Consider the following 72,089-nt stretch of genomic DNA (forward strand, 5'->3'; position numbering starts at 1 on the left):
ACAAAGAAACCAGCAAGCAAAACTAACTAAAAACTTTCGGAAGTTCTTACTACAGCATCAATAAGAGCGAGGACCCTGTTTTGACTTTCTCTGGTTCTGATTTGGCCTAATATTCATATTTCCTCCCTAAAACTCCAAGTTGAACTTAACAAATGAAAATAACAATATTAAAAAAAAACACACTAGTTTACTTTCAGGAATCTACAGTCTCAAATTTAAGATGCCACTCTATCTAAATAATTCTGGGTCAAATGTAGGAATAGCTAGAGAAATCTGTTCCCATCACCTGGCAAAGACTAACACATTTAGTAACACTGGATAGGGGTCCTTGGAATCTTTGGGGCTTAATTAAAATCACAGTAGTATGTGAGACTTTTGATAATGCTCCTACTTCTGTTTCTTCACTTTAGGGGATGAGAATTTGGCCCTCAAGCTACAAACATCTGTGCAATGCAGTGCTCTATTGGAGCATTGTAAATAGCACATTTGGCCCTTCAGAAGTAACTAGATGAGTTTCATTTCTACAGATTTATAGAACTTGCTATTTTGCCCAAATTCTTTCATGTCCGGCTGACTCACTCCCAGTACTTTTGAATTGAGTTCTCCATTACTCCCCCTCTAACTAGTACATAAAGTAACTTGGGTGTGACTTCACACAAGGCTGGCAATGCTTATTTCCTTTCGGATGCCAAAATTTTATAATTCTTTTATCCTGCCAGAGATGCATAATGAAAAGTACACATTGCAGTTAGTCTAGCCTTACCACCTAGAAATGAAGCTATGGTCTAAAAAACAGGTATTGAAGCTTGGCTGTACATTGACCTGTAAGGGGCTTTTGCATAATCCATTTGGCAAGGTGTTTCCCACTCTGATTATATCAGAACAGACTAGGTGAGACCCAGCCATAGAAAGTCAGTAAACAATATCTCCTTCTTAAAACTCACCTGATGTTAAGTTGAGACCAAGAACCAGGGATTTAAAGTAGTTCTTACACCAGAGAGCAAGCATCCATTTCACAACAAACTTTTGGGCCATCTGAGGAGTCTCAGTGTTATTCAAACTGTAACCCTCACAAACTGAATGGCAATACTTGGGGGCTGCTGAGAAATACAAATTCATAGATAGTAACTCTAGACCAAATCTAGGGTAGAACTCCTGATGTCTCCAGATTGTCATCTCTCCAAGAAATACTAACATTTGAGCACCATTGGATTAAAGAAGTTGCCAAGAGCATAACAACAATGATACCAACTGGAAATAAAGATGACATTATTGTAATTGCTCACAGGTTGATCAGTAAAAGTAAAAGGCCCAATTAAATTGATTTGTGGGCTGATTCTTCATTCCACTTTATCCATACTGAATGAAACTTTAATTATCTCATACATTCTGCTCCTCCATGCTGAAGTCACTTCAGAAGGTCATACCCTAAATTTCCGGGTTAAGTCTTCAGGAAAGTTTATGGTATCATGGCCAAGCATCCACATGCTCATTTTTGATGAAGACTGTTTTGATGAAGACATCATCATTTGATGAAGGTTGTTTAATTTGAAGGCACAGACCATTAACATTTTCATGGGAAGGCCTGTCCAGTATAAAAATATATGAGCAGTCTGGCATGATGGTTCATGATTTTGTGAGGCATGTACTCATTCTAAAATCTCTGGCCTGCCTCATGGGGTCCTGGACACAAAACACATAGAACAGAGTTTTTCTTAGCACACAAAGGTAATCTCATTCTCCTTTAGCCTTCTCTTCCCTGATATATTTCCCTGGGTACTTCATTTACTTCACTTCTCTTGACACCTATATCCTATAAGTCTTCCTAAGGTCACCATGCATCTGCATGTTTGCTTCTGTTATTCTTGTTTAGCCATTGTCTCCTTTGAGCTAAGTTTTTCAAGAGCAGAAACAGGATGTGCAAGTCATTAATTCTTTATGATATTATCTTCATTGGTAGGTGGTGATCTTCTGTTCTTCCAAACAAGCTTCTTTTAACAAATGGAATTCTCAGAAAGGGATGAAGTGATCTGATCTTTGGACCAGAAGTAACAATACCCTCGTCCCTATTTCTGAGCTCAGTCACAGAAGCTTAGACTACCGTTTTTTTAACACAAGTCAATTTCTTTCCTTTTCCCTAATTAAAACACTACCTTGTTTCTTAGAAAGTGATATTAAAAATGTTTCAGATGCTTGACTGACATTAGGGAGATACACTTGAAAAACTAAACTAAAGATTTTCACTTTGAGAATTTGAGTGGCAAGACAAGGACTTTGCTTTAGCTTGCAGTAGAAGATAATTCTATAGCAAAGCTGGTCCAAGTTGAGACCCCCTGTGGAAAAGAAGTTCCTATGCCGAGTGAATGTTATGCATAGTATTTCATCTTTTCCTACCTTTCTTGGCTTAAAAGTGCAATAGAAAGAATGGCAGAATTTAAAAAGAATATATGCAGATTAAATATCTGCAAAGGAGCCTTAGACAATTGCTAGTCTCCAGCTTAGGTTGTCCTCTTCATTATGAGTTTTAATATAATAGCATTCTCCCCCTTAAAATGTTATTTATAAATTTGAGCTCACTTTGCATATTGATGCACCTTTCTGTAGGAAGGTGTTCTCTAACCAGGAAGCTGAATGCTAATGCAGGGGTTGCTATGGTAAGCAATCTTTTCTATAGAGCAGGAGAATAAATAGTTACATGAATTTCTAAATCAATAGCAGAAGAGACAAGGTGGGTAAGAACCAGGTATTTTACCACATAAATATAGGTTTGGAGCTAGAAGATAATGTCTTCTCTGTAAAATTCTAATATAATTATAGATGCTTTTGAAATTTTGTATTCACCTTTTGAAGCTGATTGTTGATATTTTTTCAAAAATTTTACACAACCCTGTAACATTAAGTTTAAAAAAAATCTTTCAGTTAGATAAAGACAGACAGCTGAGGAGGAAAAAAAATCACCTGGTAAAGGGGCTTATAAATTTAGATTCCAGTTAATGAATGCATAATGAGTAACAAGTGTTTAATGAACATCAAATAATAACAGTAAAGTAGAAAGAAGGTATTTTTTAAAAAAGTAATCTAAAATAAGAGTTTTTTTTTTCTCGAGAGAGATATAACTTTATACATGCAGGCTCTCTATATATTCTTCACACTGGAGTAGAAGGGTGCTCTCTTTTAAGTACTACACAAACAGGCCCCTTGATTCCTGTCTTCCAGGTAGGCTCACCTGACGGGAAATGTATATTGGAGATTGGAGGGACACAAGTGGGCTTGGGAAGCTCATACCAGGCTATAAGAGTTGGTTGAGACTATCTCTCCACAGTCATAATCCCTGGCTGTTCTGTGCTGTTTCCTTCCTGAACAACTGCTAGGACTGTGAAGAATCTCTCACCATTTGTTCTCCCAAGGGCTCTAAAATTCTGTTGGTTCCCTTTAATCCTGCCAAGTTTGTAAATAGTCTTAAAGCTTTTTCAATTTTCCCACTGGAGTATGTCCTTTCTTAATTATGAGACCCCGCTTATGACACTTAGAAGTCCCTTTTCCATTACAATGACTAATTACCTATATTAAAAAGCATCACTAAATATTTAAACACATCTTAAGTATATATTTTATTATATAGTTGTTTCATTGGCTATTTCAATACTAAATTAGCTTCTTTGTATTGATTTAATTTTTAAGGTAAAATATTCACTTTCTTGCATTCTCGTGGATCACTTAGCATCTTAATATTAATCTGTAATTTATTCATATTGCATGTCCTGCATATTTGCCACAGTGCTCTACCAACTAGAAACTTTATAAAGGAAGTTATTCACCATTCAGCAAATGACAGAGACAGACGGCAAAAAAGAGCAGAAAACCTCAAGCTGCTACTAAGTAGTGTACTCCGCTAAAGCTTCTCCAGTGTATGTTATCTTTTACTGTCATGGGTCTCTTTCACCTAGCACGCATGGCTTTGGGATGAAGGCCAAAGGCTGGACATTGCTGGCTCTTCTAGAAGGAGGCCACAAGCTTGACATTGTTCAGCTACTCTAGAGGAGGCCATAAGGCTTGATATTTTTCCGTTACTCTGGAGGAGGCCACGGGTTTGACGTTGTTCAGATCCTCTAGAGACTCTCAGACAAACCCGTTGGTGGGAACTGATAAGCAGCTATCACTCATCATGCGGAGCATTTTCAAACCCTCGCGATGGGTGGTACTTAATTGCTTCTAGCCATAGTATCCCCACCAACACCGTCATCATCACAGCTACCACCACCATCATCATCCTCACCCTCATCCTCATTACTTAAATTACACGGTAAGTGTGACTTCAGGATTGTTCTTGGTTTCTTTTCTGTTACTGTGATAAACACTGTGACCAGAGGCTAATTAGTGAAAGAAAGAATGTACTACAATTTATAGGTTTACTCTCCCTCCCTGCTCGCCACAAGGGATCTTTTCTCTCTCAAATCATATATAATGTTCTACTTCCAACATAGTGCCCCATATGCAAGGATGATTAGAAAATCAATGCCATCTCTTGTCCAGAAAGAACATACATCTCCTAGATTGGGTCTAGAACAATACATCTCTTTTTCGGCCCAACCACCAGGACAATAAAAGAATAGCAATTTCCCAGATTCATTATCTATTTATGTGGACATATTGACCAATGAGGTGCTAAGACACTTTTTACTGTGCATGTCAGTGTAGGAAGCAAGAATGTCTATTTCTTACCATAGTAAAAGGAAGACACTGAATATCACCCCAGGGTAATTAGGAGCCAGTGCAATTTTTAAAACTGCCTAATTTCGACAAAAATTGCTTAGGCTTCTGAAGAAATGGGCTTATTAGGTTTTAAGTAGACTATTACAAGGTTATAAGTAAAAAGTAGAAGCACATACCTATAAGCATCACCTTTGACTGAATTTAAAATTCACCTCTTCAAATTGAGTTGAATATATATGAATCCTATGGCTTAGCCAGTGCTCACAGCTATATACTCCTAAGAAACGTGTGCATAAATCTTTGATGAGAAGTGAGAGCTACACTTATCTGTGGGTACAAGGATATGCAGGGCTACAGGCAATTAACAACTCTTAAGAAAGGGAAAATTAATTTTCCCCAGGCAAGAGATCTCTAATTAGTTATTCAATACTAAGTGGTCAGCCCTAAAAATATACACATGTGAGCAACACTAAATGCATTCAGCAAGCTGTATTTATATATTTTTTTCTATTATATATAACTGTATATATATATATATATGTGTGTGTGTGTGTGTGTGTGTGTGTGTGAATACACAAAATCATTTTAAATAATATCACAAATTTGAGATGGGGCCAACAGGTATGGAAGGGGATGAAGCCAGGAGCTGTAGAGGGGAAGGTATGAAATGACAAAAATACAGTATGTATATATAAAATAAAAATATAAATTTATTTTTAAAAGTAATGCATACATTAATCTAACAAAAGGAATAGTGTAGAATGATCCTACGAGAATTGTTTCGCATATTTAAAAGACTGGAATTTCCGAAATTGTTCACATCCATGTGGGATATATAGCAAAGCAAGAGAACGAGTAAGAATCTTACATATGCACAAATGTGAACAGACTCCACAAATACAGTGTTAATGAATGAAGTAAAGTGTGAATCATACTAACCTAAGGAACAGAAGTAGGAATAACTGATTAAACAAAGATAGGCCAGTGGCCACCACTTGGAGCATAGTGATGAGTCTGGGGCAGGCTCCATCACACTGCTATAGTCTGTTTCTAGTTCATACTGAGGTGAGCAAAGAAAAGATTCTAATACAGTTTCACAAAGCTAACATACCACATAGAAAGAGAAGACAGCCAAGAGTCCAAGGGATTTAGTGCAAAATCATTCATGTGGTCATCAACAACCTATAATCTCCTCTGAGAATAATAGTTAGGTTAATATAAGGACTGACAGGCCGGAGTCCTAAGTACCTTTTCATTTAGGACACTAAAGAATCATTGGAAGATATGCAACTGTACTCTCCAGAATTCCACCAAGAGAGGGTGTTGCATCCTAGATGGCTCTGTAAAACTCAGTTACACGCTGAAGGAAACCCTTGCAAAGACCTTTAACACACATAGCTCCAGTCTTTGGTTCTTCGCAGTAATTGCCTAAATAAAATGGCCACAATTCTTTAATAATCTCTGTACTATTTGACAAACAGCTCAGCAGCTATGCACTCACTCTGTTTAGCTCTAAAGACAGTCTTCAGGCAATAATGACTGATTTTGTCACGTAGCCTGCTTTGGCTGATGGAATGTAACCAGACATACTGCACCTAAAACCATGTCTGGAAAGAGAAAAAAATTTTAAAATCTAGTGACACAATGAAAAGCGGAAAGGCAATAAATGTATTAAAACATTATAATGATCTTGATTTCGTGGTTGAGACTTCAGATTCTTCCCTTTTAACAAGCTCTCAGGTGGTACTGATGATGCCAGTTGATGTAACACTGGTTGAGTAAAATAATATCTGCTCAAAAGGTTGATTATTGTAGCTAGGTCATTTATTACTACATACAATGAATATCATTTCTCTTATTACACCCTACTCTATCCCAAGCCTCAAGGAGAGAATCAACATATATTTATATTGTCTTTTTTTACTTAAATGTGTTTTAATGTTTGAGAATCTCATACAAGCATATCATGTATTTTGATCAAATCAACTCTCATTCTACACCTCTAATTTTTCCCTATTATTCCTACCTTTGTTCCCACCCAATTTCCTATGTCACCTGTATGTTTGTGAATGTAGGATCATCTACTGAGCTAGGTTAGCCTCTCAGGGACTTCATCTTTGAAGATGCCTCTACCTCAAATCGGAGCTAGCAAGTAGCAATAGCTCCCCATTTAAGAAATGGGATTCATGAGCCTCTCCCAGTACATTCTGGGTCCCAACATGTTAGGGTTGTTTGATCCTCTGCTAGTCTTGTGCAGACATCACAGTGGTTATGATGTCATGTGTGCAACAGTTCCATCTTGTTCAGCAATTACTGTTTCATTAGAAATGTCTGCTATTTCTGGTTCTCATGGTCTTTCTGTTAATCTTCCTCAGTGAGAAGAAAGTATGATATAGCTGTACTATGTATGGCTGAATGCTACACAGTCCTTTTTTTATTCTAAAATATTTAATTTTTCTAAAAAAATTATTGATTGATTTACTTATTTTACATCCAGGTCATAGTTTCACCTCTCTCCTCTCCTTCCAGCCCTCCCCCTTACCCCTCATCCATTACTGATGTGGGATTCCCCTCTGTATGCTGCGATTACCATTAAATAATAAAGAAAACTGCCTTGGCCTGTTGATAGGGCAAAGCTTAGGGAAGCAATAAAAACTAAACTGAATGCTGAGAGGAAGGGGGAGGAGTTAGAAGAAGCCATGTAGCCCCACTGGAACCAGACAGAACTTTACTCAGTAAGCCATAGCAATGTGGTGATACACAGATTACTAGATATGGGATAAATTAAGATGTAAGAGTTAGCCAATGAGAAGCTAAAGCTAATGGGTCAAGCAGTGATTTGAATATTATGGTTTCTGTGTGATTATTTCATGGCCAAGAAGCTCAGAACAAAACAAGCAGCCCTCCCTCAACAAATTGGTACCATCATGGTTGACTAAAATCCATTTAAAATCTGAGAGCACTTGAAAAGGAATTCTAAACACAAAAATACAGAGTTTAACACAGTTTCTTGCTGTTCACTGGTGGCATACTGCAGCTCCTTTAAGAGAGTTTTTCCTGACTCAGCAGTATCAGAAAAAGTGTCATTTTGAAATGCCAGCTTTCTGGGTCATGGTCTTTCAGGAGGCCAAGCATTTAAATAGGGCTTGTAAGCAGGGTGTTACAAACTGCTTAATGGCTCAACATAGACCAACTGCATACTTGGAACTGGGGCAATGTGCATGGCTTGCAGAGGCGGTGAACAGACTTTCACCATGTTGGATTGTAAGGGGCAAGCAGGCAGTGCCGTATTAACCCTAGCAATGACACAGTTTAAGGTTTTAAGAAATGCTTTGCATTTTAAGAAGCACTCCTGGACAGTAAAGAATTACAGATACACAATAAGACAGATTCAGACACAAAAGACCTCTACATGGGTCACAATGTTGGATAAATATACATAGGCTTGGAAGAGAGAAATAAAAAATAAGCCACATAAAGATGGAAAATTCACAGAGAGTTTGGATTACATATATTATTGTATTTTCTTTGAATTTTTTGACTGTGAAGATGCTAAGTAATCAACATATATACTTTAAAGGTATCTTGTCTTCAAAATTTGAGTCTAAGGATATGTTATTTTGGAAAAGAGGTTCTGCTTTTGTTCCAACAGAAGATGAGAACCTGTGGATTAATTCCAGACTAATGTGGTTTGTTGGACTAAGACCACCTGAAAAGTTGTCTTGAATATCCCCAAAAATTACTTCACTCAACTGCTGACTGAGAGGAAACTAGCACACAGAAAATACCATGAAAGACCTGATTAACATCACCCCAATCAACAAGAAGTAATCTAGAAAACTATGCCCCAAATCCCAAATATTGTTTATAAATGCTTCTTTACATTTAAACAGGAATATGCTATAGAGACTTGCATTGATATGGATCTTGGTTTATTGACACAAATTTAAGGTCAATTTTGTTATATGTATATTTCTGCTCTTGATTAAGGTATTGCATTTGTGCAGCCTATTTAAAAATAATGTATAATTAAGAAATATAGGCTAATAGATAATCATCTATAATAGTCAAGCTTGTAGTCATGTTAGTTAGACTTTCTAGATATACAGAGATGCATTTCAGATGCATAGACATTCTTCGAACCTTTAAAAGACTATAGAATATGGCATTTAAAATGTTTTAAGAAGTAAGGACTTTTAATGACAGTGAGACACATCTGTTCCTGGCAGCACCAAGCTAATTCAAGAGTAAGATGGGCACTGAAGAGGCTCCTCATGGAGTCTATTAGGCATTTGAGCAAGAAACTTCTCTTGCCTGATCTCCTTGATGAACTGGACATGCAGGACCCACAAAGAAATGACCGTTGAACTTACCTAGAGGTGAGATGATCTTTCAGGATGGCTGCTTCACGAAACACTCTGCTAGACATTCTTCAGGACACAGAAAAAAAAAAAAAAGACTGACAAACTGCCATTATAGGCAGAGTTGTCTCTGAAATTTCCTGCTTCATGGAAAAGTCTACTGGATACTATGAGCCTGTAGGCTGAAGATGGATGCGCCAATGATACAAAGAACTTCGAGTGACTGTGTAGGGTCTGGGCCTTCCCTTGCTCCTTGGGATGCAAATCAAGGACTGTTTTGGCTAACCAGCTAAAGTTTCCTGCTAAGTTCTGTGCTCTGCTCTGCTAGCCTGGTGAATTAGCCGCAGGGTTTGTTCTATCTTTGGTGTGGTAATTTCCAACTTGCCCGGGAGAGCTCATGGTGCCAAGGTTCCTCTCTCACCTGTCTGTCACAGTTCCCAGCCCAGTACCCCCTGCCTGGGAAGAACCTGCTACTCTGGCACCAGGCTTTCAAAGCTGTGATCTCACTCCTGGCTGGGAGGGGGTCCTTCTCTTCTGGGAAAAGAGGTATATTAACCTGACGAAAGCTAAATAAAACTTGACATTCACCTCTTGGCGAATGACCTGGACTCTCTGTGTGTGTGTCTTGTGTTTAACCCCTAGGCCCTTATCCAGCTCATAAAAGGTAAGGAAAGCGCTATCTGTACCAGGAGGGTGGTGATGCAGACTCGGGTGTTTCCACAAAACTGTTCAGGCAGCAAGATGTCTCTATCAATTCTAGAGTTTTGGAAGTTTCTTACAAGGTACTTCATAATTACTTCTGGAGTCTTTGATAGAGTTGAAGAATAGATAGTTGCTATTATAATTTTCCTTCGTTGTGATAAAAGATAGAGTAGATATAAATATTGTGACTAATTCTTGCCTAATATCTGTTTTGTTATATGTAATTTTACTATGTTAAAGCCTTTCTTTTTATTTAAGCAGAAAAGGGGAGGTGATGTGGGATATCCCTTGTATGCTGTGATTACTATTAACTAATAAAGAAAACTGCCTTGACCTGTTGATAGGGTAGAATTTACCTTCTCTCCTGCAGGATTCCTCAAACTCTGCCTAATGTTTGACTGTAGGTCTGCATCTGTTTCCATCAATTGCTAGATTATGCCTCTCTGATGATAATTGAGATAGGCACCAATATGATCACAGGAGATGGTCAGTTTAGGCTATATATCATGTTATTTGTATGAGTGTTTTACGTACATGTATATCTGTGTACCATGTGAATGTACTGCCTGTGGAGACCAGAAGAGGACCACTAAAAAGGCACAGACTAACCAGTAAGGAACATTCATGTATGTATGGCTTTGACATTATTTCCTGCCTCTTGTTTCCTATTCTGCTTCAGTTCCTGCATGACTTCTCTCAATGATGAACTGTTAGCTGATGTGGGATTTCTCTCTGTAAGCTATGATTATGTTTTAAACCATTGGTTAATAAAGAAGCTGTGTCAGTCTGTGGCAGGGCAGAATATATCCAGATGGGAAATCTAATCAGATATATAGAAAAAAAAAAGAAGGTGGAGTCAGGGACATGCCATATAGCTGCCAAAGGAGAAAGATGCCAGAACTTTATCCAGTAAGTCATAGCCTCATGGCAATACACAGATTAATAGAAATTGGTTAATTTAAGATCTAAGAGATAGCTAGGCATATGCCTAAGCTATTGATGAAACTTTTTTATAGTAGTTAATATAGCTTCTGTGTGATTATTTGGGTCATTCAGGAAATGAATAAGCAGTCTCTGTTTACAGTTACCTGAAACTATAATATAAAATAAACCCTCGCCTTCCCAATTTTATTTGGTCATATTTTATCATAGAAAAAAAAACCCTAAGACCAAAATTTTTCAGTTTTCCCTCATCAATGTACCAAAGTGGAGTCTTTATACTTCTAGGCTTTGAGCATGGTCTGTTCTTTGAGAAAGTTCTATAAGACAGTGTGAAGCCCGCATCAATTTGTGAGTCTAAGAATGTTTCCTGAGTTGTCAGCCTCGGTCAGTACCTATAGTTAGAGAAGGAATACCTTAGCACTGAAGTTGGAGAGCCATAGGAGAGAGAGTATAGTCCACACTATCAGCTGTAGAGAGAAAAATAAAGAACTTAATCTTTTAAAGAGTTTAAATAGCATTGCACTAGAATAAAAAGACTACCAAGAATAAACAAAGCAACCTGTACGGTATCTTAGAAAGTAATAAATGACAAAGCATGAGGAAGAAGAATAAAATATCAGAGTGAAGTGATGGGAAGAATTACAAGGGGAAAGAGTAGCCGTCATTGTACACTTAAATTTGAACAAAGGCTTGAAGGAAGTGAAAAATTGGCCCCTGGGGGTAAATACTTTAGTCTGAGGGAACAGCTGTTGCAGTGACCATGAGGTGTGAGCAGGAATGCTTTGGCCATAAATTTCTACTCTTAAGACTTTTGGCTGATTTTACAAGTAAGATATACTCAAAAGGAAGGCATGGTGATCTATGGACTTTGGATGGATAAAGTAAGGGAATGGGCTGGATAAGGATAGGTCAATAGGCCTTAAATTCAGTCAAGACAAGCATAAGTTATCCACCATGACATTCTTGCCACTATGGCATTAATGGGCAGATTTGGTCAAGTGAGCCATCACTATCGCTCACAGCATCCACAGGGAGGTAAGGCATGGCACTTTTCATTTTTGACAGCCTGTTTAGAATCATTCAACTTTATTAAGTTTGGTCATGAGAGAAGAAGGCAAACCAAACTCTTTACTAGTGATCTAGAATTAAATATGGAAAAGTTCTTTTATGACTTTTAACAAGAAATTTTTATGAGCATGCTCAATTTATATGGATATTGTGGGTACCTGGGTATGTTTATTTTGGAGGAAAGACAGGAGAATAGTAGTTTAATCAGCACTGAACTACTTACAGAATCACCACTGCCTTGCAATTGGAAAGGATCATATATTTCGCATACCGCTGACTTGGACAACACATGTGCTATAATGCTGGTTTATATCTAGATTGTTTTCTAGACAAGTAGCAGTGAGTTTTAATTGAAACAACTATGGGAGGACCTTTAGCCTGCAGCAGAATAAAGCTTGGGTTAAACACTCAGATATTTTTCATTTTGACTTCATCGCCATCACTTATCAGAAACACCACAGAAGAAATAATGACCTCTAACCTCTGAGATTATATGAACTCATTTGTTATATCTAATTGTAGTATATGGAAATACAAAGGGTTCATGAATCTCTGTGTTGTAGGGTCTTGAATGAGCATTACAAACAGCAGAGGTTGAATGAAGATTTATGTTCTAAGAATTTATTGGGTGATGATTTCAAGAGGAAGCTGGAAGTGAGAAAAACAGGTAGGCAAGGCTTTTTAGTGCAAAGAGGTAAACATGACTTCTCTGTTTTAAGCTCTGCCTTTACTTTTGATTCATTGTCTACTATCATCCAAGCCCCTACATTTTGCGTCCACTATAAATGCACGCTTATTTTACTGGTTTGTTAGAAATGTAGAAAATCATCAGATTGATGATATATTTTCAGTCAGCAATATAGTTGGTTATCATAAAAATGAGAACAAGGTTTCTGTAAACCAATTTTGGTGTTTACTCAATTCATGTCACAGAGTCTACACATTTTATTTTTAAGTAAATAAAAAAATCTTACTTTTATTCCATTTATGACATTCCTAACTTGGAGAAACATAAAACTAGAGCATGCTGTTGATATTTTCAACAGGGAATTTATAATCCTGTTTGAAATCCAGATGTCTTAGTCTCCTACTCCAGCCCAGGCACTTAGATTCTGATGTTCATACAATCTATTTTATATAATTATATTTGCATTTCTTATTAAACAGGAAACATAATATTTGACCTCTTATGTCGGAATCAAAATTTGAATTTGGCATAATGTTTTTGAAGTTCATCTGAGTTGCTGCAATTATTAAGATTTCATTGATTTTTTTAAATAAATAAAAACCAGATCTATACACATCTATATCTTACACATGTAAATCACAAATTTTTCTCATCCATTGAAAGACATATGAACAATTTATGTTTTGGATATGAATGATATAGCACCACACATTTAAACTCATGTACATGTTTCTATGAGTATATGTGATATGAGATGCCCTTTTTTTGTAAAGGGAGACTGTTCATTCCTTTCCTACTTGCTCAGCCATGAATAATCACATGGAAAATATATTAAGCACAACACTGTTTGGTCAATAGTTCAGGCATTTTCCTAGCTAGCTGTAATATCTTAAATTAACCAATTTCTACTAATCTATGTATCACCATGAGGCTGTGGCCTACTGGTAAAGTTTTCTGGCATCTTTCTCCTTCAGCAGTTACATGCCCACTCTCTCTATTTCTCTGTTTGATTCCCCACCTAGATTTACTCTGCTAAGCCATTTGTAGAAACAGCTTTATTCATTACCCATTAAAAGCAACACATATACAGGAGGACATTCCACAACACTTCTGTGTGCTGTGAATATGTTTTATTACTTTTGGTTAATAAGGAAACTGGTTTAGTCAATTACCAGGCAGAATAGAGCCAGGTGAAATCCAATCAAAGATACAGGGAAAAAGGAGGCAGAGCCTGGGGGATGCCTACATTGGCTAAAGAAACAAGATGTGACATAACAAGCCATGACCCTCGTGGTAAGATATAGACTAATAGAAATCGGTTAATTTAAGTTGTAAGAGCTAGTTGATAATAAGTTTGAGCTATTAGGCCAAAAAGTTTGTAATTAATATTAAGCCCTTGAGTGTTTATGTTTTAAAAGTGCCTATAGACACTTTTACAATGGGATAAGGAACTTCAAGCAACATATGTGTCTTTTGTTTCTATTAGAAATACAAGCTAGAAGCTGATTGGTCACCTATCAGTTCTCATCTGTAAAACAATACATCAAACTTTTCACAGCAGCTGTATCATTATGCATTTCCTCCAATAATGTATCACCATCTCTACATTATCATAGTCCTGAATACAATTGCTACTTTTACTTATTATTGTTGTACCATCATAGTTTTCATTTTTGTATTCCTTATTTATTTATTTAATGGAGATGTGTGTGTGTGCCTTAGGGTATGTATATATACCAGATAAATGCAGGAGTCTGTGGAGGTCAGATGAGGCATAAAGTACCATGGAACTGGAGTTGTAAACAGCTTTGAAAGGTCACATGTGTTCTGAGAACTGAACTTGCATCCTCAGCAAGAATAACATGTGCTCTAAAGTGTCGAACCATCTCTCCAACCATGTACTTTTTATTTTTACTTCTTTAATGACAAGTTAACTGAAGCATATTTTGATGGACCATTTATAATGCATTTTTAGAGACATGTATACTGTATACCAATGCTTAATTTTTAAGTGGGAAAAAAAGATAGCCCATAGTTTTTATTTTTTAATTGCATTGTTCATCCTTTGGTTATTAAGTTGTGAGAATTTCTCGGTTTGAATACTAAAGTAAATCACTTTTAAAATATGATACTTTCTGTTTTTATTTTTTTCTTTCTTCACAATGTATTTAGTAAACACACATTTTAATTTTTATGAAGCCCACTTTGTCTTTTCTTGTTGTGAAGAGTTTATATGTTTCTGTGATTTTTTTCTGCTTTCACCAAGCATCTAACTGATCAAGAAGGTCTGAGTAAGAATATTTCTCACAGACCCATGGGTTTGACTGTTTGGCCCCCAGTTTGTGATGTTGGTTGCGTAGGTTTAGAAAGGTATGGTTTTGCTGGAGGAAGCATGTCACTGGGTTCTGACTTTGTTTGAAATTAGAAAGCTTCATGGCATTTCCAGTTCACTCTCTGCTTTCTGCTTGTGAGTCAAGGTATCATCTCTTGGCTGTCCCTGTCACTATGCCTGTACCTGCTGCCATGACTCTCTGCCGTGCTGGACTCTTATTCCTCTGGATTAAGTCCAGATAAACTCTTCTATAAATTGCCTAGGCCATGGTGTTTTATCATAGCAATAGAATAGTAATTAAATATCAGCTCACTGATTGTTTCAATGGAAAATTAAACACTGAAGTTTCCTATTTACTGTGTGATTTTCGGAACTCTTATTCAGTATGTTTAATATTTGGTAAACCAAAGCTTTTATGTTTCCTTTCTTGTCTTTTATCTTTCTAGTCATATTTGCATATTTATTTTCTCAGATAAATATTAAAATATGTGTTATTAATTCTTACAAAGAAAAAATTAGGCATTAGGATTTCTTTATGTTATCTGGATGTTTTTGTTAAATTTTTAAAAATTGACTTTTCCAGTATATTACTACCAAGCCACATGAAATATAATAATTCATTGACCTAAGTCCTTTTCTAAGTAGAGTTTGCAATTTTATACAAAGTTTGTTAAACTGTGGTTATAGTTGTTCTTTATTGCTTTATATTCATGAAATATTAATATGTATAATTAATGTGAATGCAATCATTTTTTCTATTATAGCCTCTAAAGTATTATTACATAAGAAAACTACATTTGATTATCTTTTGATTCGCTGCACTAATGAATTCTCTTGCTAACTCCAATTGCTGCTATGCTGAAGATTTCTAGACAGTATAATCACACAATTTGTAAATAATAATAATTTCCTTCAGATTTCCATTTTTATATTTTGGAACAATTATGAATAATTGTGATGACAGCAATTGTACTTCTTTTGTTTCCAGTCCCAATGAAAAGCTGATTTGTGTTTTAAGAGGATTCATGATTTGGGCAATAATTTTTTGTGATAAATATATATACAAATATGTATGTATCTACATACATCATATGCCCTACATTCAAAACGTGTAAAAACTAAACTTAGCAAACATGGTAACCCAACTATAACTATTTCATTTAATTCTTTAAATATATTTTGAAATCTGGTATCTGGAAATTTAAACTTTTTTATTTATAGCATTAATCCCATTGACTAATATTACTGCTAATATTTTTATCTACAAATTAATTTTTTCCCTTATTTATTTATTTAAAGAATTTCCACTTCCTCCCTTCCTCCCAATACCCTCCCGCTCCCCCCACTCCCTCTCCTCCTCACTCACCATCCCCAAGAGCAGTAAGGCTTTCCTGCCCTGTGGGAAATCCAAGTTCCTCCCCCCTCCCTCCAGTTCCAGTAAGGTGAGCATCCAAACAGACAAGGATCCCAAAAAGCCAGTCCATGCAGACGAAACAACACCCAGTGCCATTGTCAATGGCTTCTCAGTCAGCCCCCATGTCAGCCACATTCAGAGAATCCGGTTTGATCACGTGCTCGTTCAGTCCCAGTCAAGTTGGCCTTGGTGAGCTCTCATTAGATCAGTCCCCTTATATCAGTGGGTGAACGCACCCTTCGCGGTCCTGACTTCCTTTTTCATGTTCGCCTTCCTTCTGCTCTTCATACAAATTAAATTTTAATATAAATTATATTGGTCATTCTTTTCTGTCTGTTTCATTGACATAGTTTGGTTCCAATTATCATAGCATGTATTCATCCATTGAAAACTACGGCTGTACGTATTATGAAAGTGTATAAAATGCAGGTTAATTTTCTACCAACACTTTCTTTAGTTGTACTTTAGTTTATTTTGACTAATTCCATGTCACATGTCATTTCATCTTTGATCAATTATTCCATAGCAATTGTAGTATCTACCATGAAGTTTTCTTTTGCTTCTTGGCAGAAAATCCCATTTTAAGTCATTCTCTGTCTTTCTTTGATACTCTACTATCTCCTTGATTTTTGTAATATTATTTGTGTTGGGAAGGGTAAGGGAATAGCTTTACTTCTATCTTTCTCTTGATGTTCATGTTTTTCTTTATTCCTTTGAGTTCATTTGTTCATGATCATTTTGAAGTATTCTCTATTTGCTTACAAATTATGAGGTAGATTTTTAAACTTCCTCTAACTTTTACAAAGTCCCAAGGACTTAGTGCTACTAATATATTTTTAATTAACATTTATTTCTTCATTTAGTGTGCCTCTCTGTATATATACACTTGTGTTTGTCATGTGCTAAATTGTTTGTGTTCTAACAAGTAAAGCTTGCCTGGAGATGAGAGGGCAGAGCTACCCATAGAGGCCAGGTAGGGGTGTCACGCTCCTTTAATCCCAGCACTGGGGAAGAAGGAGAAAGATCAGGCATTCAAGGCCACTCTGGGCTACAAAAGATTGAAAAGGAGAAATGCAACCAGGCAGTGGTGGCTCACACCTTTAATTCCAATACTTGGAATCTCATGCCTTTGATACCAGCACATAGGAGACTCAAGCCTTTGATCCAACATATGGGAAGTGGAGACTTGAATATGGCAGGCAGAGACAGGATTTTCCACATTCAGTCTGAGGATTTATAGAGGCAAGATCTCAGTCCCTATTAAGTGTGAAAATTCATACAGATAGGAGATCCCATTTGGTTCTAAGATTTAGTAGAGGTAAGAAATTTCTGGTGGCTGACTGCTCTGCTTCATTGATGTTCAGACAATCTTTGTTTGTCAGAATACAAACAAATATCATACAGGTGTATGTTTATGTGTAAGTTTATGCATGTGTGTGTGCACACACATGTGTCATTTCATACATGTGAAGGCCAAAGGAAAATTTCTTGGAGATGGTTCTCTTCTTCAAACCTTCGGGTTCAGGAGACCAAACTCTGTTTATCAGTGCCAAGTACCTTTTCCACTGAGGCGTGTTGTCAGTGCCCCCACTTCTCTTTTCTCCAAAGCCGAGTTCTGTTTTTCCTCTTGTAGTGAGGAAGACTGAATCCAGCATCTCGCCCTAGCATTTTACATATGCTAGGTGAATACTGTACTACTAAGCCACAAACAACCCAAGTGCTGCTGGCTATATGGTAAAGTTTTGTTAGCCTTACTAGTTAGTGGGTGGACTAGATATTAGTAAGACACCTCCATATAACCTTTTCCTTTTTTTTTTTACTCTTGCCATTATGCATTCCAGTTTTATTAAAAGACCTATATTGGAATATGCCAGTTTAGAAGTGGCTAAGTTCACAGACTGTACTTCTAAGCATTGAGTGACTCTTGGTTGTTAAAAGTATTTTTTTTTTAATTTCAGGATTCTATGTATTTTTTTATTCACTAAAATCATTCTCTATCATCTGTTTAAGTCATGATATTTACACAAGGTATTTCAGTCTTCCTCTTATATTCATAATTGACAAAATATAAAGATGAAACTTAGAAGCTTTTTGATACTATTTCCACCTGTGATTGAAGCATTTGACACTATAAGTGATATGTATATCTATATCATTCTGACGTCAAATTGTCTCATCTAGAAGAGAGGAAGATAAAGAGATGACTGAGGAAGTGCTGGTGGATGAGACATATCGAACATTCTTACTGCTATATCTTACAATGACAGTGTTTTCCTCACCAGAGAAGCAACATTAGTTTGCAATAGAAGACAATGACAATTCCTCAATTGTTTCTTCATAGTAAGAGTGCATACCATTGTTTTTATGGTTAGAATTGCAAAGTTTCCTTACACAACAAGACTACACCCTCTAACCTCAGTCACTTTGAGATTGACTCTGTGACTCATTTTGACCATGGAGCATCACCACATGTGATATGAGCAGGGCATTTGCAAGGTTTGGTATGTTCTTTACCGTTTTCTCACCTACAAAAAGCTGATGATCCTTTTTTTTTAAGCCAAGATCTTAAAATGACTGGTACATGGAGCTAACATGAACTTATACCTAGCCATGAGACCTGTAATCTCATAATCACGAAAGAAATGTTTGGGCTTGTGAGCAATTGGAATCTTGGAACTGCATAGTATATAATGATTTACTTAGCTAGCTATTTGAGAAAACATCTTTAAATACGATTTGATTTTTTCTGTCTTTTTCATAGCCCATGAAGACATTCACCACATGAAGTTGAAACTCCAGGAATCTATTCACTGAGGTCTACAGTCCAACAATGAGTTTATGCTGAGGCTACACCTCCCACAGGCTTCTCTAAGCCAATGACTGACCACATTGTAGGTCATGGGAACATAGGTCCAATCAGAGATTTGAGCTTTCTCAAGATGGGCCTTGATTAAAAACTACCCTCACACTCTTTTAAAAACTTTCTTGTGCCATAGCATGATTTAGTATGCTCTCACCATCCTTTCTCTCCGTCCTTCCTTCCTTCCTTCCTTCCTTCCTTCCTTCCTTCCTTCCTTCCCTTCCCTTCCCTTCCCTTCCTTCATTCTCTTCTTCTTTCCTTCCTTCCTTCATGATTTGTACCTAAGTGAGATGTGTACTAGGGTCTAGTAGCTCTGTAGCTTTTCATAGCCCATTCTCAGTAATTTTTATGTCTCTGAGAACACCATTACCATAATTATTGTTTTTATTCCTTTCTTGGCATTTGTTTCTTATTGGACCTGGACCAACTTGGTCTCTGTTTTCTCCACTATTCCTGTGCTCACAAGCAGTGTCCTTTGGAGAGCATTTTTAAATTAGAGATGCTGATATATATTGTATATACTTTCAGATTTATTTTTGCGGGGGGGACATGAAGAAATTTAAAGAAGTTCTTTCCATGCTCTGTCAGCATTTCATTTCTTTTTTCCATCTGTTGAGCTTTAAGATGGGATACCTTTACAAAATGGAATCAAAATAAAGGCCATTACAAAATGGAATCAAAATAAAGGCTACACACACTACCAGAAACCCTAAGCAAGGCAGACAAACTGAACTTTGATTTTTTTTTGGAATTAATTATAAATTTTAAGGACACTGAGACTTGTCTGCCTTTGGTTCCTGGCCTAGCTAAGAAGTGACTAGGCTAGTAGAACATAGTTGGATCCTTGCCATTATATACCAGTGGCTTTGGTTTATTTCCCTAAATTAATGGGAATTTACATCTTATAAATAGATTGGCAACAAGGGAAGTGGACTATTATCATATGTGTCCATTTATGTATGTATGTATGTATGCATGTTTGTATGTATGTATATAATGTAGGCAAGTTGTACAGCCTTAATTTTCAGAACAGCCTGTACAATGTATAGTTTAACAGTTGCTTTGAATGTATTTAGTTGTGAACATTGCACCCCAACTAAAACTTACAAGGGAGTGGAATCACAATTTCCTGGAAGCTGCCAAAGGCTCATGAAAAAATGGCTAACCTGATGAAGTCAGTTTTCAGTTGGGGACCCACTGGGAGTTTTGCATCCTCAAAAGAAGCTAAGATTGCTTTTGGAATCTTACTCAAGCATTCATGCCATGATAAAGGTTGGATAAGAGGACATAAGACCTCTAAACAAATCCTCCATGCCTTTTAAATCTTCCATGAACAAGTGAATTGGTCTTTCTGTGTTGGCATTGCAGTACCTACAATCTTAAAGTCTGTCTTGCAGAGAAGTCAGAGACTGAGAGGGTTGTTCCCAGGGGTATAACTGATCCATTGTAAGGTTTTATAATCAAGCTTGGATAAATGAATAGATATCAAGGCTGTTATGAAAAATGTTCCCTGAAAAATTGTTAATCCATAGTTTCTGAGTGGAAATAACCTTATTTGGTAAAGTAGAAGAGATTTTATAAAGACAGTAGTTTGACTGCTGGTGAATTGCAATAAGCAAAGGCATATTCAAATGAGTCTGTGCAACAGCACTGTGCCTTTCTCAGGAAGAGAGTGCCCCTTGATAGCCCTTTAGTCAGTATTCAATTTTGCATTTCCTTGCTTTATGGTTGCAGAGATTTCCAATTCTCATTTATTCCATAATGCTTGGCATGTGAACCCCTAGTTGGCTCAAGGAGTTATGATGAAATGCAGGACAATCACACCTTGAAAGGCGGTGACAGTGTATCCACTTGAAAAGTAATTGCTCCTGGCTTCACACACAGCAAATTCAAGATGGAAAATACATTCTGAATAACAAATGCCAAGAACTCTTCTAATCTGACTTGAATTGTTCCTGTTCACTTTAGGGAAGTGGGTAAGGCAGAAAGATGAGATCCAAGGACCATTTATCACATCAAGACTTAGTGTTTGCTAAGTGTTCTTTAGTCTCTTTCTCCTTCCTTGCTTTCATCCTTCCTTCTTGCTCGCCTCTTGTCACTCTTCCCATCTCTTAACCCTTAAAACACACCATTGTTAGAAATTTTACTTTAACTATTTTCTGATTCTTTTTATGTAATCCCTTTGTTCGGCATTTGAATAATCCTCAATAATATATCACTTACTTCTGAGTTTATTGAAATGGTATCATGGTGTACACAGGTTCTGAGACACCTTTAAACTCAGTAACATTATTATTTTTTACTTCATTCATTCATTGCAAAAGTATCCATTATTATTGTTACTATCTGATGTCCTCTTTTGTGTACAACTCATTGCACTGCCCTTTCTCTAATGAGTAGGATATGACATGACTTACAAATGTTGCTTCCAGTTTGTAATGAGTGCTCACATTCCTCGTACAATTATTAAAAGGAATTAAGATCCCCATAAGAAATATTCTGGGAGTGAAAAATAGTCCAACTCAAAAATCTTTGCTCCAGATCCTTGAGAAAAAGTCTTTATCCAAGTTCCTTTAACTTGGATCTCAGCCAAACCCAAGTGTGCATTTCCTGTCATTTGTTTCATCTTCTCTATAACACTTCTGTGTTAAGAGAGACAGAGCTGGGGAGTTTTCTTTCTCGTATTTTAGCTAAAACTGTAACTAGCCCTGCATAATGGTGGCCGGCACAAGCCTAGACTTTGCTAAATGAAGACCCTGGTGGAAAAAGAAAGTCAAAATTTTATAATACACACACACACACACACACACACACACACACACACACACGACATATTAACACAGACAAATGCTTGAAACCATATTGTAGCCTGGAATTCCAATAATATTTCATTGATATCTAGAAGTGTGTCTAATTCTAAAACTCATTTTAACTTATTTAAAAGTCCTCCTTTTCCAAATCTATAAAGACAATATTTCTAACATTTTTGTTTATCTTTTATGTTTTTCTTTATTGTTTTAAAAGTATATTGCCGGGCAGTGGTGGCGCACGCCTTTAATCCCAGCATTCAGGAGGCAGAGGCAGGCGGATCTCTGTGAGTTCGAGGCCAGCCTGGTCTACAAGAGCTAGTTCCAGGACAGGCTCCAAAGCTACAGAAAAACCCTGTCTTAAAAAAACCAAAAATAAATAAATTAATTAAAAATATATTACATTACTATAATATTACATTGTTACTAGATTATTACATTATTACAAAGCATATTACAATATGAGATTATTAGTTGTGTACAAGTTTAGAATTGTTTTTCCTTTTAAAAGTATTTTTATTATTCTGTTGTGACCTTTGAAGCATCTGGTGTGTGTCCTGGTTGTTTTGGCTTTGTTTGGTTTTGTCAGCTTGACAGGAGTTAGACTGACCTGAGAAGAGCTCTACTGAGAAAATGACTCCATCAGATTGCTTATAGGCAAATCCGTGTGGCATTTTCTTGGTTAATAATTAATATAGAAGAGTCCAAACCATGGGCTAGAAAGCAATCCCAGCCAGAAGCTTGGAGCTGAGTTGGATAAGGAAGCAAGCTGAGACAATAGGGAGTAAAGGAATAAGTAGGATTCCTCATGGTTTCTGCTTCGGTTCTTGCCTTCAGGTTCTTGCCTTGAGTTCCTCACCTGACTTCCTTTGATGATGAACAGTGTTGTGAAAGTGGAAGCCAAATAAACCCTTTCCTCCCAAGTTATTTTTGATCATCGTGGTTTATTATCAAGCTAGAACCCAAAGTGCAACAGTGGGTCTCTTAGGGAAATATGCAAATTTACTTGTCTTAATAATTCTGGAATTTTGTGTGTTGGGGTGTACCTTGGTGGTAGAGAATGTATTTATCAGACACGAGGTCCTCGGCTCAACTTCTATCACGTCTCCATGAAGTGGAAATCATTAACTGAGTTTTAAACTAAATCTCTTTAATTTTATATAAGTAAAGGCACAGAGGGTGTTCTCATACAAATCACAGATTGGATTCTGACATGCAATTGATTATTAGCAGAAAGGCAAACCAGCAGCTATAAAAGTTCATTTATCTTTACCTTGATTCTTTTAGAAAATTTTGTTCCAAAGCAGTTCTAAAAATTTACTGGTCCTTGGATCATCTCATTGCACAAGGAAAAAAAAAATCTCCACAGAGGAACAAAAAAATATCTACCAGCTTGCATCTAGCATTTAACACTTAACAATCCTGGGGACTTAGCTAAGATGCAAAGTGAACACCTACCTACTGAAGAAATCATCATTTTTTTATTGCACTTAGTCATTTTGCAAGAACCATGCCCAGATGTCGCTACAGAGAGGCTAGGGCTATGCTAAGCACACAGGGACGTGCTTGCTCACAGTGGGAAGACTGCTCAGGTCCCATTCTGGTTCTGAAGATCTAGGTCTATAGAAAAAAGTGAGATTATCGAAAAGAAACAAAGGCAGGCAGGTGGCACAGCAGGGGGCCTTGGTTGGGCTCTTCTCTGAGTGGCTATCACTGGCGCCCGCCTAGTTTAGGATGTTCCCTGCCGGCCCGACTGGGCCAGAGTCCACATCTTCCATGTTTCAGCGCGTTTACCCTGACCTTTCTACACAGAGTGAGGGCAAGGGAAGCAACCGAATAGTCACTCTTTTTAACTCGGTAAGCTACAATCACTGTTACCCCGAGAAGGAAATAAGTCCCACTATTGGGCTTAAAGTCAGAAAGGGTGGGCACTAGAACGCTGTGAGGCAGAGGGTAAAGATACTGGAAGGGGGGAGGTATTGGAGCCATTAATTCAGTCGATTTACCACAGAGACCAATTTTCTTCCCTGGCTGAGAACCGCTGGAAATAAACACAACAATAAGCCTGCTGGAGAGGCTGCCAGGCGGCTACCATCCCCCAGGAAAGGTGAGTTTCAGCTCAGACAGGGCCCCTCCGAACGTCAGACTTGCCCTTGCCCTTTCGCCTGGGCCCTTCAACCTTGTTTTTTTTTTTTTTAGAACTGAAGCTTCAAATTGCCTAGGATCAATTCCAAAAAGGAGAATGAATCAGCCCAGAAAGCTGGAGTCCTTCGTCTCACGCTGCTGTTACGGCAGGAAGCACTAGGAGAAAGGGAGATTACCCGTAAAAGAGTGCTACCTTTCTTCCGAGGGATAGAAACAATTCTGGGAATAACGCAGGTCCTTTTAACTGCTGTTAGGGACCTGTTGGTCCCCGATTTGCATACACTGTGGGTCTCTCCTTTCAGTTATAAAAGGACTTGTGCAATCGGAAGTACAGAAAGACAGATGGAGGCAGTTGTGTTTCTGATGCCCAGTAGCAGATGCCAAAAAGCCATCACAGAGATCATGAAATGAACGACTGCTGTCATTCTCTCTATTGCTTTAGTATGTGTGGCTGTGTGCGGTCAAATCACAAACTTGATATAATTTCCACGTGCTTAGGTTGTTTCCACAACCCATATTGATGAATGTTTTTACATTCGCTGTTAGAAAATGTGGCAATAAATCTTACGAGATTAAAAACTGATCTGTGTTGCCACAGCAAAACAAAATGTTAGACTTTCTGCAGATATTTGGACTCCCTCTCTCCTTAATGCATTATGCCATGTCCTTAACAGCTTTGCCTGTAGGAGATGGGCTTTCAGTGTGCATTTAGGCTTGGGGGAAATCATGCTCCCATGTATTAGCTGCTGACTCCTTTAATCCTGTTAGAATTTAATTTCCCTTGATTGAATGCGGTGCTATCACCAGGTGCTGAGTGGTTCTTTCCCATCAGTACGTGTAAATCCGGTTATTCCTTTCCAGACTGTGGATGTTCCAGAGTCTTCTAAGGTCACACGATTCTGAAGGAGCATTTGCTGCCTGACTTATCTAACAGAGAGAGAGAGAGAGAGAGAGAGAGAGAGAGAGAGAGAGAGAGAAAGAAAGAGAGAGAGAGAGAATGTGACTTTAGCATACAGATGCCTTGTTTGTGTCTATGTGTGTGACATGGATTTTGCTGTGGAGAGCTTAAGCAAATATTATCACTTGTGAGTTGCCTCTACATTAACTAACAAGTCCAAATACTTCTTTAAAAACCTTAAAGTGAGTTCTTCAATAATTGACAAGGTGCTACCCCATACTGATTAACAGGGTGTTCAATTCTTCCAATTTTATGGCATAACCATGTCCTCTCAGTTATGTGACCTGAATTCACATCCAAGCTTGTCCCAGAAAAACTCCTTCGAGCAGTTATCAGAGTTATAAGGAAGCCGATAGATAGCAGTGAGGTCTTTGATACTCTGAGCATCCTCTTTCAGGTCTGTACCTACCTGCTCTGGGTCCAGTCAGTTTTATTCCCCATTAGCACCTCTTATTATTATGGGTTTCTGAAGGTTAAGAGGAAACTATTGTATAACTTGATATGTTTGTGATATCACATATTAATTATAATAAATCTGCTTTTCCAATACCAATCAGGAAGCAGCTCTCTAAACTCACAGCCCTTTAAAGCATCCATTGAACTATTTCTCTGGCCTCAATTTGGTTGCTAAATGCGGTCCAGGCATTTTTTGGCATGCTGTGATTTAAAGATAATTAAGATGGTTTGTCACGAAGCAATGTGAGCTTACTCTCAGGATTTTTTCAAGGTTCTCAGGTTTAGAAGCATTTAGGTCAGAATTATATATAACAATAAATGGGCCCAGTGGCAATGTGCAGATCTCAGCCCCTATCTGGATGGTGTATGCGTGAGGGGAGGGGGCAGTTTCATTACAATCACTTTTCTTTCCATGCTGGAATGTTATCTACTGCTCTGACAATTCCTGACTCTTTAGCCAGTCAGATTATTTTCATGTTACCTGTCAGTACTAACACACACTTAAATTAAGACATCTTGGAGTTCTGGACTCAGTTTGACACCTCTCATATCCACCAGCAGCTGGCAGGCCACCCCACATTGCCAGCTGCAGCTCCGCTTGCCTGGTCCTGGTTGGATTGTGTCCTATCTGCCATTGCACCAAAGGTGCTTGTCATGTATTAACCATAAAGCTAATATTTAACTCCTGGTTGAAGTGAGGTAATATAGTTCCCAGGAAATAATTAAAAGAGGCCACCAGTGCCCAGTGCCTGCCGATGGAAGATGGACATGGTGGATGAGGGAGAGATTACCCTATCCCAAGTCTAGTTCTTTGTCGTATTTAGGATTTATTATTCAGAGAAACTGCAGGAGTTTACAGATAGAAGAATAGCTCTGGGAAGTGTCTACTTGCTAAAGAAATGTGAATGTGTAATGGAAATCCACAATGGAGAAGTTAAGCCTTAGTGGATACGAATAGGCTCTTCTGTCTCACGTCTTATTTGCTCAGAAGAGAGCTTCTCACAGGAGGAAGTGATCGGGAGCCCACCACCTGGCCCAGACATAGTACTCTAATTAACTCTCACCTGGAAACTTGATCTTCCAAGGAGAATATCCCCACTAGAATCTATCTCTTAACGCTTCTTCCTCAGCCTACCACACACACGTCAACACCCAAACTCCATTGTGCTTTCTCAGCTCTCTGTAAGATTCAGCCATCTTGCCTTTCCTTTTAGAGTCCTAGTCTGAATGTAGCTTTTGTGTTTCTGAAATTTAATAGTTTTCCAATTTATCTGTCAATTTGTTTCATAGACCAAAATGATTACACTCATGGAAGGAAAAGTACGAATTTAAAATTCCATGCTCGTCACTGTTGGGGAAGAAAAATTTTCTTTCACTCTCTTAATCTCTTGGCTAGAAGAGATCCTTTGAGGCAGACGTATTAACAAGAAAAATAAAACCAACAGAAATTTATCAACATGCATACTTCATAGATCCATCACAGATAGATGTATAGGGAATGGCCAGTTCCCATAGACACGCCTAAAAAAATCCCAGCTTCTACAGTACCTTCAGGAAAGACGAGTAAATTATAGAGTGGCAGTGAGGTATAGTTGATAAGCACAGGGAAATAAGAAGGGCAGAGTGCACAGCGGGTGCACAGCAATGCAGTTCTTCTATCAGCCTTACCAACTGTGCGTTCCACTTCTTTCTATTTTCCTGTGCCCATCTAGGCTCCTCCTTGTTGCTCTAAGAATTTACAGTAAAGAAACAAGACCAGCTACAGTCAATTGAGACCAACGTGCCCATGATTCTGCAGGTAACCTGTATCTATACTCATATAATTAACCCCAATTAAATCTATTGGTCTAGCAAACGAAATTACATGATTTTTTTTTCCTTTCTCTACTGTTGATACTATTGGGGTGAGTAGAAGTGTGTACTTTCTTAGAGCAGTTCACTAAACGGAGGGTCACAGTGGCTTTAAGGGGTCAACTTTGTTTTTCCAAATTTTGCTGATTCCTCTGATTATTAGTCCTCAATCTAGGTTCAAACGCCTACTTGTTTTAGAAGGAGATGACTGTAGTTAGGAGATAGACAGACAGACAGACAGTCAGCTAGAACTTTATGTAGGAATATGAATTTGCTTATAGTCTTAGCCAAAACTGGGGAAGTAGAAATTCCTTGTTGGCTATTGTCCTACTCATAAAAATGAACCCAGAAGATGGAATAGAAGTAAGTCCTTATGTGTGTGCAGATGTACGTGTGAGTCTGTTACCTGCACTGGGGAATAGCTTCCCTCTTCTGAGATGAGCCTTTGCACTGGGGCTAGGAACCTCTGCTCTTGAATTGGAGAATTTTTACTCCCAGCATGACATTTTCTATGGGGATTTTAAACTCTAGACCCTGGTACAGAATTTGTATAACAGGTACTCAGAACTGCCTTTGCTAAAAGGTATTCCTCCTCAGCCTCACAAGGTAGCCAAAAGCAGGATAAATGTCTGTAATCTCTGCCTTTATTTTTCATACTTCTTTTTTTGAAGGATGAGACTCCTGTTTAACTATGCACATAAGCACACCAACATTTTGAAAATGAATTTTGCTTATTTTTATTTTATGTGTATGAGGGTTTTTCTCACCTGTATGTCCATGAACTATGTGCCTGTATTGCCTGAGGAGGCCAGATAAAGACATTGGATACCTCTGGCCCTCTGGAAAAGGAGTTACAGACATTGTTAGCTTCTATGTGGGTGCTGGGAATCAAACTTGGCTCCTCTGAAAGTGCAAGCAGTGCTCTTAACTACTGAGCCATGTCTCCAGCCACATATAAGTGCATTGAATTTTCAAAGACCCATCTGAAAGCCAATGATACCTAATCTATGTTTCCTATGCTCAAGATGGAAGAACAAAGGTAAGAGCAACTGAAATATTTTACTGTCAACATTTAGCGTTTTACTCCACACCCCATAATAGTCACCAGAAAGTCTCTAGTCATTGTCCTAAAACTTCAGTTGGCTTACATTTCAGAAAGATAATAGCACATAGACAAATTGCTCAGGATGAGACCACCCCCAAGAAAGATGAATTTTCTTGAGAGTGTGGTGTGAATTCTTATTGGTTTTAAAAATAAAGACCCATCCTGACCAGCAAGGGGCACCGACTTCTAGCAGACAGCCATCAGAGGGGTGAGTTTGCTTCTGGCCCGCAGCAGGAGCCTGGCGAGGAAGAGTTCAGACCTTCCCAACTAGTCTCCCAAATCACCCTGCAGTGGTGGCTCCACCCTGCTAAGCTCTCCTGCCTGCCATCCCAGCTTCCATCCAGGTACACCTTCCTTTATTTCTCCCTTCCCCCTGGGGCCATAAAATTTCCCCAGCTCAGCGGCCTTGTGCACTGGGCCTGGGCTGTAGGAGCATCCCTGCAGGAGGCAGTTCCTGTGTTTTAAAAGCCTGCCTGAGGACAGGTGGGCCCTGTGTCAGCTCAGCGACATTCCTGACCAGTAAGGGTCACTGACTTCAAGCAGACAGCCATCGGAGGGGGGCCATAAAATTTCCCCAGCTCAACTGCCTTGCGCACTGGGCCTGGGCTATAGGCGCAACCTGGAAGGAGGGAGTGCCTGTGTTTCAATAGCCTGCCTGAGGAAAGGTAGGCCTTCTGTCAGTGAAGTCCCTGCCCAGCAAGGGAAACTGACCCGGTACCAGAGGATCCAATAGAGAGCATTTGAAGGAAGAGATGGGCAGACGCCAAGGCAAGAACTCCTCCAACAATCTGAAAAACAGCATGAAAACACCAGATCCCAACGACCCTACAACAGAAGGACTTGAACACCTTAATCCAGAAGAAGTGGAAAAAAGTGCCATTATGAAAGCAATAGAGTCCCTTAAACAGGATATGAATAACTCCCTTAAAGAATTGGATGAGAAGTATAACAAAAAGTTTGAAGAAATGAGTAGAGAAATGGATGAGAAGTGTAACAAAAAGTTTGAAGAAATGAGTAAATCTGTGAATGATACCCTGGGAAACCAAGAAAAAACAATCAAACAGGTAAAGGAAACAGTTCAAGAATTGAAAACTGAAATGGAGGCAATGAAGAAAACACAAACCGAGAACTGGCTGGATATGGAAAACCTAGGTAAACGAACGGAGACTACAGAACCAAGCATAACCAATAGAATGACAGAGATAGAAGAATGAATCTCAGATTCAGAAGATACCATAGAGAAAATAAACGCTCTGATCAAAGAAAACGGCAAATCACATATACAGAATTGTATATGTGACTCCTCAGTGAAAATACTGACTGAAGTGAGACCTTGGGAGATGACAAAGATGACCATGTCCTTCAGATACAGAAGGATAAGTGGGAAAGTCGAAGTTCAGATGGGTGCATTAGTCTTTCCAACCAGTTTGATGCCATGGTTAGAACACAGAATAGTACAGTTTCTCACATTCCTGGTTTTGGTGATTTATGGATTTTATCCTCTGAAAATCTCATAAGCTTATAACCCACACATGTGAGTTATGAAGTGGTATAAAGAATAATGAAATTCATTAACCTTTGGCTCAACAGACTAAGAAGTAAAAGAAGGGCCACAAAGCACCGGGATAGAGACGGGAAACTGGAGCAGTACTGTCAATAAGAGCTAATCAGAGAATGTAATAAAAATATTTATTCAAAACTAAAACACATTCAGTGTATAGACTATAAAAATCTTACCATATCTGACAGAAAGTAGAAAATGGAACAATTCTGATGGATAGCAGAGATCTAGAATAAAATAATTTTCAACAATGAAAACTCCACACCCCAGAGTGACTCTTCTGTGATTTTTTTATCTAAAGTCTAGAAAAATAATCAGATTAATCTTACACACAATATCACAAATAATTCACAGAGAAGAAATTTATTTGCCCTCTTTTTTTTCTTTAATCCTTGGCATTAAATCCTAATGAAAACAATAAAGAAAGGGAAATTATAGATCAATTTCTGTCATGAACATTGGTGCAAACATATACCAATAATAATTTAAACCAAGTTTTATACAAAAAGAATAGTGACACATCTTGATAAAGTGGGGGATGTTTCAAGAATCTATGGGTGATGCATTTTAAAAGTTGAAGCAATATAATTTCCATAGAGAAAGAGCAAAGAACAAGGAGTCTCAAAAGATGCTGAGAGAGCACTTGGCAAAACTCAATATTCATATTAAAACTCATAGACAGCTAGAATAGAAGGGAACATTTTAATCTAATGGTGCCTGGGCAATCTTCTCCTGTGATATTGGGAAAGACACCTGCTATCATAACTTCTAATCATCATTGCACTGGGAAGTCTGGCCAGTGCGGTAGCAAAAAAACATGTTGGCTTTTAAAAGGGAACAGATTAGAAGAAAGAAATAAAACTCATAATTTGTAAATATTGTTTTTTCAGAAAATATAAAATTAATAACTTGATATAACAAGCCTACTGGATGCTATAGAGAATGATTTCTTCATTGATATCTTTTGTTTAAATATTAATGATCCTCAATAATTCCCAACACATATTTCTCCCCATAGTGGAGATCTTAATTGAACTTTTCTGAATATCGTTTATACTTCCTATATGCTTAAAATTTATTGAACATATACATAAAATATTTGTTATTCAAAAACATACATAAATTTTTGTTATTCAAAAGTATAGGTTCTTTGTTTTCAACAAATTCTTCATAAGCACTGATATTTGAACACTTTGAAGGGAGATATTTGTAACAGCTAGGTTAGTTAGGGACCTGAAGCTCAAAAGGCTGAGACAGGAGTGTTGTTTAAGCGTAAGAGTTTGTCATCTTCCTAGTCAACATAATGAGACTCTGTCACAAAGAAAAGAAACAGATAAGTAAATAAGTAGGTACTGTGTATAATGGCATGAAAAGAACATGCCTATTAAAATCTAGAGAAAGATTCTCAAAACATCTTCATCATCTGAACAGGATTCGAATTGCTCAGGAACTAATAGCAACAGGTGACAGAATTGCATGAACTGAAAAGCTTCTGTACAGTGAAGGAAATAATCAGAGACAACCTTCAGAATGGGAGAAAATCTTTGTCAACTATGTCTGAGTGCAGATTAATAACTAAAATATGATTGAAAGACATTTAAAAACACCTCACAGAAAACCAAACCCATCTAGCCAATAAGTGAGAAAGCAAATTGAACAAATGACCTTCATCCATCCATGATTGTGGAAGCAGTCCTAATTATAAACTCAGTGGGTCACACACAAACAAGTAAGGAAGTAGTACTAGCTGAAAAGCAGGTTTTAAATGGAAAAAAGAGGGGGACAAGAGAAAGTAATAGAGTGTGACTAATAAAAAATGCATTCTGTATATTTATGTAATTGTTATTAAGTTAAAAGCAAATAATATTAAAGAGTGGATGATAAAAAAGTAGAAACACAAGTGGCCAATAAATATTTGAAAGACATCGTCAGTGCCATTGCACATTAGAGAATACAGATTAAAACCACACTGAGTTCCAACTTACCCCAATCAAAATGACTAAATCAGGAAAAGAAAACAATTATAAATGTTAATGAGGGTGAGGAGAAGAAGAATGATTATATGTTGCTGAAGGCAGTGCAACCTTTGTGAAAATAATCAGTATTGACATTCCCAAAACATTAAACATGGAATTACCATTGTCCTTCTACTACTCTGATATATAAAGGACCCTAGGTCAGTACATCCCTGGAAACAGCCTGGATGTCTGTTAACAGATGAATGGATAAAGGAAACATGGTATATATAGAAAATGGAGTATTACTTAGCCAAAAAAGGATAAAATTGTACCATAATTTTAAAAATGAATGTACCTGGAGATTATCATGTCAAACAAAATAAGTCACTCAGACAAATATTATATATTTAGATGATTTCTCTCTTATGTGTGATCTATATTAAAATATAGCTGTGAAATACATACATACATACACATGAAAGTAGAAAGAAAATGTGCATTGGAGATAGGAGTAGGAAACAATAGGTTTATATGACATGAAAACAGAAGGTACACTACTTAGGAACAAGACAGAGACCCACAGAAGTGAGGAGGGACAAAGGGGAGGGATGAGAGAGCCAAATGTATCGAAAAGTTCATGATATATGTGGCACAAAATGTCATAAAATCCATTGTTTTGTACACTCATTTGAAAATTTCCTTAGTACAATAAAGACTCTTAAGGAAATGTTCAACATCCTTTGCCATCAGAGAAATGCAAATCAAAACAACTCTAAGATTCCATCTTACACCTATCAGAATGCCAAAAGCACTGACGACAGTTTATGCTGGAGAGGATATGGGGTAAGAAAAACACTCCTCCATTGCTGGTGGTAGTGCAAACTTGTATAGCCGCTTTGGTCATTAGTAAGACAATTTCTCAGAAAATTAAGAAGCAATCTACCTCAAGACCCAACATTACCACTTTTGGGTATATATCCAAAGGATGCTTGAAGCATGATTAATAAAAACTAAGAGAGAGAAATTGGGGTTCAACTTGAATATCCAAAAAGCAAAGCAGCCACCCCCTGGTTCTTACCTTGACCTCAGTCTGAAAATGGTAATCCTACCTTCATGAATCTCAGAATGAGACTAACTGTGAGCTGTCTCTTGCAGTTTTATATTCCTCCCTAGGGCTAGGATTAAAGGCATGCACCACTGGGATTAAAGGCATGTACCACTCAGTTTCTATGGCAACTAGTGTGGCTACTGGGATTAAAGGTGTGTGTTACCTCTGCCTGGTCTGAAAGGCTGACCAGTGGGGGTGTTTTATAATCTGATCTTCAGGCAAGTTTTATTTATTAAATTACAAATGAAATGTCACTACAGATGCTCAATCATACCACAAAGACATGTGCTCAACTATGCACATTCTTATAGCAGTATTATTCATAATAGTCAAAACCTGGAAACAACCTAGATGCCCCTAAACCAAGAATGGATAAAGAAATGTAACATGTTTATACAATGGAGTAGTACTACACAATGGTAAAAAAAAAAATGACATCTTAAAATTTGCAGGCAAATCAATGGATCTAGAAAAAAACATATTGAGCGAGGTAACTCAGACCCAGAAAGAAAAATAAAATATGTACTCTCTCATAATTGGCTTTTAGACATAAAGCAAAGAAAAAGATAAAACCAATCTACAGTATACAAACCCAGAGAATCTAGACAACAAAGAGGACCCTAAGAAAGACATACATGAATCAACAAAAGAAGGATAACAAGACAAGATCATGGAGGAGGGGAGGAGGGGAGAAGGGAGGAAGGGAGGGAAGGGGAGAAAAATGTAAAAGTCAATAAAACAATAAAATATTTCATTGGTACAAATCTGTTAAGCTGAAATTCTTTTTAAAACTAAATGAATTATTTTTAAAAGATAAGTCACAATTTTGTTATATTCAGAGACTTGCGGTTTATTAGGAGATTATTATCCTGACATTAACATGTGAGTTCAACCCAATATGCTTAAATCTGTCAGAGTGTTTTGTTTTGGAATTGATCAAGACTATAATACAATTATATAAGAATGGGAGAGTGTTTGGAAGGCACAGTCGACCAAAGAGTTGAGAATCAACCTGGACATGCAGTAGTACTCTTCTGGTTATCAAGAGAAAACATCAAGAAGTCAGAGTAGGATAGCCCAGAGAACAGATAAATGGGCCAGTCCAACAGAAGTTAAAATTAAGATATAACTCTTAGGACTTATGACTAAAGTGCCATTGTAGACTAGTGTGTAAAGGTTTTTTTCTGTTTGTATTGAGTCAATTAAAAATGAGTCAAAAATATTTGTTTAATTATTATATTAAGCTAATTAAATTTCCATATGAAAAAAATATCATTTTTTTCTCTCTAACATCTAAAGAAAATATTCCATGAACTGGTCGCAGTCATAGGACAAAATACAAATAGTAGACTAACAAAGATTCTAGGAGGTGTTTTGAGAGGATATATCCATCTGACTGTGTAGAAAATGCACTTAAACGCAATGCACTAACCATAAAGAGAATGTTCCTGAGGCAGATCTGAGAGAAGGATTCAAACAATATATGCAGTCATGCATACACTTACATACATATTATGCATGGATTCATTAAAATTAGAAATGTCATTGTCAAAATATAAACAAGGGAATGAAATAGTAAGTAAGAGAGAGAGTAAACATATTTGCAAAAAAAATTATAATGGCTTAAATCAACAATGCACTTTGATATGTTACAAAGGCTATTAACATCTAATAATAAAAAATATATAAGCTGAGGTACAGATCAGGGATTGGGCCGTTAGAGTGGTTACCTTTCATGCACAGGCCCTCAGTACATGTCTTTATGAGTCATTTTAAAACCATGCCCACTTAGTAATATGTCCATAGAGTAATAGTAGTAGGTTTTCACCTACAGTCTATGACCCATCTACCACAAATTCTTGTCTCTGACAGGGTGCTATGTATAGGTTCCATCTTGTGGAGTAGACAGACCTTAAATCCAATCAAAGAGTGTTGGGTGACTATTTTAAAATATTTATTTTCATTTTATGTATATGGATATTTTACATATATATATATGTGTCATAGATTAGTACATCTGTCAACTCCATTATTGTTTAAGTTTTAAGTCTGTCTTCTTATCTCCTGAACAGTGGAATATGCAATAGTTTTCTCTAATTATTCACATTGTGAGAAGATTCACTTAGCACTTAACCTGGCACATATAGTTGATCAATATGTGTGATGTTTTATTTTTCTAACACTTCATGAATTGCTGTCAACTGCTGATGTTAACAAGAACTTTACCAAGGATGAACTCTACATCCAGAGTATCCTCCCACCATTATAACAACATCCAAATGAAAATGACATTCATGACTACTTATATGTCTTGGCAGGCATTGATTTGTGCATTGTGTGATTTGTGCATTGTGCATTTAAAATATTCTTACGCTTTTGGGCTTACTTAGTAACTCAGATTACAATATACAATGCATGTATTTCATCCTTCTCTGGCGATAAGAATAGTGTCCACAAAAACCATGGTTGGATGAAATGGTTTATTTGTAACTGCTGGTGACATTTGGGAACAAAATATTGACGAGCCCAATTTCTAATGTTCATTATGGTTTCTTCAATAATAATGTGTAAATCCGAAAAACAACCTTATGGCAGTGTGTGGATAAAGGACTATGCTCTCTGATGTATTATGTCCACTTTCTGATCATATATCGCCAGTGGTTGCACTTAATCTCTCTATATTCTGATCCAAGACAAATCTCATACATCTTACCAAATTATCCTGTTGGTCAATTCTGCTTTCAAATTGTATTTTAATCCTTCTCAAAATTTGTAAAGCAGCATTATCTGCCTTCTGTTTCAATTTCTTATACCACTGTCATTCGGCTTTTGCCTTTGACATGCCTGCAGTGGGTCTGGATTAAGGAACAGAATGATTTGTCCAGGTTCTCCAAGCCTACTCTTGGTAATTGTAAAACTATTATGTTCTTTTCCCCTGTGAAGGAAACAAAATGTCTATTGTCGTTCAAGTGGCATATAAAACCACATAAGTACATGAAAAATTAAACTGTACTACTCCTAATCACAAACCTCTATTTCTTAGTTATAGTATCAATGCTTTGTGTATTCAATACAATATAGTTGAAGTGAACTAAAGGTAAAATTTTCCTTGCATAGAAAATCATTACCTCTCCCCACACAGCAAGTATTATTCATGCAACTTTATGATCATGACTCATGTCCTATAAGGCCACGGGGACCACTGTGGCTAAATCCATCAGCTTGGTGAGCAGTTGTTCAGAAATTACTGCTCCCTTTTCTACCTCAAAATGCCCTTGGCTATGTTCCAGGGTTTTCCATAATCCTGTATCATAGGTACTCAGCCATGTCATGTTCTTGCACCCTGGCTGCCTCCTTTTTTCCATTTAGAAATGTTCCTTTTGGGCATAATTTTTCAAAAATAACACATATTCAAACATTAGCCATGTTTTTGATGAATAGGATATGTAGATATCTAAAACACTTACGTTATATCTTTCATCCAAGTAGAAGCACAGGCCCTGTTTGTCTCTTGACAATAAACAACAGTCAGGCCATAGTTTTTAAGCAGAATTTTCAGAAACTAATGTACAAGATCACCCCAGATATAAATTCAACAGCAAAAATGCAAGCACAGCTCCACTTAAAATGTAAATTTACTTGTATTACAGTCTACACACATCAAGACTGTCCAAACTCTGGGGTAAAAGTCAATAAACAAAAATAGATTTTTGAAGGAATGAGGATCTTCATATGCATTTCTTTAAAATGTTGTTCAATAATTTTTAGTGGTTCTTTAAAATGAATGTATACATCTCAATTACCAGACCTACGATCATCACATAATAAGAAAATAGAATGAGTGACTTTTGTATTGCATGCTATATAATGTAATTACAAGCTTCTTAAGGAGAGGGTCTTACTCTGTGTTCCCTAAACAGTCATTAAATGTGGTCCCATAGAAGCATGGAAGAGTTTGAGAATGATGCTCTTAGAAGACAACTACATTATGAAATAATAAATATTTTTGGTTTTAATTAGCCAAAGTTTCAGTCATTTCCTAAGATATCACCATACTTTCCAGAGTTAAATGAAGTACAATACACTCCAAATTTATGGTTTGTCTCTTTCTTATAAATGGGAACCATTTAAATAGACTCTGACTTGGTATGGCAATGCTCAGGTGGGAGGGTTTTAAATTAGTGGTAATAAAGTTCTGTTTCCTCTTCCTAGAAAATAACAAACTGGAGATGTTGACACAGTGGCTGAAGCCTCTGCCTCGGTCATGTGTGAGAACTATGTCCTGGGAGCACAGCACTTTACTGACTCCAGAGAAATTCAAGGCCAAGACACAGAAGAGTAGGGAGCCTGCTTGCCTTTCTACCCCTCACAGGTTAGTGTTTTTTCCAAAGCAAGCAGACTTATAAGATTCTTTATGCAATTGCATGATCACTGATATTTTTCAAATCATCTTTACATTTACAAGAAAAGTCTGAAAAATAAAATATCAAACAAGACTATGAACTTGTATAAAAGGAAAGAAGATGAGAAATCTAAGACCATGTTTGTAATACAACTACTTAAAGAAACAGATATCCGTAAGTGACTTTCTCTCCATGGGCACATGCCTCATGGTATGATCATAATTTCTGGATTTTCTACAGGACCAGGAATTCAGAGATGGCAGTGCTGAGTCCTGTTCATCTCAAGTCTAGAGGTCAGTGACTTTTTTTTTAATGTATAGGATCAGACAATAAATACTTTCAAATAAACCCAGACAGTCTCCACAGACATTCTCTATGTCACCTGTAGTACAAAAGCATTCAGAGAATAGTAGATGGGACAGATGTGGCTGTTGCAATAAACTATTTTTTAAATGGTTGGTACTTTAGATAAGTCCTATAAGTCATAGTTTTCTGATCCTTACCAAAAGCCTTCTCAGTCATATCTGTAAAGGCTATTTAGTTAGAAATATAATTATCCCTATTATATAAAATTCTGATATTAGCAATAACTCTTGGATCTCAATGTTCTAAGTAGTTCCTTATAAAAGTAAAGTCATTGATAATTTTATCTCATCTATGTTTATTAGTATTGCCAAGGAGAATGTCTTAGAATATTCAATTTAAAGCATACATTGTTAATTTTTTCATTTTTATTACTGATTGAACATCGGTTATCTGAAGAGATTGAGAACAGAAGTGCTACATTTTAGAATTTTTCAAACACTAAAATATTGCTTATATATAATGAACTATCTTGATAATGAAACAAATATAAATATAAAATTAATTTATGCTTCATGTATACTTTATGTATCCTGGAGGTGAATTTTACAGAATACCTATAAAAATTTTGCGTCAAAAGAGTTTCTTAGGAAAAAATATGTATGGTATTTTACCAGCCCACAGAATACTCTGGATTCTGAAGCATTTTGGTTTCAGGTTTTCAGATTAAGGATACTCAATCTGTAACACTATATTTTTGAATTTTTAAAGAACATTCCTTTTACACTCTTTCCCAAATACAAGCATAATATTTATTAACATTATCAGTTTAAATGATTGTCACTTAAACTCTAAGCATGATAGATGTACTATGAACACTTGTGACTTAAATTATAAAATTATAAATTTATTAATTATACAAATGGTCATGTGCCATTTTAGTTCACTGAACAGCTGGCTCTAGAAAGGAGTTTGCTCCTCACAAATGCCATTTTAAACCCAAGCATCTTGTCTCAGGCTCCCCCAAGACTCCTTGCTTGGGGATGGGCTGGTTCCCCTGACTATGTGACAGGTAGGAGAGAACAGGTAAACAGCAGAAGAGTGAAAACAATGTGTTCTTAAAAACAACTGAACAGTAAGCCATTTTAATCATAGCTTACCAATATTTATCCCATAATATAATAAAAATTATTACAGTGAGAAAGAAAAGCTCAATCAGGCACCAGCTGACAGCCTCAGCAAACTCAATCAGTTTCTGTTGGAGGTTTTGAATGCCTGATTTGATAGTATTTTGCCATCTCTCTCTCTATCTCTCTATCTCTCATCTATCTATCTATCTATCTATCTATCTATCTATCTATCTATCTATCTATCTGTCATCTACCTATTTATATATTCCTTACTATTTCCCTTTTCCTCAGCTTTATATATTTAGTAAACTTCACTCGCACATAATCAAACCATAAATATAGTAGATCATTGTCCAGACCTTACAAAACGACACTAAAATCCCTTTCCACATCAGTATTTTTATTGACTTTAAAAGTATGTTTTTTAGGGCTATATCTATATATTAGTACTCCATGGTTCATGAATCTTTATGAATTTTTTATATATTCAAGATCTATGATTCTAAATTCTCCAATGCTTCTCTTAATCAAACACAGTAAAGAGGAATCATTCTTCATTGTAAGTTTTATAAAACCCAAGTAATTCTATGAATAATTTTTTTTTGCCCTCTGACTTTCCAAAAGTACTAGATAATTGTTCAGGCAATTTTCTCTTTAAAATATTATCATGTTGCCTTCAAATATTCTCTCAGTGAAGCACTTAATGGGCTGACCTTTCTGCACAAATCACACTAGGTTGCCACATGTATACACAAGAATCATGCTTCATAGTTGCCAAGGTGATTTTCCATGCAAAGACTTCCTATGTCTGGACTCTGTTGGCAAGACCTGGTACACAGCTATACACATCCTACTAATATGGGGAATGTTGTTTTTTTCCAAAAAAAAAATTCAAAATTTCTCTTTAATTACTGCATTTCACAACAGGAATCTTTTTGAGCATTTTCTGTAAATTAAATTCTGTATAATTTATAATGGTGAATTTACAGCAAAAACTGAATGTAAATTGTTAAAAGCAATAAACTGCATTTAGAAGACAGTTTTAATAGTGTATCTCTATTAAAATGTGAAGAAATCATTCACATAACTTTGAAACTTTCAAGAGCCTCCTACGTCCTAATTTTCAAAGTAAAATTTACCTGTAATGTATTATATGATAGTACATCACGTTTGTATTCCCTACACATTGCTTTAAAATGATAATAGTTTGTGTTACTAATGAATAAAAACATCATTACCCAAAATGGTGATACTTAAATACTGAGATAAAGCCTGGAAATATCCCACAAGTTGCTGTCCTGCTTTACCGGTCACCCAGACAGGCAGATTAACTATGACTAATATATGCAGCAGTCTGATCATTAGTATCTATTTGTAAACACGTGGTATTATTGGCTACTTATGATAATTAGTCGCCCAGAAACACAGTAGTTTGAAACAAACAGCAAAAAGCTCATAATTTTATGGGGATCTGGGTATTTCCTGGTCATTAAGCAGGGCTAGCTGACCTTGACTGGGCTCTCCCCCAGGATTCTACAGTCAATTGAAGTGTAGTTGACGACTCATTGCCTTTGGTCTCCTCAGCGTGAGTCACGAGTCTCTTTTGCACTAGATTTCTGAGATTCCATCAAGCCAGTCCAGAATTTCTCTCATTTATCAGAACTTTTGAGACAAAACCCAGTAGTTATAAAAGAGTTGGACTCAGCTACTCATCAGCAATATTCCAACTATAAATAAGAGTACTGGGGAATAGCAGTGGGAGGAGATTTATTCATTGTGACACAAGTTGGGGAAACAGGTAAAGTGGCCCAATAACCCCAATCATTGTTAGGGTACCAACATGAGGTCGAGGTTTAGATAGAAGGCAAGAGGCTATTTGTAACTAGAGTCCTAGGTAAGATGTGTTCCAAACTATCACTGGACCATTATTTTCTTGGCTTGTCCTGTACAGTGGTCACTCTGGGAAAAAAAAAAACCTGTTAATTGTGTTAATTGTTCATTTACTAATTGCTAAGGGTGTAGCATTTCCATCACGAATAATTTTCTTCATTGGAGAGGGTAGATAATCTATCCTGTGAAGTTCTGTTCTTCCTGGAATTTAATGTGACCCAAGATGAAAGGTTATACATACTAAGTTATCTCTGTGCCTTCACTGAAAGCACAAGAGACTGACAGACACAGCATGAGGGCAGGATGCCAGGCTTTCATCCTGGATCCAGGTGAGAAACAAACACTTTTCAGCAAAAACACCTTCTAAGTGCCTGTTTTCACTCTCCCTGGTGTGGGTTTCACAGAAATAGCTGAACTGCCAAGGCCTCTTGCTATGTGGTTGTAGAATTGGCCTCAGCATCATCTTTGCAAAATTCTTTCGGTCAAAACAAAAGAAAACTGGTGTTGATTTAAGGAGTGGGAAAACAGAGTCCACCTTAGGACCTCCATAAATTTGAAGTAACAAATTATGAACAGTTGCTTTAGCCATGCTATACAATGTTTATAGGCATGTATGCATATTTTAAATATTTATTTATAAATTTTATTCTTAGATCTTCCACAAAAGGTAATGCTACTTTTTATGTATCATAAGCTGCTCCAATGACAAGCTTTCAAGCAGACGACTTTGGATACTAGGAAAGCATTTCCCAAATTGGCCTGTTTCAAAAGAAATTGGAGGACATGATTTGTAGTTTATTGTGGCTACGTGGAGTAAGAGAGGGAAAGGATGCTGGATGTATGTGACATCTGAAAGAATGTTTTTAAATGTAAAAACACAGAAAATATATTTCCAGAATCTACATATTAGAAAGTGAGAGCCAGGGACAGTGAACAGCAGACCTAGGACATACCCAGCCAGCTGCCTAGAGGGTGTCTAGTCCAGTACATAGAGACAAAGAGCAAAAAATGAAAACAGTTGTTTCCCAGACTAAAGGAGTAAGAAATTAGTTATGGGAGAGCTGTCTGGTTAGCACTCCAAGGATAAAGAGCTAAATATACAGAGAACTTGAGAAGAAGCAGGATGTTTCATATTTGCTGAGTTTTCAATGAACTCAAATTGGGAATGAAGCAACATCCAGAGATGAAAACATAATGTGTGAGAAGGGAAAAAAATCACACCGACCAGAATTAGAGAAAATTTTATATGCAAGAGAATAACAAGTTAACTCTGGATACAGAGCAACTGGAATAAAGGAAATAGACAAAAGAAGAAGAAAAACAATGACAGAAGCAATATTAGTAAAGTGGGGACATCCTCAAGTAGTCAGATTCATATTTGAGGGAAGTAGCCAGAGTGAACAAAGGGTAGATGGATTAAAAGTATTCAAGTCATATATCTGAACACACATAAGGATTTCACACCCAAATGGTGATTACATGTGATGTATTATAACAAATTACTCTAAGTCAGAGGTAGAAATAAAAGAGGATAAAGGATAAAAAGATATAACATCTAAAAGAAAACTGGTAAGGACGATACCAAGATGCATAAAAAGGAACTCTTTGTAACAGACCTCATACTGGTTTAACACTGGAAAAATCAATGCTTGCACCCATATTAGAAAGTTAGGAAAACAGAAAGAAATTTGCAGATACCCATATTCCATTCCTGATAAGTGTTATCTAAAGTACATCTACAAATAGCCTACAACTAGCCTCTCACTTTATGGCTAAAGACCAAAGGTTGTCCCTTTTAGGTTAGAAGAAGCACACCTATATGCTCTCCCTATTCACATCCAAAATTATATTTAGAAAAGCTTATGAGAGCTCCAAAAATACAATAAAAAGAGATTTTCAAAATTTCAGGATACAAAATCAATGTCCCAACAAGATGAGTGTGAAAGTGGAGATACCAAAAGATACAATGATGTTTTGGAAATAATAGTTGTGTTTATTATCTTGATGTAGATAACAATTTATGAACTTATGCAAAAATATCAAATTAAAATATTAAATTTCAATAGTTGTTTTCAGTTTCATACCGTATTTTGATCAATCACTTTTTATTTATTAAGAAAACTATATTCGGACATTCCTGACCAGCAAGGGGCAAAAATCTTCTAGCAGACATCCATCGGAGGAGGGGTGAGTTTGCTCCTGGCCTGCGGAAGAAGCCTTGTCAAGGAGGAATTAAGACTTTCCCCGATCCCCTTGAATACCTGGTAACCCTGCAGTGGTGGCTTCACCCTGCGGAGCTCTCCTGCCTCCCATCCCAGCTTTCATCCAGGTACACTTTCCTCTCTTCCTCCCTTCCCCCTGGGGCCATAAGATCTCCCCAGCTCAGCTGCCTTTAGGACTGGGCAGGGCTGTGAGTGCAACCCTGCAGGAGGGAGTGCCTGTGTTTCAATAGTCTGCCTGAGGAAAGGTAGGCATTCTGTCAGTGAAGTCCCTGTACAACAAGAGAACCTGACCCGGTATCAGAAGATCCAATAGAGAGCATTTGAAAGAAGAGATGGGCAGACACCAAGGCAAGAACTCCCCCAACAATCTGAAAAACAACATGAAAACACCAGATCCCAATGACCCTACAATAGAAGCACTTGAATACCTTAATCCAGAAGAAGTGGAAAAAAGTGCCATTATGAAAGCAATAGAGTCCCTTAAACAGGACATGAATAACTCCCTTAAAGAACTGGATGAGAAGTACAACAAAAAGTTTGAAGAAATGAGTAAAGAAATGGATAAGAAGTATAAGAAAAGGTTTGAAGAGATGAGTAAATCCATGAATGATACACTGGGAAACCAAGAAAAAACAATCAAACAGGTAAAGGAAACAGTTCAAGAATTGAAAACTGAAATGGTGTCAATGAAGAAAACACAAATCGAGGGACGGCTGGATATGGAAAGTCTAGGTAAACGAACAGAGACTACAGAATCAAGCATAACCAATAGAATACAAGAGATGGAAGAACGAATCTCAGATGCTGAAGATAATAATAAGCATTTATTAGAGAAAATAAATGCTCTGATCAAAGAAAACAGCAAATCCAACAAATTCTCATCACAAAACATTCAAGAAATCTGGGACACAATAAAAAAAATCAAAGAATAATAGGGATTGAAGAAGAAGAACTGCAGATCAAAGGCCCAGAAAATATATTCAACACAATTATAGGAGAAAACTTTCCTAACCTAAAGAACGATATTCCTATAAAGGTTCAAGAAGCATACAGAACACTGAATAGACTGGATCAAAAAAAAATCCCCTTGCCATATAATAATCAAAACACAAAACATACAGATTAAAGAAAGAATATTAAGAGCTGCAAAGGAAAAAGGTCAAGTAACTTATAAATGTAAACCTATCAAACTTACACCGGACTTCTCTATGGAAACCATGAAAGCCATAAGGTCCTGGATAGAGGTACTGCAGAAACTAAGAGACCATGGATGCAAGCCCAGACTACTATACCCAGCCAAGCTATCATTCACTATCAATGGAGAAAACAAAATATTCCAGGATAAAAACAAATTTAAACAACTCGTAGCCACAAATCCAGCCTTACAGAAAGTAATAGAAGGAAAATGGCACCCCAAGGAATCCAACATTCCCAACACTGCCTACAATAACTCAGACATCTAGCGACCCTTCACAAGCACAACTCAAAGAAGGGAAACACACAAACTCTACTAAACAAAATAAAATAAAATAAAATAATAACCGGAATCAACAACCACTGGTCATTAATATCACTTAATATTAATGGAGTCAACTCACCTATAAAAAGGCACAGACTAAGAGATTGGATACGAAAACAGGATCCAACATTCTGCTGTTTACAAGAAACACACCTCAACCACAAAGACAGACATCTACACAGAGTAAAGGGTTGGGAAAAGGTTTTTCAAGCAAATGGACCTAAGAAACAAGCAGGTGTGGCCATTCTAATTTCCAACAAAATTGACTTCAAACTAAAATCAATCAGAAGAGATGGAGATGGACATATCATACTCATAACAGGAACAATTCATCAGGAGGAAGTCTCAATCCTGAATATCTATGTCCCTAATATAAAAGCACACACTTATGTAAAAGAAAACACCAGAAAGCCTAAAAACTCATGGAAGCTGAAGAGTCAACTACTGAATCACCCCTGGGTCAAGGAAGTAATAAAGAAAGAAATTAAAGTCTTCCTTGAATTTAACGAAAATAAAGACACAACATACTCAAACCTATGGGACACAATGAAAGCAGTGCTAAGAGGAAAGTACATAGCACTAAGTGCCCAATTAAAGAAAACAGAGAAAGCACACATTGGAGACTTAAATGCTCACCTGAAAGTTCTGGGAAAAAAAAGAAGCAGACTCACCCAGGAGGAGTAGAAGACTGGAAATAATCAAACTGAGGGATGAAATCAAAAAATAGAAACACAGAGAACAATCCAAAAATCAACGAAACAAAAAGTTGGTTCTTGGAGAAAATCAACAAGATTGACAAACCCCTATCCAAACTAATCAAACAGCAGAGAGAGAACACTCAAATTAATAAGATCAGAAATGAATAGGGGGACATAACAACAGACACAGAGGAAATTCAGAGAATCATTAGATCTTACTACGAAAGCTTATATGCCACAAAGTTGGAAAATGTACAAGAAATGGACTTGTTTTTAGATAAGTACAATTTACCAAAGTTAAATCAAGACCAAGTAAACAATCTAAATAGACCTGTTAGTCGCGAAGAATTAGAAGCTGTTATCAAAAACCTCCCGAACAAGAAAAGCCCAGGGCCAGATGGTTTCAATGCAGAATTTTACCAGAGCTTCCAAGAAGTGCTAATACCTATACTCCTTAATGTATTCCACAATATAGAAACAGAAGAGTCATTGCCAAATTTTTTTTATGAAGCTACAGTTACCCTGATACCAAAACCACATAAAGACACAACCAAGAAAGAGAATTACAGGCCAGTCTCACTCATGAACATCTATGCAAAAATTCTCAATAAAATACTGGCAAACCGAATCCAAGAACACATTAGAAAAATTATCCATTATGATCAAGTAGGCTTCATCCCAGAGATGCAGGGCTGGTTCAACATACGCAAATCTATCAATGTAATCCATCATATAAATAAACTGAAAGAAAAAAACCATATGATCATTTCATTGGATGCTGAAAAAGCATTTGACAAAATTCAACACCCATTTATGATAAAGGTGTTGGAGAGACTGGGGATACAAGGATCACACCTAAATATAATAAAAGCAATATACAGCAAGCCGACAGCTAACATCAAATTGAATGGAGAGAAACTCAAAGCCTTTCCACTAGAATCAGGAACACGAAAAGGCTGTCCACTCTCTCCATACCTCTTCAATATAGTGCTTGAAGTTCTAGCAATAGCAATACAACAACATAAGGGGATCAAGGGGATTCAAATTGGAAAAGATGAAGTTAAACTTTCGTTATTTGCAGATGATATGATAATGTACATAAATGACCCCAAAAACTCTACCAAAGAACTCCTACAGCTGATAAACACCTTTAGTAATGTGGCAGGATACAAGATCAACTCCAAAAAATCAGTGGCCCTGCTATACACAAAGGATAAAAATCAGGAAGGGAAATCAGAGAAACTTCACTTTTCATGATAGCCACAAATAGAATAAAATATCTTGGGATAACTCTAACTAAGGAAGTGAAAGACCTATTTGACAAGAACTTTAAGTCTTTGAAGAAAGAAATTGAAGGGGATACCAGAAAATGGAAAGATCTCCCCTGCTCTTGGTTTGGGAGGATCAACATAGTTAAAATGGCAATTCTACCAAAAACAATCTATAGATTCAATGCAATCCCATCAAAATCCCATCAAAATTCTCCACAGACCTTGAGAGAACAATAATCAACTTTATATGGAAAAACAAAAAACCCAGGATAGCCAAAACAATCTTATATAATAAAAGAACTTCTGGAGGTATAACCATCCCTGACTTCAAACTCTTATTACACAGCTACAGTATTGAAAACAGCTTGGTACTGGCATAAGAACAGAGAAGTCAACCTATGGAAGTGAATGGAAGATATTAACCCACAAACCTATGAAGACTTGATTTTTGACAAGGGAGCTAAAGGTATGCAATGGAAGAAGGAAAACATCTTAAACAAATGGTGCTGGCATAACTGGATGTCAACCTGTAGAAGAATGAAAGTAGATCCATATCTATCACCATGCACAAAACTCAAGTCCAAATGGATTAAAGACATCAACATTAACCTTTCCACTTTGAACCTGATAGAAGAGAGAGTGGGAAGTAGTCTACAAGACATAGGCACAGGAGACCACTTCCTAGGTAGAACCTCAGTAGCACAGACAATAAGAGACTCAGTGAATAAATGGGACCTCCTGAAACTAAGAAGCTTCTGTAAAGCAAAGGACACTGTCAGTAAGACAAAAAGGCTACCTTCGGACTGGGAGAAGATTTTCACCAACTCCTCATCAGACAAAGGTCTGATCTCCAAAATATACAAAGAACTCAAGAAACTAGACACTAAAACTCTAATTAACCCAATTAAAAAATGGGGTACTGATCTGAACAGAGAATTCTCAACAGAAGAACTTCAAATGGCCAAAAGACACGTAAGGTCATGCTCAACCTCCTTAGCGATCAGGGAAATGCAAATCAAAACAACTATGAGATACCATTTTACACCGGTCAGATTAGCTAAAGTCAAAAACACCAATGATAGCCTATGCTGGAGAAGATGTGGAGTGAGGGGAACACTCATCCTTTGTTGGTGGGAATGCAAAATTGTGCAGCCACTGTGGAAATCAGTGTAGTGGTTTCTCAGGAAAATGGGAGTCAACCTCCCTCAGGACCCAGCAATTCTACTCTTGGGAATATACCCAAGAGATGCCTTATCATACCACAAAAGTATTTGTTCAATTATGTTCATAACAGCACTATTTGTAATAGCCAGAACCTGGAAACAACCTAGGTGCCCCTCAATAGAAGAATGGTTAAAGAAGGTGTGGAACATATATACATTAGAGTTTTAGTCAGCAGTAAAAAACAATGACATCTTGAATTTTGCATGCAAATGGATAGAAATAGAAAACGCTTTACTGAGTGAGGTAACCCAGATCCAAAAAGAGCAATATGTTATGTACTCACTCATAAGTGGATTCTAGCCATAATTAAAGGTCTTTTAGTCTATTATTCGTGATCCAAGAGAAGCTAAATAAGAAGATGAACCTGAAGAAAATCATGTAGCTTTCCTCCTGGATACTGGAAGTAGACAAGAGTGCCAAGCAACATTGGATGCACGGGGGCGGGAGTGGATGGAAGGGGTGAAGGTTAGAGAGAAGGGAGTAGGGGAGGGTTGGGGAAACCTTGGGTGATTGGGATGGGGGGAGGGAGGAAGGATGGATATGGGAGCAGGGAAGTATATATCTCAACTAAGGGAACCATTTTAGGGTTCACAAGAGACTTGATTCTAGAGGGGTTCCCAGGTCCAAGGAGAGATCCCCAGATTGTTCCCTGGACAGCAGAGGAGAGGGTGCCTCAACTGGCCTTGACCCATAACCATACTGATTAACATTTTGCATATCACCATAGGACCTTCATCTGGCGATGGATGGAGATAGAGACAGAGACCCACATTTGAACACTGGACTTAACTCCCTAGGTCCAAACGAGAAGCAGAAGGAGGGAGAATGTGAGCAAGGAAGGCAGGATCAGAGGGAACCTTCACCCGATGATGAATGGAAATTGAGTCAGAGACCCACATTGGAGCACTGGACTGAGCCTCCAAGGTCAAATGAGGAGCAGAAGGAGGGAGAACATGAACAAGAAAGGCGGGACTGTGAGGAGTGTGTTCACCCACTGATACAAGGGGACTGATCTAATGAGAGTTCACCAAGGCCAGCTGGACTGGGACTGAATGAGCACATGATCAAATCGGATTCTCTGAATGTGGCCGGCACGGGGACTGTCTGAGAAGCCATTGATAATGGCACTGGGACTTGTTTCCTCTGCATGTTCTGGATTTTTGGGATCCTAGTCAGTTTGGATGCTCACCTTCCTAGACCTGGAGGGAGGGGGGAGGAACTTAAACTTCCCACAGGGCAGGAAACACTGACTGCTCTTAGGGCTGGAGAGGGAGGAGGAGAGGGAGTGGGGGAAATGGGAGGGTATTGGGAGGAGGGGCGGAAGTGGAAACTTTTATAAATTAATAAAAAAAGAAAACTATATTCTCCTCATACACTTTCCATCTTCTCTTTGGGGGCTTTGGCCTTCAAAAAACAATATGAAAATGCTATCTATATAAAATAAATAATCCTATTCTAAATTGTGAAATATTGATCTACAATATCCATAATTCAAAAAAGTACTGGGGGAAATTTCTGTGAGAAATTGACTACATCAAAGGGCTGCATAAAAGATGTTATCCTATCATTGTGACAGTTTCTATAATAGTTTTATATATGATAACTAATGATAGTCACTCATTTCCATCAGTGTATGGTATTCCCTGAGATGTTCTTGTCACTGTATTGAGCCAAAGGGGATGAGAACTGACTATCCACTGAGGGACTGGATTGTTTGTTTCTTAACTTGGAGTAAGTAAGTCTTTAATGACTAGTAAGATAACAATATAAATAATCCCTGCTCTACTTAAGCATGGGTTCAGAGTCTAAAATTAAAAGGAAAATTTAAGTCCTTGATTTAAACTTTTCTACATACTTTCGTCTTTAGAGAAATTTCTACCTTTCCAGTATTCTCCATAAATTTTTTTCTTAAGTATTTTAAGCACATTTTTAAATATTGAGAGAAAAGGTCTCATAAACAGAAACATTGATGACACCAAGGATCAGAAGTGTCACTTTGTGAGTGACTCATTTTTGCACTACTCCAAATGAAAGACTCCCTGCTGCCTCCATGTAATTAAAGCAACCCCTGAGTTGGCAAAGCCTCCCCAGGTGTCTTGGTTCTGTGAAAACGTGCTAGAGGTATAAAAGGTACCGTTCTGCACTGACCTTTCTGACTTCAAGGCTGTGATCCCATCCATTTACTTCAAATTTTACAAGTAAGTTCAAACCTACAGAACAAGGACAGCATGTTCCATTAACTGAAAATAAACCCTGTCTAGCATGTTTCTTCAATGCACTTTCTGCTGTGAACTTTCAGCAGACTACAACAGAGAATATGTACTACACTTCATCACAAGAGAAACACCTCGTGTAAAATGTTGCATTTACTATATATTTTGTATGGTTCTGGTCTACTATATTTTAGTACATTTTTTACTTACTCTTTTATACAATTTTTCATGATAAAAGGTATTTAAGTCAGAAATTGATTCTCGATTAAATGGAGGATATTTGAAATGAAAATTTAAAGATGCAAGTGGGAGATGTTTGGATAGTGAAGCAGAAATAGAATCAATTAGCCCGGGAATTCACAAAAGCCCAAACTTGCAGAAATAGATACTAGCTCTTCATTCTGACTGCAGCAAAAGAAACCAGCCAGGGGAATACGTGCTCTTCATAGCTTTTCCCCGCTACATTTCTGGCAACAGAAGCAAATGAACATATGATGCCTGGATATAATAGGGCAACCTCTATGCTCTTTCCTGATATTTAAAGGAGCATCAGGCTACCTTGTGACCATAGCTACAGTTGTTATTGGGGCTTACCTTTAGGGTTTTTGCAAAACAATAATATTTCTTTCCGGTAAATAACTACATAGCTATTTTTATCCAACAAGCAAAATAACATTTTAAACAGAATCATATTGGTCTAAAAGACCTGTCTCAGTTTCATTCAGTATAATATTAAACCGATAGGTATCATCCAAGATTTTAGTAGAAGACAATGTTATAAATTTATAGCTTTATTAAGTGTATGCTATTGTCTTTAAAAACTGCATTTGAAGATCTGGAGAGATTGTTCAGTGTTTTAAGAGCACTGGCTGATCTTCCAAAGGATTTGGGTTTGATTTTCAGTAACCACTCCAGTTCTAGGGAATTCAAGGCCCCCTTCTGGCCTCTGTGAGTGCTGGGCATGCACATGGTACACAGACATACAAAAAAAACAAATCACCCATGTACTTAAAAAACATATTAACAAGATAAAAATAAAGATATAGTTTAGTAGATGGAAATAAAAAAGCAGAAACATTCAGAAAACACATCTGAGTTGTATATATTTGGTGTAGGAGGTCCTTCTGTCTATGTGTTGCTTTGACTGGTTAATGAATAAAGGAACTGCTTTGGGCCTATAGCAGATCTATAGGGGAACAGAGCTAGGCAGGGGAAACTAAACAGAATTCTGGGAGGAAGAAGGAGGAATCAGGAGATGCCATGGATTCACTACCAAAGATAGACGTGCTGGAACTTTGCTGGTAGTTCATGATCTCATGGTGATATACAGATTAATAGAAATAGGTTAAATTATGATGTAAGAGTTACCCAATAAGAAGTTAGAGCTAACAGGTCAAGTGGTGTTTTAATTAATAAAGCAGGCCCTCCACCTACATATATTAGACATGCACATGTGTATGTGTGTATATCCTCAGTTTCCTTTCTGTTCAGTAAACAGAAGCATAGGGTTGGATGATTTTTCTTAAATGTCTCCTTTTGCACCTTAAGCATACTTTTGTTTATATTTGTTACCAGTCTTTCTGTCCCTATTCTTTTGTATGCTGTAAACAATAAAACTACATTTTGTAAATGAATTTTATCATCTGTGCTTTCCTTAGGACAATTTAGCTTGCCTTCACTGAAGGAAACAACCAAAATATTGATTTTATTCTGCTTACTGCTCCTTATGTTTTCCATTGCTTTCTGAATGCTTCATTTTTATTTCTTTGAGGGGTAAGAAGGCATTTTCTATCTCCAATAGTAGTTATTTTCAAAATACAGGCAATAATTATTAAACCTATGTGTTTGTATTATAAGAAAGTATATTTCAACATCCTTTCTTTTATAAATTTCTTCCATCACTCACATACAGCAGAAGAGGTTTATATATTTTCACTAATGTGTTCATTAAGAGTGTGGCAACATGGATTCATTTTTCAGTACAACACAACTTTTACCTGTATGTACAACCTGGCAACTGCAGCCAGAAATAAATACACATTTCCTATCAACCTCAAGAAAGCCAGCAGGTATTGTCTTTTGTATATTCCCAACCAAGACAGTAGACACCACTCTAATTGGTCTTGAGTTTTATATAAAAGAAATCCTAGTGTATGTGTTCTCCTGTGCTTGGCTTCTTTTTTTGTACATGGTGTATTATGATTCACAAAACATGTATCAGTAGGTTACTTTTATTATTGATTTTATATTTATGTATGAATAAATATCAATTTTATAATTTCCCCTGGAATGACACCTCTCTTTTCAGTTTGGAGCTGCTGTCAATCACAATATTATAAACTTGTATGTTTGTTCTATAGGCATAGCCTTGCTCTCATCATTCCTAAGTGCATATCCATGAGAGACATGTTAGATCATGAAGTGGGTAGAATATTAAGTTACCCAAAATTTCCCGGCAATGCTCCACTTTTCTACACTGCTGTATACTCTGGCTATTGATACAGTGGATTTTCTGTAAATGCCCATCCTCCCCAAAACTTGATACTAAGGATCATTTTAATTTGAATTTTTTAAAAAAATATTAGCTCATTTACTTTCCTGTTTATTTGTTTGTACATTTATTTATTTATTGTGTTAAAGAGAGAGAGATGGGTGGGGTATTTGTGTACTATGGCAGGTGTGAAGATACAGAGTTGAGCTTTGTGGAGTCAATTTTCTCTGTCCACTTCTATGTGGGTTCTGAATTTCAAATTGAGATCACCTGTTTTCATATGAAGCACTTTTATAATTGGTGCCATCTAAGCACCCCCAAATTTTAGAATTTTTAAATTTGTTGTGATAATTTTCTGGATAAATATCACTTAGCAAAATTTAATCAAGACAAGATCAAGAAAGTAAATACACCTATAACTGCTAAAGAAATACAAACAGTCATCAAAAGTCTTCCAACCAAAAAAAGTCCAGGACCAGATGGTTTCAGCCCAGAATTCTACAAGATTTTCAAAGAAGAACTAATACCAATACTCCTCAAATTGTTCCACACAATAGAAACAGAAGGAACATTGCCAAACTCTTTTTACAAGGCTACAATTACCATAATACCCAAACCACATAAAGACATTCCTAAGAAATAGAATTACAGATCAATCTCACTCATGAACATTGATGCAAAAATTCTCAATAAAATACTGGCAGATCAAATCCAAGAACACATCAGAAATATATGTGTGTGTGTGTATATATATATATATATATATATATGTATGTATGTATTTTATTTGTGTAGACCTTCAAACAATTTTGAACTACAAGCAAGTAATGCGATATGTAGAAAGTATTTTTAAAAAACAATAAATTAAACAAAATATTTGCAAAGAAAGGAAATATATTTTACACATATATGTATAAATGATATAAATTTGGTACATATACTAATAGCATTATCATTTTCTTGGAGCTTAAAGAAAATGAAAATTATCTGACCAACTGATTCATAATCTCTCAAGGTGATGCCCAGAAATCTGCTTTGTGAGGGTTGAGAACTCTATATTAAGTCTATACTATTTCTAAGAATATTGAGCACTGAGAGCTGGAGAAATAATAAGCAATTTCTAAATCGTGGTTGTGTTTGATGCTGGAGCTGACAGAGTCTCAGATATATATAGATATATATAGATATAGATATATATTTAATAAATGTGAAAGATAATCTGAAGCAGCAAGGACAAAACACAAAACCTTTGAGTGGGATGTAGATCTTTATTAAAGTTATCATTACAATATTTTTGATCTTTTCAAATGCTTCAAGAAAGAGTCTCAGACACTATGATGTAGATAGTTGCTGGAACAGTCAGAATGTGGCGATCATTGAAAGTAGAATATCTGATGTCTCGCTCAGACTTTCAAGTTTGATTGAAAAATATCTCAATTCTAAGACAAGCTTTTTAAAAGCAAAGCAACAGAACCCACAATTTTATATTCATTAAAATTCATTAAATGTACCAGATAAAAATTTTCATGATTTTGTAGCTCAAAACAACAGAGCATGAAGCCAGCCAGTGAAGTGGAGATTAAAGTATAATAGAACTTAGTATCTATAATTTGGGCACTTCAAGTTTTTTAGGAAAGCAGTTTCTTTGACAGCGATTGCATCATTGTAGATTGAAAATAAGAAAGCATGTTTATCCAGGCAAAATGCTACTTTAATAAGTTTATATGTGGGGGTTGTATAACAGTACCTTTAAAGTAGACCCTTCATTGCTGGAAACATTATTTGGTGAGAGAATATTTTCTGTCGTCCTTGTCCAACTGACAGGTCTGTCCAACAGGCCCCCAGATAAACACACTGTTAAATACCTCAGAAACTTGAATTTCTCTGCTTTGAGTAGGAATGTTTCAGTTCAGATTTTACAAGGTCTGTCTTCATGTTTCTAGACCCTGAAAACCAAACCAATTCATTCTGTACAAGTATTGTTCACCTATTCTTCAGCAGTGACTCTGCCTCACTAGTATAACAAAAGATAAAACAAACCTTGGCTACGATGCCTTGGATTTTAAAAATTCAAGCATCCATTCTCAGAATTCTGCAGGACAGTGACTATCATAAAAACATGCTCTCTGCATCACCATAAACAGCTGAATCATTCTGGATGACTCAAATGCATAAGGACGTTCGGCAAAAGGAGATCATGAAATTGGAGGAATTATACTGGCAGAAATTTTCATGGAGGTAATTAAGCTTGATAGTTGGATGGTGTTGAGGAAAACGGTAGCACCAGGAAAGTGTGGGAAGCTACTGAAAGAGGGCTGCTCGGGGCCACAGGGTCAAGTGAGCAATAGACACAAATGAGTCAGGCACGGGAATGAGAGCAGACTGCAGGTGAGTAGCACTGAGCAAGCTGAAAAGCACACAGACTTGCTTGAAAAAATGTCATCTTCTCCCTGATTAATAAAATCTTCCTTCATAAGCATGCCAGATCCTTATCACAAACCATTTACGAGACAGAATAGAGAAAATTTAACACATGCTTCTTATGAGAAATTCTCAAAAATAGCTAAAAATCTGGAAGATATCAGTTGTTATTTACTGTCAGTCTGTACAGATTTTAATTTGGAGTCTCATAATTTCAGTACTACATATTTTATGGTGAGATGAATACTATGAAGAGATTTCAAATGTCCTGTCCAAGGCCACACATCATGAAGGTTAGTTCTTAATTCAATAGTTGAATTGTATATGCCTAATCATGATGCTGTTTTCTACTTCCTGAAGTTTATAAACTCAACAATGCTGCTGTCCCCTTGTGTCTTAATCCTATAAGCCTACCCTCACACTGCTGTCTTCTTCTGCTTTACCACTTTATGAAAATCTTATGCAGTTTTATTCCTGCATTAAAGTTCATGAAATGTTCGTAGTATATATTCTCTAAATATTTAACTGTGAGATGTTGTGTATCTATTTGAAAATCTTGGAAATGCTGCAGTGCCGAACCTATTTGCAGAGATTACTTAATATTTCTGAACTGTGCAATACTTCCTGAATGCAAATCTTTATAAATGCAATTGTCAAATCAGACACAGATGATATTTAGGCAAAGTTAAAAACAAAACTTACCTATAGATAAAATGAGATGATATACACTATGCAAGCAAAAGGCAGGTTTCATCGCACCCTTTTAGAACTTAACTATCACAACTTATAATTTTGATACAAGTAAGTAATAGACAGAGATGTCCTTTTACTGACTGTGCCTCAATGATGGCACTGTAAAGAACTTTGGTACACTATCAATTGTGGGTGTCATTATTTCTTAATTTGGTCATTCTCATATATGTCTAGTGTTACCTCATTGTGATTTTAATGAGCTGTATTATTTTAAAATTTATCAACTTAGTCTAACAAAGTTAATTCTGATTTTAATTTAAAATTTTTCTTATCTTTTAATGTATATTTTTCTTTAAGAGTTTTATACATTGTATGTTTCTTACATTTATCTGCCTCCCTTAACTTCTCCTACATCCATCTGTAGTAAATATCCATTCAATTTTGTGCTCTCAATTTAAACCAAACAAACAAATGCCTCCAATCCCATTAGCGTTGGATTTACACTATTGAGTATATAGTTATTGGACTATGTTCAACCTACCTTGAGCCACACAGTTAAAGAAAATTGACTCTATCTTCTCCGAATACATATCAACTGCCAATAGCTCTTTCTTCAGTAGTGGGACTCCATGCCTATCTCTCCTTTCTGTGCTGGGATGTCATCTGACCTGAGCCTGAGCAGACTTGTGTGTGTTGTTATAACTGTTGTAAGTACATCTGGGCAGTGGTGGGGCACACCTTTAATCTCAGCACTTCTGAAGCAGAGGCAGGTGGATCCTTGTGAATTCAAGTCCAGCATGGTCCACAAGAGCTAATGACTTTCCAGTCCTCTTGTAAGCTCTATTTCTTTCTATTGTTTTCTTTCTAGTTAGAATGTTATAAACTTCAAACTCATATCAAGGTCTTGGGATAAAAGTACTATTCCCGAAAATGCATACAGTTACATTTCTTAAATGCAAATTTGTTCTGAAGAGACTGGGGATTTTATATAAATAGTTGAAGGACTTAGCAAGCCTGACAATTTATTTCATACTTGTACATGTTCATTCTGGCTCAGTGAAGGACTTGCTTGGTGACTCTAGGGAAACTGCTCAACCCATTTCCTTTTTTATTTCTTTTTCTTCAAACAGAGATCAAACCACTCTCCGCCCCCCTTTTCTGATCTAAGAAACTTCACTGATGAGATTAAAGAAGTGGAAAGGTTAACACAAAGGACAGTAACTTCTTGGGGACAGGTTCTCTTTAATTATCTGCTGAGGGAATATTTGTGCTTGCTGTCACTCCTCATAGTGGTAGTCAAATAGGGGTCGTATTACTATCTGCAGCCAAAAGCACATGGGTGATATTTGGGGATGCTCACCCTATAACCAGGGCAAGTACTAAGAGCCTGTCACAGTAACTCAAAGCAGCATGGATTTCAGCCTCTGGGAGTCTTAGACGAGCTGGAGATTATTTTGAAGTGTTTCTGTGAACAGGTACAATCTGCCTGCTCTCTGGCAGATGCTGGAAGAAAAGAAAAACAACTAAAAATAGAGATGAAACCTCCAGATGCATGGAATACAAACCGTGGCACAGTCTACTCTTGGAGCCTGAGTGAGGCAAACCTGCAGCATAAATCCAAATCTCGTGGGAAGCAGTAAACACCGTGGAATCAGATCTTCCAGGTGGATGACAGTGAATGAAACATATGTCTCCCTTGGAAACACAGTGTGCATTCTCCGGGATTCTCCCAATCCCCCTTCTGGCAAACCCTTCCTCCTTGAATGGAGTATGCCAAGTAAAATCAAGGTCTTCACACCCTAGATTCCTGACATTTTAAGGTTCAACTACAGCAAAGGTCAAATTAAGAGCTGAGGTCTAAAGCTCTTTTATGTTTTGTATGACTAAGATTGTTTTCACATTTCTAAATGATTTTGTTTTGCAAGATTGGGGGAAAAAAGGATGAGCAATGTTCAAAACATGTAAAAAATGTGTGAGATAACATTTCTGTGTCCACATGGAACTTTTGGAATACAGCCATGTCTTCTTTTATGTGCTATCTGTAGATGGTCTTGTTCAACAGAAGCAGAATCGGCTTGAGAGCTTGCAATACTCTCCGGCTCTTTACAGAGTCGATTGGCTAACTGTCCTCTTATCCAACCATGAGAGATATGATGGATCATGCACTTACCTTATGCTCACAGTGATCATGGTACCAGCTCATAGACAGCCTAGAATTGACAGCCAATGAAATCCTCACAAGCATTCTCACTTTGAACTCATCTCTAGTCCCCTGGGAATAATTATGAAATCAAGTAAAATGATTCAGATGCTATACACCAACTTCCCTACATGAAGACAAATTTAAACAAAAATAAAGAAACAAAAAAACCTCCTTTTGGCAACATTGATACAAGAAGTGCTGGCATCACTGAGACTGACATGCAATCTAGTCTGCTGCACTGAATTCCTCTCAGTACCCCTCAGATCACCTTTAGTAGGCTCCCACGCACCCAGAGGAGACTCAGGATATTAAAGAATAGATGCCAAAAACTTCCTGCCCCAAAACACAACATGCTTTTCTCAATGGCTTCATCAGTGGATGTTGCTCTTGTTTGGGAAGTGTCACAGGGTTCCCACTTGACCATCTCAGGTAACCCTAGGAGGTGGTGGCACTGGCTAGTGTGCCATACAGACTCCTCAGTTCTCTAAGAGCCATAGCCTAGGTTGTGCATTCCTAACAGTTAGATGCTTGTCACCAATGATTTGACCCCTTAGCTTCCACATCTGTCTAAAGAAAGCTAGGCATTTTAAGCTATGAGGGAAACTTGGGTCAAGTTTGTGCAATGTTGTTTAACAACAAGTCCATTGGGAACTGCATCAGTATCTCCTAGAGTGTGATAAAGCTGGGACCTCAGCATCACCCAGACTTTCTAAATTCTTATTTTTTTTTTAGTTTTTTAATTGAGAATTTAATTAAGAATTGGGGCACTATATTTGCATCATTTTTCATTCGCTTCACTCTTTAACTCTTCCCACACCACCCACCTAATAGCTCTAATATATCAAATTCATGACCTCGTTGTATGAGCACACACATAAATATGCACAAATGTATGTCTATACACACATTCAACCTACTGAGTCCAAATAGTATCATCCCTCTTTACTGAGCTCTTAGAAGAGGTGTCTCATTTCATTAAAATCATTCTCCCTCCCTCAACAGCCTCTGGCTGCTGAGGCTGTCCATGTAGAAGTGAGGCTCTGCGAAATTTTCCTTACTGCATGCTGCACCCAGCTAGTACGGATCTTTCTTCTCTTGTCCAGGCAACCATACTCATCCAGAAGAAATTATAATGTGTCAGTCCTCCTCATCTTTGGGTTGTCATTAACTGTATGCTTTCTTTTCTGGAATGTTCCCTGAGTCTTCAGTGTAGGATTGTTTAACAGATGTCCCATTTGGGGTGGGCACAACATGGTAACTTATTCATGGCATTTTGACTAGTAGTAAATCTCTAAAATAGCATCCGTCTGCTGCTAGAGAAGCACCCTTGATAAAAAGTAAGAGCTACACTTATCTATGTATAAGAATGAACAATGAAAACTGTGTTCATAGCAGAATCATTCATAATAGCCAGAACCTAGAAACAACCTAGATATCTCTCAACCAAAGAACAGATAAGGAAAATGTGGTATATTTACGCAATAAAGCACTACTCAGCTCCAAAAGCGATGACCTAATGAAATTTGTAGACAAATGGCTGGAACTAGAAAAAAAATCATTCTGAGTGAGGTAACCCAGACTCACAAAGACAAACATTGTATGTCGTCACTCATAGGTGGTTATTAGGAGTAATGTATGGGATAACTGACCTACAATCCACAGCTCCAGAGAGGGTAGATAACAAGAAAGGGCTAAAGAGGAATGCATGGATTTCCCTGGAAAGGGGAAGTTGAAAAGACCTTCTGGGTAAACTGAAGGCAGGGTTTGGGGGGAATAAAAAATGAGATATCTTGGTGTGTGGGGCACTTCAGTGTTAGGGAGAAACCTGATAACAAGGCAAACCCCAGGAATCCATAGGAATGACCACAACAAAGACTCCTAGCAATGATGGAGAGGGTGCTTGAACTGGTCATCTACTGTAAGCAGATTGCCACCAGAGATACTCTCTATCCAGTAACTGATGGAAGCAGAGGCAGAGATACACAGACAAGCACTGCACCAAGCTCAGAGAGCCTTGCAGAAGAAAAGGAGAAGGGATCGTACTAGCCGGGGGGGGGGGGTAGTCATAATGGGAGAATCCACAGAGACAGCTGGCCTGAGTTCATTGGAGCTGGCCTGCATGGGACCAAACTAGGCCCCCTACATGTGTGTGACAATGTGTAGTAAGGCTTATAACAGTGAAAGCAAGACCTCTCCTTGGTGCTTAGTTGGATTTTGGTAACCTGTTCCCCATGTTAGTCCTGCCTCAACTTGATATGCCACGCTTTGTGCAAGCCCATGGGAAGCCAGTCCCTTTTTAAATGAAGGTGGAGGAAGAGTGGATAGGGAGCAGGACAGACGGGAGAGCAGAGGAGACAGGAGGAAAGACGGGAGTGCAAACTGGTTAGTATGTAAAATAAAGTGAAAAAAAGTTATTTAAATGAAAAAAAAGAATGAGCGTTTATAAGGCCATTGTAAATGATATCATCTTAGGCACAGCAATAACAGATTCTCCTCCAAGACGTCTGACCTCTCCAGCCACATGTTCTTCACTAGGTTCACAGTACCAGGCATGAGGTTCCTCCAATTGAGTAGGCTGTAGGTCCAATCACATAGCTGTTGGTTAACCCTGAGATAACAGCATCATTGGGGAAACCTTGCTGGTCCACTTGCTGTTGTTCTGAGGCTTTACAGCTGAGTATGGCTGCCTATTACTTTTCTCTCTTGGCAACTTGCATAGCACCCCCAGCACTATGAGAGTTAACTGTCAGGAAGGATGCTATCAGGAAGTACCAGGCAGATTTCTCCAAGCCGTATGGGAGAAATCCGTAATATCTTCAATAATCCATAATATCTTCAGTAATAGGGTCTTATCTGAATAAACAGGCAGTCAACACAGAAAAGATGGCAATAGTTTTTGTTGTTTTACATGTCTCTTTTGTGGCCCTCACAACTAACAACTTAAAGAGAGGTAGTCCTTGCCTAACAATGGGGCCTTTGATAGATATGCTATGACATTACCCTACCACACTCCATTAAAACTCTCTCTCTCTCTCTCTCTCTCTTTCTTTCTCTCTCCCTCTCTCTCTTTCTCTCTCTCTCTCTCGCTCTCTCTCTGTGTGTGTGTGATTTTTCTATATATTATAATATTGTGTGTTTTAAGTAAGTTTATAAAGTCATGGGGTTCTCTATGGCTTTGCCAGACATTTTGCAATGTTTTCTCCTAGTTCTCTCTGTGTGCCCTGCCTTCCCATCCCCAGTTATTGCCGTCATTTTCTTCTTTTCCCCTTTATAGCACTGTACCATTGCTCCACCTTTAGAGCTCCTTACGTCTCACAGGATCTCTAATATCATGAGATCTGTGCAGACTGGAAAATACAGTGCTAGTGTGGTGCCAATCTATACAATGAGGAAAATGGTTTTAAATCAGCAACTGATTTGAAACCTACTTTAAAAATATTTTATTTGTATTTTATATACATTTTGTATTTTGTCAGCATACATGTCTGGGTGGGGGTGTCAGATGCCCTGGAACACTAGTTATAGACAGTCGTGAGGTGTCATGTGGGTGCTAGGAATTGAACACAGGTCCTCTGAAAGGGCAGCCAGTCCTCTTAACCACTGAGCCATCTATCTAGCCCTGAAACTTACTTTTGATCTCTTTTCCCAGAAACATCTGCAAACATTCGGGGATAAAATCATGGCCACATCTCCAGACTCTAAATGGCCACCATACACAGATTCTTTTTCCACTTAAAAGAGAATGATTGGAGACGGTACCCTATTCTGTAGTCAACAAAGTTCAAGTGTAGGGTGAGGGTCATCACATTAAACTTGGTGAGTCACACCGCTAAAATGTATCCCAGGATATTCTTGAATACACATTTCTTCTTGAGTAACCTAACATGGATGAATGGTTAAAGGAACTGATTCATCCGTATTTTAAAACATTACGCAGCAAGATTTTTACGTATCTTAAAAAAACATACATTTTTATGAAAAAGTAATATATTCATAAAGTTGAATAAACATTTAGGAAATTGTGTTAAATGAAAACAGTTTCCAAACAAAAATTGCACAATCCCATCATTTAATTACTAAAAGAACTTGAGAATGATGGAGAAGAGGTTTGGACTTTACAGAAATCGGATAAAGAAGTGGGCATAGATATTAAAGGGAACAGCATGGGGAGGTCATGGGAAAGGAACTTTCTTGCATTTTGATTATGCTGTTGATTACAAAGAATTGCACTATAATAAAGTCAAGCAAACGTATACATGTAAGTCTGAACACGTTTTGCATATTTTATTAACGTTGACTTCCTGATTTCAATATTTTACTATAAACATGCAAAATGTTTATATGGAGGGAAGTTGGTGGAAAACTCATAGGATTATTTTTTCTATGACACTTCTTGTGACTCTATAATTTATTTCATAATAAAAATGTTAAAACCAGAAAATTCAAAAATATATGTATGCACAAACATAGATAGTGAATAGGCAAAAACAATAGCCAGAACATTTTCCAAACTAGGAGTAGAAGGGCAGTCATTTTTAATTCTGAATGTATTTTCTTACCAAACATATCTAAGAATCTCTAACTTATAATTCTGCCTCCTGATCTGGCTGATTCTAACTACAAATAACTACTTTTGTGATAGTTTGAGAAGGACATTTTTAAGTTTCTAATAAATGTACCTGCTACATGGTTCTATAAAAAATCAATACATTACAAATCTAGAATCTTATTTGTGTTTTGGTAAGACCACAGAAATATACCACATCTCACACATAGTAATTTACTAAAGACATCTACGACAGGCTGAAAGAACCAAAAACATATTCTCTGATGTCCAGATCTGAACATATGGGCTTGACCTCACTTTTGCATCCCAAGAATGCTTCTTAATGATCATCTTAAGTAAAATTGAAATGGGTTGTGCATGTTAACTAATAGACACTTCTACCCTTGTCCATGTAATTGTCAGGGTTTGCCTGTAAAACTCCTTCTCAGGCTGCAATTGAGATAATAATGAGATGTCAGAGTTCAGAACTCCTCAAGTTTAAGAGCAGTCCATCTAGAATGAATGTGTTTTTCCTGCCTGAAATATCAGTTGCTAACCATCTACAACTAACGCTGGCAGAGGGCTTTGCAACTACACTTCTGGTTAGAAAGTGCAAAATGTGAGAAAATGTCCTCTCTGTGGATTAGCAGAAAGAGTAATCCAGAGAGGGCAGATTCAAGATTCAGATATGCTTGGATTAGAATTATTACTCAGTTGTGTATTAATGGCATGCCTCAAAATTCAAGTGTCTATAAAATGAAATTGGCACAGTTATTCCTGAAGAGGTATTCTGGAAATTAAAAGTTAAAGCTTTCACAAAATAGTGGGAACTTCTTGACATTTGTTTCTTGTCATATACAATTTGCCCTCTGAATATATGCTGCCTATTTTTTAAATCTGTACTATGCAATATCATAAGGATAGGTCACCTATTACTAAATAAAATTAAAATTAAGTACAAATTTATGAGTTGTAGTAGGAAGAACTCAAAAGCCCATGTGTCCAAAAGCTATGGCATTAGGAATAATATATTGCAGAAAATTTTATAATGCAAAATATTGAAAACTTCTTTTATATTGCTCCAAAGTTAATTCAAAATGTTGTCTGTATGGATTGTAGCCCTCTTATCAAAGACTTAACAACTAGCATGTACAGATAAATGGGGTGGGTTGAATCACACTAGTAAGGGAAAATATAAAAGATAGTTAAGGATAGATGAATCAGAAACTGGAATGGGAATATTAAACAGGGAGGAGAAGGTAAGAGGAGAATGAGTGAAGAATGCAATATAAAACAATTATTTACTTTAGTCACACATGATAACCTTAATATTTTAGCATTTTCCACTACAGCGTACTCAATAGTTCTAAATTTTAACAGAATAGACATCTTTTTTAACGACGGGAGAAAGATTGATGGTAAATATGTACAGCAGAAATAGAATGAACATCTTGATCTGTCCACACTGTCCTTGTCTGTCATGTTCTCTTTTCCCCAGTCTCGTGTGGTGTGTGTGTGTGTGTATGTGTGTGTATGTGCAAGCGTACATGTGTGTTCCACTAGCAATCTCAGGAGCTGGCCTAAAAGTTCGTTGCCTTCTCCTCAAAGGAGGAGAGATATCTCTAGAAAACAAGTCCTCACTTTCCTCACTTTTCTGCTTCTTAAAGGATGCTTGAAATGAAATTATATTGATTGTTTGAATACTTGTTGAAAACAAACTGGGTTGAGTCTTCCTGAGGGCTACAAAGCACACACGTTTATAAAACTCGAAGTAGGCATGTGCTTCAGAAAAGCACTACTTATTCAAGTTTTAGGGGAAATGAAAGAAGACTCAGAGTCAAACTAGACATGAGAGGGACATAAACAGCAAGGCAGAGGCACAAAGACAGGGATTCAAAAATCCAGGCAGGGTGTCTACATACAGAATGAATTGTCCTGTTCTAGGGCAGAAATTGCTTTCTGTGAACCATGCCAGACATGGGCAAGAAATAGGTTGACCATCACATTTCGAGGGTGAAGAGGTGCGAAAATATGGAAATAAAATACATTCTCTTTCTTGGAGCACCTGATGCTATAGCATCAAGGTTAGATACATTCCCTGATAATAAAATGGCCAATAGCACATGGAAAATGACATGCTATTTAAAAAAAGCAAATAAATAATCCAGGAACATGGTAGAAAATCAAATTGCTTTTAATTCATGGAATCTTGACTTTATGTAATACTTGATATAGATTTCCATAGAGGTCAAGATGCAGGGATGCTCAGAGATAGAATCCCAAATGACTGAACAAAAGTTAAAAAGCAAGAGAACAACTTTTGAATGGGGCTGTAAAGGCTACTTAAAAATCGAAATACTTAAAGGGATAGGTTGTCATTTGGTGAAGACAGGACAGAAAGATACTAAACTTGGGCTTCAGACTTCAAATCAGCATACTTAGGATATAGTGAATTCCTTAATGAATGTGTGCCCAAATATATGATTTATTCAAATTATGATTAGGAGAAATCTAAATATTCTCAAGGGGAGAAGCAAACAGATAGTTCCAGAGAACCAGGCTAAACAAGACATTGAGTTCCTCCATAGGGCAGCAAGCCTTCAATCCCTTGCCAATATTTTAATAACAAGATCTTTTGGTATTCATTTGAGGCAAGTTCTCAATTTAAAACTTTTTTTTTTTTGCTATTGATATAGGTTGCTTCTGAGCCAAGATGATTTTTGCCTCTAGAGAATAAATGCTCCCACTGTCTAAGGGAAAATTTCCTTAGAAATCTAAACTATTTAGTAGATGCAGACATTCATAGTACTGGTTTGGGGTGTGCTGTCTTGCTACAGAAGATATGACAACAGTTTCTGCCACATAAGGCTTTGTTTATGAACTTTAGATAATATTATCCTGGAGGATTTTTTAAAAAGAGTTATTTTAGCATTTTAGGGTCTCTTTTATTATTCCTTACTTTTTCTCCCAGAGATAATCTGGAAGAGAACCCATCTAACTCACACCACGATAGGGATACCATACAACAGGGATACTCTACAACAGTAGAGTTGTTAGGAAAGTTGCTAAGAAGATAGTAAATAGCTGGGCAGTAGTGGCGCACACCTTTAATCCCAGAACTCAGGAGGCAGAGGCAGGTAGATTTCTGTGAGTTTGAGGCCAGCCTGGTCTAGAAGAGCTAGTTCCAGGACAGGCTCCAAAGCTACAGAGAAACCCTGTCTCAAAAGTCAAAACAAAAACAAAACAAACAAAAAACATACTAATCTTGGCTTTCAGACTTCTAATCAGCATACAAGCTCTATGACTTTCTTTCATTTCTAATCTCCTTCTCTGCACAAAGCATCATGGTCAAAATATATTCTTATCAGAATCTGGGTGTCAAGGTCTTTGTTGTCTGGTAACAGGTTGAGCTTCAGCATTAATTAATCTCAAACTTCAGAAAACATCTAAGTCCAAAGCTTAGGGAACACTAAGTAAGACTACATAAGTAAGACTAGGAACTGAGGCTGAAGTGAGCCCACTGTGGTGGTTTGGATGAAAGTAGTCCCCACAGACTCATAGGGAGTGGCATTATTGGAGGTGTGCCCTTTTTGGAGTAGCTGTGACCTTGTGAAAAGTGTGTCTCTGGAGTGGACTTTGAGGTTTTAGAAGCTCAAGCCAGGCTTAACTTTGACTCTCTCTTCCTTCTTCCTGCTAATCCAGATGTAGAATTTTTAGCTACTTCTCCAGCACCATTCCTGCATGCATGTCACCATGTTTCCCACCATGATGATAACAGATTAAACCTCTGAAACTGTGGGCTAAGCTTAATGAAACATTTTCCTTTATAAGAGTTGGTATGGTCCTGGTGTTTTTCACAGAAATAAATATGATAAAATGTCCACCAAGGTCATTTCTATAGAAAAAAATTTTTAGATAAGATCTATGTAACCAATAAACAAATTTCCACAAAGGCTCACATATTTATATCCATGATTATAACAAAGTATTAGTGAAGAAACAGGTCTAAAGTTTATCCATAAACTCATGAGATTTTATAATAAAGCTATAGAAAATAATCTGCCAGGGGTAGCTTATGTAAAACTAACATCTTAACAATACAATTAACAATAGTTTAATACTCTTTCATTGTTGTATCAATACAGGGACATGGACATTAGTTTTGATGAGCTGTTACTGGTCAACTATAATGTCATTTAAGTATCAAGTTGCTTAATCATATTATTCCCTGAGTTAGTACCAGAAAGAGCTAGAAAAGTCAGTGAAAAACAAGGAAGAAGGGTGGATTTTACTCAAACATACAATTACTTTGAAACCATTATAGCAAACATTTGCTCATGTAAAAGTCATCCTAGATTGACAAACTTTAATGAGAAAAATGTAGTTGCATGATTTTGCTTCTTTGATACACTTTTGTATTGGCTGCGGAAATATTAGCTCATCTCTATATGGATTAATTGAATAACTGGAAAATCCTTCAGGTAAATACAATGCATTGACCAAGTGACCAAAACTGTTAGCACTAATGAGGGGAAATGTACTTATTATGTTTGTGATTGTAAGATTTCGAAAAGGACATTGAATGTACTACTCTGTGTACTCTGTAACTTTGATGTAGTTGTGAAAAATATTCAAATGTTTCCTAGATAAGACCAGGTTGATTACCTAAAAATGCAATGATATGACTAAAAGTAGGCTGAGAAACAGTCCCAGATTACAGGAAATTAAAGAGATGGGTAATTAAGTGAAATGTATGATTTTAGACTAGATAGTTCTATAAATAGTCTGCAAACCATGATTGACTGTAGTTACAAAAAATATCTTTATTCTCAGGATATACATCTTCTGATTCTACAATTACATATATGACCTACTTTCTAGTGATTTACAAAAATTGTCTTTATATGCTTGTATTTATTTGTGCATTTCCATGGAAAGATGATTGCCAAACAAAAAATGAATAACAGAGCAAATGTGAATAAATATATCTATATTCATTGATCAATATATTAGCTATATATATGTGTGTGTGTGTGTATATATATATATTAAAAAGTTATTTATGCCAAACAAGAAAAGCCCAGGATTAGATATGACATTTACTTCAGCAAATATTTGAAGACTAATTAGTGTCAATTATTCTTAGGTTATTTAAAAAGAAACTGACAAGGCAGTGACATATCCCGTTCTACACTATAAAGCCAGCACTAACCTTCGGTAAAAGTCATACAAAGAGGACACAAGAAAAGAAAAGTAAAAGATCAAATTTTTGCCAAATGTCCATGCGAAAGTCATCGAAGAGAGAAAATCAAGCCCAACAGCAAATTTAAAAGATTTCAAATCATGACCAAGTGATGCAATGTTACTTTAACTTATGAAAATCAGATAAAGTGTTAATAGTTCAGTCTTAAGGAAAAAGGAAAAAACAATGTTTATTCTGGTTACTTCTATTCGATATAACGCTGAAAATCATGGCCAGAGGTTTTAGGCAAGAAAAGTAAACAAAGTTGTTCAAGTTGGGAAAAAAAGTAAAATTATCTCAGCTGAACATGGTTATGGTGCCTGTAATTCCAGAACCTGAAGTGGGGGTTGAAGCCAGAAGAAGAGGAACTCAAAACAGACTGCAGCACAGTGAGTCTGAAGCCAAGCAAAGGCTACTGAAGACCTAGTCACAAAGGAAAATGAACAAATACTTTCTTTTCAGGTGAAATTTTCATTATACTTAGAAATTTTTATAGATTAGAGATTCATTAAATTTTGTTGAGTTCACAGTTTCCTTTTTGAATGTGCTTTCTCATATATGAGTTGGTCTGTCTGTTGACAATAACTATTAATATCCTCAACTATTAGAATGAGTAAATGAACTCAGAAAAAATTTAAGACACAAAATTATCATATTATATTATATTATTTATCCCTTTCACTTAGTAACCAAGTCTTATAATCATCAAAATTCTCCACGGGGTACCCAGCAGTATACTGTGGACTTACATGCCCTCAATTTTGGTTAAATAATGATGATAATAGTAAAAATAGCTAATGCCTGCTGAGAACATACTAAATTGCTGGTGCCGTCCTAAGTATTCTATGGGTCTTCAAACATTAATTCTCTACAGTGATTTTATGAAATATAATTCGAAACTGATTCTTTTCAGATAAGAAAACCAAGGCTCAAATATCTTAAATACCCAAATAAAGAAAATGACAGGGCTGAGAATAAAACCCAGCTTTAAGTAGGTCCCAGAGCTCATTCTCTTGCCTGTGACACTATGCCACTCATGCCTAAGCCAAGTTGTAATCATGACATCCGAGGAAGAACACTATTTAGCAAATTTGACAGCAGAAGAATGTCTGCAGTTGGAGGAACTGTCAGTGTCTAAGGTAGTTATGGCCCACAGGGGGCTGTGTGATCATACTGCACAGGGTCTTGTTGGGAGGGGTACAACTTTCTTAGGCTCTTTTGTGTACTTTATCCTCAAGACCAGAAAAGATTCCTTGACTCCTCTTGTGCCTTTGAGGTATCTATGTGTTTGTTTTCTTAAATGTGCTGAGGCCCCATTCTTCAAAAAAAAAAAAAAAAACATATTGATCTCTAGAAATGTTTGTTTTCTTATTTTACTAAGATTGGAATAGGGTGGGAACGTAACTAGATAATTTTGCATGGATTTCCTGGTTTGAGTGGGCAAAGACAGCCTCTTACCTTCTATATGTCCATCATTGTGAACCTAGACCAATACCAAAAGTAAGTTCTTCCTAAGGTGGAGTGTAGGAAAACCTAGGTTGAACCAGCCACAAAACACGTCATGCTCTTCCCTCATGATGTGCTTGTTAACGTCTCACTGGTCAAATCCTGTCATTTGACCATACAAGTGAACAGGATTAGGGTCCCTATTCTACTACTGAAGATAGCAACATAGCAAAGCAGTGTGGAGATGTTGTAGAGGAGAGAGTGAAGGGTTAGGAGTTGAATCCTCAGAGACACTTTCCCAGCTCAAACTGGGAAACACGTACAACATGGGGCTTAGCTTGATGATCCATGGAGATTCAGCCTTAGCATCCATTTCTAAGTACGCTGATGAAATGGAATCATCAGAGATGGCCAAAGAATATAAGCCGCATACGTCAGAAAAGGCATGCTAATCCAAACAACGAACTAAGTGCACCTAAACCTAAAGCCTCATGTTGTTGCTCCTAAGTCACAAAGCAAAACGGTGTGCCAAGAACCAATTGACCTCTCTGAAAAGACACTGCTACCATCCTTACAATGTTTATTGATCTGGTCTGTGTGAGATTAAGTCCTCACCCACTTAGAGGAGATCACAGAGAAAGGGGCTGTGTCTTACAAAGTGCAGAGAAAGGCTTGGGGGAGCTGAGAGCTTTGAAAGGGGACCTTGAATGCCCTAATGATAGAAAGGACAGAGAGAAAATGTTAGATACACATTTCCCAAGAGGATAACCAGATGACTTGGAGAGGTGTGGGACAAAAGTAGTCTGTATTATAAGACTGTCATTTAACAAGACTTTGTGGAATGATGTGTCAGAAACACGAAGGGGGAATGGAAAACAGCTTGGGCTGACCAAATGCTTTGGCTACCCTGGTCTGGGAGAAATTCCTGAGTTGGCTCTTAACGCTAAATTTTTTCTTTTTCTTTTCCCCCACTGTTTTAAATTCTTTTATTTTCTGACTAAACTGTGGAGAGAAACAAAATTTAAATGATTCAACATATGTCACCCAGAACTACTGAGCCCTGAGTTCTTTTTCAGGACAACCCTCCTGAGAGGTCTATTTTTGGTGTGAGCAGATTTCCATTTCAACTGATGCCTTTTCCTCCTCTCGTATTCAGCCTGGGAGCCAGTTGGGATTCTTAAAAAGGCCTGCTGTGTTGCTGAGTGTCCTGGAAGAATACAGCATTGCAGTGGTTCAGAGGAACCAATAAATCATGACCTGGAAACAGCAGCCACTGTGCCCTTCTGTTCAGCACAAACAAAAGTTAATGTTGTTTCTCTGCTCTCTGCCTTTGGATCAAAGGAGCACCTGGAGATTATGAGGGAGGAAAATTAAAACCTGAGAGCTAGAATTTTTCTAACACGAGTGAAATTGTTTCTTGGGGATTATAAAGATCATAACACAGACTTCTATCAAATCTGGTTCCAGGCACATGGGGACAGTAAATGCCCCCTGTCCCTTTGCTGTGGATGGTGCTGGCCAATGAGCAGAGGACAGAGATGGATCCGTGGAAATACCATGTATGTTCTTCCATATTCTATGAGTTTGCTTTGGTAAACAGGATGCCATATCTTTCTTACGGTATAGTTAAAGACTATGGTACAGCATCAGTTTGGTACAGTAAGTGTCTGTGCAAAGGAGAGATTCCAAAAGGAGGGTAGTTCTCCCTTGAAAGCTTACTGGGTATCCTAAAAACAAGAAACACACCTTTGCTGTACTTCTGCATTGAAATCTCAGGTCTGTTTGCTTTCACAGTTTGACCTGCCTACCCAGACTAATAAATCCTACCCCATATATGTTCAAAGTCTTGAAATATCGAAGCATTAGTTGGAGAGAACAATGAATAGACAAAGGAAAGCTTAAGTGTCGAGCCGTGTGAGCCAAAAACATTGATTGTCCAGGATCGACAGTGGATTTTCCTCAGATCAATCCTTCAGAAATCTTACTTAGAGCTTAATCATTCTTACTTTAGATAAAATTCAAACATGGCTTCTATTTTTTAGATTAAAGCAGAAAGAAGAAATAATGTTCAGAAGTACAGGCTGAATAAGTGGAGACACATGACCACTTTTCAGATAGAAAGGTTTTTCCTTGAATTCTTAGTCCTGAATTTGATAAATTGATAAAGTTTCTTTTATAAGGTGTGGTTTTCTGTAATGTTATTTGTAACACATTTCAGAATACATTGAATACGTATTGAAGATGAAAGTTTTGAACCTGCTCTGCACTCAAACCATACCATAATTCAAATCCTCTTCTAGAAACAATGCTGGGGAAAATAATACCAGAAATAAGGTTATGTAGACATAGAACTTCAACACTGCAATGCTTATTTTGAGCAAACACGGTCCTGTGTCAGTGATCTATGTAGAAATACCTGACAAGAGGGATATCAGGTTCATGTTGTCAAGAAATAATGTGATATGCACACACCCATAGGAAGTTTTTTAGGGTATCCATTTCCTTCATATTGGGCTCAGTCACTTTGGGAAAATTTTTCTATGTTTACGTCTACATCAGGTGTATAGAGTTATAGATCTCTTTGATTGGAATCTTCTCTGGTAAACTTGATTAGCATTAACTGAGAGAGCTTTGATTTTAGCAGGTTAGCTGATCACACTGTGCTATAAATATTAGATGTTTTAGCCCACTTCTACATCTGTGTGCTTCATCCACAGAGCAATCAAATGCTATTGTTCACTCTGTATCACCTGTCATTTTGCACATCTTACACCAAGCACAGAGAGTAACTGAAAAGCTGTGGTGAATGCCACTTTCTAATAGGTATCTTTCTGAATGAATACTCTTCCTATGTAAAGCACCTTAGAAATTAAGAAAATGAATGTTCTGTTCCCTCAAGAGATACATCTGTGGTGTGGAATTTCCTTCTGTATGCTATGACTATGTTTTATTACCATTGGTTATTGAAGAAGCTGTTTTGGCCAATGACTTAGTAGAGTATATCAGGTGGGAAATCTAAACAGAGATATAGAAAGAAAGTAGGTGGAGTCAAAGAGATGCCATGTAGCTGCCGAAGGAGACAGACACTGGAACATTAGTGGTGATACACAGATTAATAGAAATGGGTTAATTTTAAGATGTAAGA

The 72,089-nt window shown here is 37.1% G+C and overlaps 1 long non-coding RNA gene across 4 annotated transcripts; it reads left to right on the forward strand.

The window, feature by feature from the left end:
- Positions 1-9,639: 9,639 nt before the first annotated feature.
- Positions 9,640-48,954, forward strand: LOC125413781 (uncharacterized). 4 transcript variants are annotated; one of them, XR_015739059.1, is made up of 5 exons: positions 9,640-9,738; positions 27,159-27,244; positions 37,242-37,401; positions 42,873-43,084; positions 48,487-48,954. It is a non-coding gene; the product is annotated as an uncharacterized LOC125413781 (long non-coding RNA). The 4 variants fall into 4 exon arrangements; XR_015739060.1 differs by lacking the exon at positions 9,640-9,738 and adding an exon at positions 9,743-9,856; XR_015739062.1 differs by lacking the exon at positions 9,640-9,738 and adding an exon at positions 23,663-23,744.
- Positions 48,955-72,089: the final 23,135 nt, after the last annotated feature.

Source organism: Myodes glareolus, chromosome 10, assembly GCF_982192425.1.
Source record: "Myodes glareolus chromosome 10, mMyoGla1.1, whole genome shotgun sequence".
In the NCBI taxonomy this organism is placed as follows: domain Eukaryota; kingdom Metazoa; phylum Chordata; class Mammalia; order Rodentia; family Cricetidae; genus Myodes; species Myodes glareolus.